At 44.6% G+C, this 60948-nt stretch overlaps 9 protein-coding genes across 16 annotated transcripts; 3 read left to right on the forward strand and 6 right to left on the reverse strand.

The window, feature by feature from the left end:
- The first annotated feature begins 14818 nt into the window (after window positions 1-14818).
- On the forward strand, window positions 14819-20210 carry si:ch211-288g17.3 (ABC transporter F family member 4). 3 transcript variants are annotated; one of them, XM_047018914.1, is made up of 3 exons: window positions 14819-14935; window positions 16220-16298; window positions 16403-20210. In XM_047018914.1, exon 3 carries the CDS (start codon window positions 16428-16430, stop codon window positions 18840-18842), a length of 2415 nt encoding a protein of 804 aa, XP_046874870.1. In that variant the 5' UTR covers window positions 14819-14935; window positions 16220-16298; window positions 16403-16427; the 3' UTR covers window positions 18843-20210. The 3 variants fall into 3 exon arrangements, with proteins under 3 accessions (XP_046874870.1, XP_046874871.1, XP_046874872.1); XM_047018915.1 differs by having other exon boundaries at window positions 14819-14930; XM_047018916.1 differs by lacking the exon at window positions 16220-16298.
- Window positions 20211-20380: 170 nt separating this feature from the next.
- Window positions 20381-26590, forward strand: si:ch73-347e22.4. Of its 2 annotated transcripts, none has more exons than XM_047018913.1 (3): window positions 20381-20555; window positions 20889-21049; window positions 21144-26590. In XM_047018913.1, the coding sequence occupies exon 3, from the start codon at window positions 21211-21213 to the stop codon at window positions 26122-26124; it is 4914 nt and encodes a 1637-aa protein (XP_046874869.1). In that variant the 5' UTR covers window positions 20381-20555; window positions 20889-21049; window positions 21144-21210; the 3' UTR covers window positions 26125-26590. The 2 variants fall into 2 exon arrangements, with proteins under 2 accessions (XP_046874869.1, XP_046874868.1); XM_047018912.1 differs by having other exon boundaries at window positions 20920-21049.
- A 130-nt stretch (window positions 26591-26720) lies between these two features.
- On the reverse strand, window positions 26721-28769 carry LOC124466938 (apolipoprotein Eb-like). The gene is made up of 5 exons (XM_047018917.1): window positions 28693-28769; window positions 28469-28531; window positions 28065-28215; window positions 27526-27813; window positions 26721-27249 (listed from the first exon to the last, which is right to left on the reverse strand). Exons 2-5 carry the CDS (start codon window positions 28509-28511, stop codon window positions 26922-26924), a joined length of 810 nt encoding a protein of 269 aa, XP_046874873.1. The 5' UTR covers window positions 28512-28531; window positions 28693-28769; the 3' UTR covers window positions 26721-26921.
- A 2055-nt stretch (window positions 28770-30824) lies between these two features.
- On the reverse strand, window positions 30825-32093 carry LOC124467262 (apolipoprotein A-IV-like). Its single transcript, XM_047019477.1, has 3 exons — window positions 32042-32093; window positions 31799-31943; window positions 30825-31628 (listed from the first exon to the last, which is right to left on the reverse strand). Exons 1-3 carry the CDS (start codon window positions 32079-32081, stop codon window positions 31052-31054), a joined length of 762 nt encoding a protein of 253 aa, XP_046875433.1. The 5' UTR covers window positions 32082-32093; the 3' UTR covers window positions 30825-31051.
- A 2400-nt stretch (window positions 32094-34493) lies between these two features.
- LOC124467530 (apolipoprotein A-IV-like) lies at window positions 34494-36280 on the forward strand. The gene is made up of 4 exons (XM_047019836.1): window positions 34494-34549; window positions 34650-34701; window positions 34800-34944; window positions 35115-36280. Exons 2-4 carry the CDS (start codon window positions 34662-34664, stop codon window positions 35689-35691), a joined length of 762 nt encoding a protein of 253 aa, XP_046875792.1. The 5' UTR covers window positions 34494-34549; window positions 34650-34661; the 3' UTR covers window positions 35692-36280.
- On the reverse strand, window positions 36044-39604 carry tomm40l (translocase of outer mitochondrial membrane 40 homolog, like). The gene is made up of 10 exons (XM_047019835.1): window positions 39518-39604; window positions 38624-38841; window positions 38382-38449; window positions 38155-38247; window positions 37962-38063; window positions 37691-37796; window positions 37419-37541; window positions 37205-37281; window positions 36987-37089; window positions 36044-36863 (listed from the first exon to the last, which is right to left on the reverse strand). Exons 2-10 carry the CDS (start codon window positions 38838-38840, stop codon window positions 36724-36726), a joined length of 1029 nt encoding a protein of 342 aa, XP_046875791.1. The 5' UTR covers window position 38841; window positions 39518-39604; the 3' UTR covers window positions 36044-36723.
- Window positions 39605-40277: 673 nt separating this feature from the next.
- Window positions 40278-49944, reverse strand: LOC124467000 (probable ATP-dependent RNA helicase ddx6). Of its 3 annotated transcripts, XM_047019044.1 has the most exons (12): window positions 48895-49167; window positions 47682-48765; window positions 47433-47537; window positions 47048-47177; window positions 46638-46784; window positions 46125-46219; window positions 45669-45791; window positions 45421-45549; window positions 44934-45114; window positions 44626-44727; window positions 44131-44357; window positions 40278-43800 (listed from the first exon to the last, which is right to left on the reverse strand). In XM_047019044.1, exons 2-11 carry the CDS (start codon window positions 47922-47924, stop codon window positions 44143-44145), a joined length of 1470 nt encoding a protein of 489 aa, XP_046875000.1. In that variant the 5' UTR covers window positions 47925-48765; window positions 48895-49167; the 3' UTR covers window positions 40278-43800; window positions 44131-44142. The 3 variants fall into 3 exon arrangements, with proteins under 3 accessions (XP_046875000.1, XP_046874999.1, XP_046874998.1); XM_047019043.1 differs by lacking the exon at window positions 48895-49167 and adding an exon at window positions 49780-49944 and having other exon boundaries at window positions 40278-44357; XM_047019042.1 differs by having other exon boundaries at window positions 40278-44357.
- A 392-nt stretch (window positions 49945-50336) lies between these two features.
- On the reverse strand, window positions 50337-56586 carry lipea (lipase, hormone-sensitive a). 3 transcript variants are annotated; one of them, XM_047019367.1, is made up of 11 exons: window positions 56409-56586; window positions 55012-55261; window positions 54550-54834; window positions 54264-54354; window positions 53991-54136; window positions 53698-53883; window positions 53451-53603; window positions 53048-53192; window positions 52305-52532; window positions 51793-52187; window positions 50337-51392 (listed from the first exon to the last, which is right to left on the reverse strand). In XM_047019367.1, exons 2-11 carry the CDS (start codon window positions 55249-55251, stop codon window positions 51078-51080), a joined length of 2184 nt encoding a protein of 727 aa, XP_046875323.1. In that variant the 5' UTR covers window positions 55252-55261; window positions 56409-56586; the 3' UTR covers window positions 50337-51077. The 3 variants fall into 3 exon arrangements, with proteins under 3 accessions (XP_046875323.1, XP_046875324.1, XP_046875322.1); XM_047019368.1 differs by lacking the exon at window positions 56409-56586 and adding an exon at window positions 55837-56401; XM_047019366.1 differs by lacking the exon at window positions 56409-56586 and having other exon boundaries at window positions 55012-56401.
- A 411-nt stretch (window positions 56587-56997) lies between these two features.
- vps72a (vacuolar protein sorting 72 homolog a) lies at window positions 56998-60435 on the reverse strand. The gene is made up of 6 exons (XM_047019369.1): window positions 60213-60435; window positions 59743-59895; window positions 59264-59378; window positions 58663-58839; window positions 58007-58151; window positions 56998-57786 (listed from the first exon to the last, which is right to left on the reverse strand). Exons 1-6 carry the CDS (start codon window positions 60327-60329, stop codon window positions 57387-57389), a joined length of 1107 nt encoding a protein of 368 aa, XP_046875325.1. The 5' UTR covers window positions 60330-60435; the 3' UTR covers window positions 56998-57386.
- Window positions 60436-60948: the final 513 nt, after the last annotated feature.

Below are 60948 nucleotides of genomic sequence, written 5' to 3' on the forward strand. Positions count from 1 at the left end.
ATAAAGGAGAAAGGCTTCGGAGTATGAAAAGGGGCTTGTGGCTTAGCTTGCCGCTAGCTTTAGAGAAGCTTCACATTACATTTCTGTCTTTGTGTCGGTGTCATCCCCCAGCCCCCCAGTTCTACCCAGACAACACAATAAGGCCCTTCATATCCAGATATTGTCACAGTGTGTTTTCGCAGGAGTGTAAGCACGCACACACACACAATAGGCCTGAATAGTTCTGTGATTTGCACATTGCTGAAGTGAATACTTAACCTGTAGGGTCTACCTAGCAGGCAGGTCCTTCTCATTCAGAGTGGGAACGTTGTTTCTTAGCGTACTTGACTGTACTTTACTGTCCAAGTCTGTCTCCCCCTCAGAAGCTCCCTCTGCTGAGGTGGTGTTCTGCAGGTAAAGGTGTTCAGTTGCAGTCGTTCGCAAGGTCCCCGAGGCACGAGTGTGTGTGCGCAGCAGTTATTTAGCATGGTTAGTGCAAGCGTGCTGGCCAGGGCGTGTCCGGCAGGCCCATGTGCTCCACTCCCCCCTCCTCCACCCCCCCCTAAACGTCTGAGGATCGGAGGAATGTGTCCGCGTCGACGGGGGAGAATTCCTCAGTCCTCAGTGAGTAGGTCAGAGCGGGTGACAAGAGCCAGCCTCCTATTGGAGCTCTTTTCTTCTCTCTGTCCCTGCCCCCTATCTTTCTCTCTCTCTCTCTCTCTCTCTCTCTCTCTCTCTCTCTCTCTCTCTCTCTCTCTCTCTCTCCCTGCCCCTATCTTTCTGTCTCTCTCTCTTTCTCTCTCTCTCTCTCTTTCCCCTATCTTTCTCTCTATCTCTCTCTCTTTCACCTCGACCTTCTGTTCTCGGCCCCGCCTCTCTCGCTCATGGCTACTGTAGTATATTCCCCCCAGACATCATTACTTTACAAAGAAATATGACCTCTTGCTTTTTTGTTAAATCAGCATCTTTCCTCATTGATACTCCTGCTCTGTACATTCTCCCCCCCCCCCCCCTCCCTCTCCTCCCCCCTCCCTTATTTTCTAGTCCCTCCCTGCGCCCTTCTCTTTTTTCTCCGGCACGTGGAGTTCATTGCCGGAGGTACGGGGGGGGGGGGGGGGGGGTTGGGGGAATGAAGGAAAGGACACACTGTACTCTGTCTGTGTGTGTAGTACTATGTGAGCATGCTTGTTATTAATGCAGTGCATTAGCTACTGTGTTTCTGCAGCTGCTCATGTCTGATTTATAAGGTGTGTTCCCAAATGGCCTGCGTGCGTCCACGGCTTCGATTGGCTTCTTTTTCTTTACCCCAATTCTGATTGGCCGATACTTTTGAGTGACAGTCCTAAAAGGAATACTGCCGCTGCTGCTTGTGGCAGATGGGAGACACTCTAGAACTTACCTGCTCGCTGATGGAAAGCACATTTCTAGCCCACAGATGTAGGTGGAGCACGGCCACACATCTCACACTTGTGCCCTGTCTCCAGTTGTGCTCCGTGTGTCGGTTGACACTCCCCTCCCCCCATCAGTTTTACCCCGCCGCCGTCGGTAACAAACCGCCATGGCGCATCAGAAACGCGGCTAGAAGGACAGACAGGCAGACATAGAACACCGCTCGGGGTGACAGGGAGGAAGGGGGGGGGAGGGGGAGAAGGGGAGGGAGGAAGGGAGGGAGGGGGGGGAGGGAGGGAGGGGGGGGGGGGAGGGAGGAAAACAGAAAGAGCAGGGGAGAGAGACAGCCTTGACACGTCTTTTGGTTCTTTTTTCGACAGAGCCTGATCAGAGTACATCTGTTACATCTGTTAGTCTGTCGGTCTAATCTGAATCCGAATTTCACATTGAGAGGGAGTCATCTGTAATGGGGGATTGCATGGTGGCGGTCAGCTTCCTCCCCCTGACACCGTGGGGAGAGGTGACACTGAGCGGATCGATCCCGTTCAGATGGCTCTTCAACAGCAGACAGACACCCTGATGAGGAGTCATCAGGAAGCTGAGAAACATGGGGGTCAGAGGTCACCCGGCTCTGCTGCAGTGTGTCTGGTGCAGAAGGGCCAGATATCTTCACTGGGAGAGATGTCGAAGGTCAAGGGTAGGCGACACCCCGACACCTCCACAGTCGTCCTCCGGTGCCTTGCACTCAGTCTAGCACCAACAGGATGGGTTATCATAAAGAGTCCATTTAAGGAAGGAAAGAGCCTATTTTTTCTCACACTCGTGTCTCTCTATCTGGTTCTCTATCTTACTCTCTCACTCTCTTTCTGTCTCTCTCTTTTGCTCTGTGCCTTTTTTTCATTTTCTTTCTTTCTTTCTCTCTCTCTCTCTCTCTCTCTCTCTCTCTCTCTCTCTCTCTCTCTCTCTCTCCCAGTCTGCTTCAGTAGACTGTGTCATCTCAGCGCCTTGCTCTCTCTCCCTTCTTCTCGATCCCGTGTTTTCATCCTCGCTGACCTCTAAGCACTAAGGTTTGCCTGTAGAAATGAGTGGTTTTTCCCCAGCGTACCATTACAGACAGCAGGGCCAGCACTAACCGTCCCCCCTCCCACTCAATCCTCCCTTTCTCTCACTCCCCTCTTCTCCTTCACTCTCCCTCGCTCGGCTTAGTATTGATCAGAATTCATTTGTTGCCTATTGATCTGCCACCCCACCCTCTGCCGCATCGAGCAAACACAAGGACACACACACACACACACACTGATGCAAAGACAACGCAACACGCACAACTGCTAACTGAGACAGACGTGCTGCATGTACACGCACACAAGCACTTGGGTTTTCAGAGGGCAGAAAGACTTTCGAGGTCGAAGACAACAGGGGCCTTCTAGTGGTCTCTCCTCGTCGTGAGACCTGCTAATGACATCGGGTGGAGCCCAGATTCCTTATTGATCTGACACCTCAGAGGAGTGAAATGAAAACAGAGAGACAGGCCCTGCAGGTAACACAATTAGATCTGCAGTTCATTTCTCATGGCTGTCCAAGTGTCTGTGGAAAAGGTTAGAGGGTTTCGTGTTCGACAGTTCCACCCACTGTGCTATGTCCATGCTGTACCAGAAAGATTTGGCAGAGCAGAGGCAGAAGGTAGAGAAAGACACAGGCAGAATCACACCCACTGATGGAGGTGAGAACTCGTTGCATTTTGGGTTCATGCAGAACAAAATAAAATAAACACTCGGAATGAGAAAGACGTTCCGCACGAGAGCAAAGGAGCAGAGAGGAGATATTCTAGTCTATGGCTTTCAGATGGAAGAACGATTTGTTTTTGATGATGACAGTTTACCTAACACACACACACTATCCTCTTTCCCTCATGATCTGTGGTTAATGGCATCATGTTGCCATGACAGCAGATTGTTGATCCTACCCCCTGACCCCCCCCCCACACAACCCCCCCCCCCCCCCCCCCCCCCCCCCAACCTCTCGTGCTCGATCATACATCTTCAGCTGGGGTGGGGGGAAGTGAAGGGAGGGGCGGGGGAAGGGGGTGGCGGGGGGTAAGGGGAAGGTGGGGGGCCGAGGGATGGGGAAGGGTAGGGGGGGGGGGGCAGCACTGATGCTGTCAAACAAGATTCCCCGCAGGCCACCCTCAGCACTCTCTTGTGTCCGTGCACACACAGAGACACATGCTGTCCTGGCATTCCAGCTAACAAACTCACACACACACACAGTCACACAGTCACACACACACACACACACAGTCTCACACACACACACAGTCACACACACACACACACACAAACACACACACACAGACACACACACACACAGTCTCACACACACACACACACACACACAGTCACACACACACACACACACAGTCACACACACACAGTCACACACACACACACAGTCACACACACAGTCACACACACACACTCACACACACACACACAGTCACACACACACACAGTCACACACACACAGTCACACACACACTCATACCCGTGACCACTTCTCTGACTGTCTCTGTGAGCCGAGATGTCCTCATTATTACATTTGTTTTGGCTCGTTGCTGTTTAATTTATGATGGAGGAGTGTATCTTCTACCGTGAATGTATAATTTAGACATTTGCTTTTGTACTAAGCCATCTGCGTGTGGCTTTGTATTTCAAGATCTGTTTGTTCTTTATAGATAACATAATACGAGAAATTTCAATCTAATTGACAGCTTCATCCTATTTTATTTTGTATTTTTTTATATCCCGTTATTTTGTTTGAGACAATGTATTTAATGCTTCTATATTCTCTTGATGGCATTGCAATTGAGCTTGAATCTCGCTATTGTCTCTAATATCTATTCAAATGCAGTGAAAATACGAGGGGAAGTTTGGGGGGCGAACACCAGGGCTGGGAATGGATGTATTGATGTCTAGACAGTGTCCTGAGTAGAAGATTCTGACCTTGCTCTGTTGGTTCCAGGAATGCTGTGACCTATGAGGGGAACTCTCCAAGCAAGGACGCGCCACCAGAGGAATGTCAGAACCCCCGCTGGGTAGGGTAAGGTAACACACACAGTGTTTCCCACAGATTAGAAAACTATATGTGGCGGGGGGGGGGTCGAAATAATTCACTAAATCAACAACAACAAACAAATAATTTCTGCATATGCAGGTAGTGACGCTGCATACAGGGTGCTAAATAACTATTTAACTGGTCGGCTCCATGACGCCGGGTAAGTAGCTAGCTCTTGAAACTTCTCACCAAAAGAACGAAGGGGAACCTTCGATTAAGACGTGTCCGTCGGTACCTAGCGAAAAGTAGCCTCAACTTTCCTAGACCTTTAGCTACGGCACTAATGCTGAAGGCTCTCTGATGTAGCTGTCGGTCTCACTAGAACGGCGTATGCATTGTTGCTAACGTGTGCTGACGTAGTGACTGTGTGTGTATGTGAGAAAGACGCGTGCGTGAAAGAGACGGAGGGAGAGCAGGGAAAGGAAATGCAGCTGAACGAATACGCTGCGTGTTTTTACCTAAATAGCGATAAAAAAAATGTTTTACGAAACGCAATGTGTGGCGGCCGGTGTTGATTCTGTGGCGCACCGCCACAAATTAGTCTATGTGTGGGAAACACTGACACATACACACACACACACAAACACACACACACATGCCCACACACATGCCCACACACACACATGCCCACACACACACACACACACACATGCCCACACACACACATGCCCACACACACACACACATGCCCACACACACACACACACACATGCCCACACACACACACACACACACACACATGCCCACACAGTCAGATACAGACGTTCGCAGGATTGGCACGCTACCCAATTGCCACTGACAACGGTGCCCTAGCAACCATCGGGCATCTCGCCAAGCTATTGAGGTTGCCTGGCAGTGCGTTCCCATGGTAACGTCTTATTTGCTGCCTTTGTAAATAAGGTATGGAGAGAGAGTGAGTGAGTGAGAGAGTGAGAGAGAGAGAGTGAGTGAGTGAGAGAGAGAGAGAGAGAGAGAGAGAGAGAGAGAGAGAGAGAGGGGGTGGGGGAGAGTGTGAGTGAGTGAGTGAGTGAGTGAGTGAGTGAGTGAGTGAGTGAGTGAGTGAGAGAGAGAGAGAGGGGGGGGGGGGGGGTTTGGGCGAGATCGCTCGCGGCGTCTTCCAGCTTGAGAGGGCTAATAATTTATGGTTTGGTAGTCGCAGATACTTATCCTGGCCCTGAATCAAGCTGTCAGCCGGCTAAAGAACGTAGGTCTCTTCGGTGGTCCTCAGTCCCGGCTCTCACACACACACACGCGTGGGGGTCGGGGTGGGACCTGGGAGAGGAGGGGAACACATTCCAGCCTCCTCCTGGACGCCAGGCGAGCACCACACAGCTCACAAGTCACGCCTAGCACTCAGGACAGGCCTAACTCACAGGACAGGCCTAGCACTCAGGACAGGCCTAACTCACAGGACAGGCCTAACTCACAGGACAGGCCTAACTCACAGGACAGGCCTAACTCACAGGACAGGCCTAGCTCACAGGACAGGCCTAGCTCACAGGACAGGCCTAACTCACAGGACAGGCCTAACTCACAGGACAGGCCTAACTCACAGGACAGGCCTAGCACTCAGGACAGGCCTAGCTCACTGGACAGACTGTGAGACAAACGCTGTGAGACAAATGTGAGAGACTTCTACGGTGGTTTTGTGTGTTGTTTCGGGCAGAGACTTCTGCCTGTTCCTCGGCTGGTTGCCGTTGACGCTGCCTGTCACAGGCCTCGCAGGAGACGTCGCTTTCGAAGCGGGTGTCAGATGTAGACCTGTCACCAGAGAATGACGTTTTTTTTTTCTCCAAGCTTTGTATCCAGTGAAAATGCTTGTGAATGATTGACGTATCGTTGCCAGTGGAGAGAGAGATGGGCTCGCTTTTTTCAGTGAACTGTCAAATGGATTTGGCCCTCGTCATCCTCAGTCAGTCAGGTCAGGATGCGTCTCCATGTGTGCTCTTGGTGAAGTTTCCCCTCACAGCTAAGACTCCATTATATCCTTTACACCTTCATATCTGCTTCTGCTCCTTTGAATGGAGACGTCATTGCCACGTTTCTCCACTTTCGTCAGCCGAAAACAACGAGTGTTTCTTTCTGTCGGTGTTATTTAAACGAGGCCTTCCTCTCCTTATTTTCGGCGTGGCTTTCCAGTTAGCTGCCGGCTAGTGGAGGCGTGACCTTTCACCCCTTCTACGCCTGTTCCCAGAGGATCCACGGGGATCCTGTTTGTTTTCGAGTCGCACCCGAGAGCCGCTCTGCTCAATCCCAAACAGCTGTGAAGGAGGGCCGTCCATCAGTCACCCTCCCAACTGCCAAATGTGGATTCTGTCGACGGCTAGGCTTTGCTTTCACCTTCTCCTAATGGCGCAGTGCCTTTGCAGCTTTTCTGACTCAAACCAAAAAAACATGTTTATGGGAAAGTGTGCATGATTGTTCGACTAAATCTGTCGATAACAAGTCTAGGTATTTACAGATGACTTCCCTCACGTTACGACTAGGTTTCGTTTTGTTGTTTGTCGCTATAGCACCGTGATTCATGCAGCCTAATTTGTTTTTTCTTATTCAAGAGTGTGATCATAAATTTTTCAAAGCCTTTTAGCTGACCCTTAGCCAACTGGGACCCAAATTTACCAGCACCCTGGCACCCAGTCAGGGACTTACATCAGATCCATGTTGGCACACAAACACAGAAAAACTGGCAAAGAACTGGCATTGGCACAACCATGCCGCATGCATGCGTGATTCAACTGCGAATGAGAGGGCGAGGTAGACGAAAGGAGAGAGGGGGATAACCAGGGGAGGGATTGTCCAAGGAAGATTAAAACAAATGTACAAAAAAATAACTTTGGGCCTGAATATGAAGGACAAGCAGAGGCGAGAGAGAGAGAGAGAGCGAGAGAGAGAGAGGGAGAGGGAGAAAGAGAGAGAGAGCGAGAGAGAGAGAGAGAGAGAGGGAGAAAGAGAGAGAGAGAGATTTTAGAACGGCGGGGAGAGCCAGGGAGGAGGACAGAGAGCAGGTTAGCATTTGGATGCCGTCCAAAATGAGTAGTGGAAAAGAAGACTAGATACAGATCAGTAGCATCTCCATTGTGCACACTTACTCTAAGCGCTGCCTGATAACATCAATACACAGATCAAAGACATAACCAATTGATCCCTCTCTTAGTTAAGAGGTTTGAAATAATCTCTCACAACAGGTCCGACCTTACTGCCAGGCAAAGAAAAACGTGTGCGCAAATGTGGCAAAAGGGAATTTCTCCAGCCAATAAGAGGCTCACCTCTCTTGTGATGACTCGCGTTTATCGACCACTCGGGCTCGAGGTTTTCATGAAAGGCCACAGCCTTCTCAGAACGAGTTAGAGGCTCCAGACGTCTCACATACAACACAAAGCCTTTCTCTTCTCTTTGGCAGTCCTTTCTTTTACCTTGATCTGAACGTCTAGCAGCTCCAGCTATCCAGTAATAATGAGTCCTTCAAGCACAATTTAGAGGTTTCAAAACACCACCATTGACTACCGACAGCAACATATTTACTGCTTTTATGAGAAGCATGAAAAACATCCATCAAAGATAATGCACCTATTCACTGCATTTTTATGCATTGACATTTTAGTAATCCTAAAGATGAATCATTGAAGGGGGTCTGCTGATAAAACAAATTACAAATATTAATAGGTGGGGGTCAGAGGGCTGAGCGGTTAGGGAATCGGTCTACCAATCAGAAGGTTGCCGGTTCGAGTCCCAGCCGTGCAAATGACTTTGTGTCCATGTGTCACTTCACCCTACTTGCCTCGGGGGGAATGTCCCTGTACTTACTGGAAGTCGCCCTGGATAAGAGCGACTACTAAATGACTAAATGTAAATGTAATGTAATAGTATCCATTAGCCGTGGGTTGTCAATAATAGTTAACAAAGTCACAGTTCCAGACTTTTCTTCCACTGAATAATAACCGTCAGATATGAGCATTTCCCGAGCACTGCAGTGTTGTTGAAGTAGGTCAGACAGCCTTTGCGGCATCTGTTGGTAACGTGCTTGGTTTTGTGCTTGGAGACAGTGTAGGTCTTGCTGTAAAGGGAGGGGGGGACTCCTGCAGTTCAGTGTCCTGCCACTGGAGGGCGACAACTCCCCAGGCGTGCCGGGGTGAGAAGATTCTCGAAAGACTGTCGGCGTGTGTTTCCAGCTGACAGAAATCACACTGAACTAACACTGAAAATGGAAACATCACAAGCACATGGAAATGTCACACACTGGGGGGAAACTAATCAGAGGTTAAATGCCCATCAGAAACGTTTCCATGAGCCTTGAAATAGCTGGAGCAACATGAGAGATCTGGGGAGGGCTGAGGACTGAGGGACGAAAAAAGAGAGAGAGGGAGAGAGAGAGAGAGAGGGGGGGGGGAGAGAGAGGGAGAGAGAGAGAGAGAGAGGAAGGGAGAGAGAGAGAGAGAGAGAGAGAGAGAGAGAGAGAGAGAGAGAGAATGGGGGGGGGGAGAGAGAGAGAGGAAGAGACGGGCAGCAACCAGGAAGACACCCCAGCGATGACCCCTTTCCTGGGAGTGCACCGCGGCGTGAGGTAGTTGGTTGTATGGTTTCGCATAATAAACAGCCTGGAGATAACTGTACAACCTTCTAGCTTTCCCTGCGGTGTCACCTAAACATCCGTCCTGGTGGATCCCAGCTCTGTGGTGAGTATGAAGACCAGGGTCTATATTCTGTCAGCACAGGACACCTGAAGGGATCCAAGGGCTGATACCTTGGGCTACTGTAGGAGCTCTGTGGCCTTTGAAAAGGTTTACCATGTCAAAGTAGACATTGTAGTGGATTGTATTGTGGGAGAAATCATGTTTTGTCCATTCGTTAATAGTAATAATGGCAAAATTGTTATAAATACATTCAGAGGGTGTGGTTGAATAACCGGAATTTGTGATCACTGTAGACAGGAAAAGAAAAGTAATGACCAATCTCAGATTAGAGTCTAATTCTATCCTACAAAACTGAATAAAGAAATGCTGTAATGCACCATTAATGAATTACGTTCATGCAAGTCTTGAAATGACAGTAATCCAATATTGAAATGAGTCTTGGCTTTTACACAGAAGGGGCTTGAATGTGGAACTCAAAAGACTGGCACCAGGACGTTGCTATGTGAGGAAAATGCTGACAGCAGTATTGACTAACTCTAGCACTTCAAGTCCTCAGTTGCCTGCTGCACTTTACCACTGTCAATGCAATGTCTTTAATACGCTGCTTTGGGTGAAAGCATCTCTTCTGTAAATAAGTGGAATGTTAAATGGTTTCTTTCAGTGGCGTATCAGTGATGTTCGGAGATTGATGTTGTACTTGATGTTGATGTGCAGTCTGAGAGGGTTGTAAGTACTTGGTCATACCATCCAAGCCTGCACATACCTGCATTAGATCCCCACCCCCCTTCACACATTAACCAAAGAGACAAATACATACAGTATTAAGCTACACACGATTGTAGGTCCACAGGGATGCCGTATGGATGCTAGATGACCTCCCCCAGGTGAGGCTCCAGGTCCCAGCTCAGGCTCAGACTACCATGGCTGCTGAGGCTGCTGAGGCTGCCATCAACCACGTTCTGAAGCATGGGGCTCACACATCTGCTCCCCCTCCCTCCCACTCCCGCCTCCTCCATTCTCCCTTCGTCTCATCCTCCTCCGCCTCTCCTTACAGCTCCCCCCCCCCCCCCCCCCCCCCCCCCCCCCCCCCCCGCCAGTCCCCCAGTGTGTCTGGCGAGTGGCTCAGACAGTCAGGATCCGCATTGCGTAGCAGCGTGGAGGGGAGAAAAGAGCCTGTATCAGCAGTCTGTGTGCGGCTCTGCTCTTTTCTGTGCGCGACGGCGCACAAAGACTGAGTCTGTCCCTGTCGGAGGTGAGGAACAGAACAACGGGGACAATGGAACTGACGCCTCCTATTTTCTTTTCGTTACTCTTGTGTCTTTCTTGCGTTTTGTCGTCAAATACGAAGGTCCGGCCAACTTTGGTTTGGCATTTCGGCATTTGCATTTCTTTCCAACCTTTTGCAAATGGGTCACACTCACACAATGTGTAATTAACATTTTCTGTGTTTTGTATCTCATATAATATAGGTTTTGGTTGTTTTACCTTTTGCATTCACGGTGCAAAAGGATATAAACATTTGCTGACACATATTGGTCTTACAAAACTTGCATCAAGGGAGAGCCCGTTGATACATTTTACAGTTAGGATTCCAACTGTGATGTTCAAATCTAAAGTTGTGAAAAAGGGGAATTTGCAATCTATCTTCCTGCCGAGGGCAGATTGGTTGATGGTGGAGGTGTTTTGGAGGCAAGCTAGGCTGTACATGTTGGCTTTTGTTCCTGAGACTCCCAGCCTCGGTCTGGCCCCTCCACTGCCTCGCTCTCCCACTCCTCCTATCTCTGCTGTCTCACACATTCACTCTGTCACTCTGTCTCTCACAGATGCATGAGCACAGCGTACGAGCACACACGCACGCGCGGGCGCATACACACACACACGCCGACGCCATACATGCGCGAGAGAGCAGACTGCAAGATGGACCAGACAGAACGTCACGCCCTAGGAAATGATAACACTCAGGTTAGCGTTGGTGGTGTGTGTGTCTGTGTGTGTTTGTGTGGTGTGGGGTGTGGTGTGTGTGTGTGTGGGGGGGGGTGTGGGGGGGGGGGGGTGAAATAGCAGTGGATGCGGAGAAAGAGCAAGGTAGGCAGTTGTGTGTGTGTGCCCGTCCATATTTGCGGTGTACGGTATGTAGGTGACACAGATTTATAAGGGGAGGGAGGGGGTCATGGATGGAGCTGCTGGTGGCTATAGCAGGGGGTGGGGGGGCTGAGCTGTTGGTACAGCTGTAGAAAATCCAACCAATGCGATTGTGTGTGTACCTGTCTTCCCAGGCTGCCTGCTTAGACTTGAACTGCCTGGAGAATTAGTGATGTGACTTGGCAGAGGGAGACAGTCACAGGCAGAGCCAGGGACAGAGCCTGGGAGAGAAAGAGAGGAACAGGGAAGACAAAAAAAGAGAGCGAGAGAGGGGGGGGTGAGAGAGAGAGCGGAATTGAGAAGGGAATACAACGGGAAACCGCTTTTTCATTTATCGTCCAGAGCACTGAGAAAAGGATGGCTGAGAAGATGTGGAAAGCTAGGGTTTATAATGCTTTATTAGCTTTTTCCGGCGGATTCATTGTCCTTTTTCTCAGAGGGGTAAATGGATCAATAGCTCATGGAGGCTGTGTGCTTTAGTGAGTGTTTGTGTGCATACAATGCTCGTGTATGTGTGCACTTGTATGCACTGTGGGTGCGCAAATGTGTGTATGAGTGTGTTTCTGTCAAGAACATATCTTCAGCACCAGCTATAAGCGGAATGGTGAGTTCACAACTATTTAAGCGAACCAGCAAACAAACAGGCTGTAGACGGTAGTCGAATCACCTGTCCCGTCCGCCATTTTTCCCATTCTTCTCCCTCGCGTTCATCCTTACCTTTTTTCTTCTCTGCAAAATGTTATTTTTTTTATATATACAAATTATTTCTAGGGCAATTTCATCTCTCAGATTCTCTATCTGCCCACTGTCCTCTTGTGCACTTTGGCTTTGGAGAGAAAGGAGCCGTTGAAAGTGGGGCAGGGAAAATAGTTCGGACCAGAGGGACAAAGAGAGGCAAGAGAGGGAGTCCAGTTTCACACACCCTGCGTGCTGACTGCGTCTTTTGTTGACTTGTGTTGCCGGTTTTGTACTGTACTGTAAGTAGCCCCGCGTACCTGCGGATGTGGATCCTGTCGGCCCGTTTTCCTGTGTCTCATTAAGGTTTGCTTCGTGTGTAGGCCGTGCGCCATCTTTAACATGCACGCAGCATATAGAGCCCTCCGTTGCTGCTTGTTATATTAGAAGCTTTGCTTGACCTCTGTTTCGATAGGCGTATGAACTCATAAACGACAACGGTAATGTGTCCATAAATCGCTCATCAATGTTTAATCATTTATGACTGCATCGATTACAAGATGAATGTATGTATCACATGAAATGATAGCCGAAGTCTACATATTAACTACATAGTATGTTACAGCTGGCTTCACATGAACCAGGCATGAGCTAAACATACATGTCTACATTGTTGCTGCACTGCTTGGGTTGTTGGAACTCCATACATACAGCCACATCATGTGTTTATCAGCTATGATTACACTGAGGTCTCCTTACATTTTTCATTTGAAGCTCAGTTAACATGTCAATCAGGCATGTCTTTCAATAGACTCTCTGGGTGTATGGCTGTCTGTGGCTGCCATTATGTATGTCTGCCACCAGAGGGCAGCGTGTTAACACAATAGCACAGCACATAGAAGCTGTTTGAGACGGGTGCATTAACTTAAGCAAATCAGTGCTTTCTGATGAATCACCGTAAACCATACGTGTACTTGTGTGTCCTTCTTTTTTTTTTTCTTATGGATTCTCAGTAATCCCTGTCATCCATTTCCTTCCAGAAAGTGGCAGTTTGGACCTCTGGAGATCAGCCATTTTGGGGATGAAGAAACCCTAGCCTGTTCATACTGTCTCGCTCCCCGAACAAAAACACCTTTCACAAGCGGTCTGTGTGCCACATTGTCCCTGAGACCCTTAACCTGTGTTGACATAGAAGGTCACAGGTGAGGTCCTTGGGAACAAGACAGCACTCATGTGCACCCAGGTAGACGGAGGAAACTGGCTTTGTTAAACCAGAGAAGTTACGTTTACTGATGAACCAGACAGATGCCGAGATTGTATAAATACACTGTATTGTAAGCCATGACAGGAAGGTGACCTTTGAATGGAATTAAGTCCCTATTGGCCAACTTTGTTGAGCATTGATACAGCCAATTATATGGTCAAGCATGCAGTGTTTTCCACATGGATAATTTAAGTTCTAAAGACAAAACAATCGAATATGATTAAAATACTTTTTATCACCTAGTGTTGCAAAATGTGTCAACCAGCTGACAAAACATTGTAAGAATGTATTTGCCTCAAATAAAGAAACTTCTGGAAAAGTATTTGTACTTCTTTCTTTTAATTCATATTTATTCAAACCAAAATAACTTATGTACATCAATCCTATATTGTTAATAGAAGCTTTTTTCGTATGACTGCTTCTACTTATTACATACACAAGACACGATAGGTACATAATGTATGACAGCATGTTTCAGCATATGTGAAAACATCCTTAACAAATGGATGAAAAAAATCCAAATATTTTCCCTTTGAATCGCTTAGTTTCAAATGATCTATTAATTGGTTTCTTTGGATCTTTGCCTGTGTTGGTGCATCCTGGGACGGCTGACATCAGTTGTGCTGAAGACAGACGGCGCCATTAGTACCCAACTCAGCCTTGCCGCAGAAAACATTAACTGCCTGCGCTAGGAGCCCAGTAACCATGGCGAAGCATACGGAGGAGGGGGGAGGGGGGGTAGCAAGGGGCAGCAGGTTCATGCACAATGTCTGGGATTGCTTCTTCAGCTTTTATCTGTGTCTCTCTCCCTTTCACTCTCCTTCTGAACCTCTCAAACACATATGCCACATTTGCATATTTCCTTTTTAATACTCTTAAATTGCTTGTGTTCCAACTGTAATATTATTTTCCTTTCTCCGAAACATCCCTGACTTTTACGCTATGATAACTATAAGGTCTAAGCAGTGAGGAAATGAATAATATCTAATAAAGAGTAAATACTGATTTAAAGAGACTTTTAAATATAGATTTTATTTTGACTGAAGATCACAAATGATACATTTTGGTGGAGAAATCCAGAAAAGATGTGCAGTGTAAAATACATGTAAAAAATAAATGTTTCTGATAGTTTAATTGTATAGTAAAATTGTGGGGATCTCGTCTTGAATGACAAATTCGTTTCAAAATAGCCACACTGAACAAAAAATCCTTGCGGTAGCAACCATCGAGTAGCCTAACACCCACCAGGGAGCGCTGTAACCACCCACCAGAGTCCTTCATCGGCGTGTCATATTTAATTTGTCATTTAATTACATTGATATGTGTCAATACGTTTTACAGCTCCAATACTCAAGGTATGTGTGTGTGTGTTGTGCGTCTATTTGTGTATTTGAGTACAGTGTGTTACCATTTTTTTTTTTTTTTACTTTTTTGTATCACCATATGTATGTTTTTCAACAACAAACCGTTGAATAAAGTAAGATGAATAACAGTTACTGAAATAACCGGGTGTTAATTTTAACTGGCATCAAATGATGTACGGAACTGAAAGGATGGGTTGTTTTTCTTCCAGACACAGTGACGGATTTCCGGAAATATTAGCCAATCAAACTACTCCTGTCGCAGAATCCGCTCTCTGCTCTCAGTATGCCGGAAAGCGAAAGACGAACATATCTTGCCGCCAACCTACAAAGACTACACGTTAACATTAGACAAACGTCTTGTTGATAAAAAAAATTGTAAGGTGAGGCAATGTGTTTTTATGCAATAATTTACCTCACAAACTGTGATTCACTTTAAGGATTTGAGAACGCAGGGCTCAGTCTAATAGCTGGAAGTGCGTGTCGCACAACAAGCAAGTAGCCTAGCATTAGTAGCAGGCTACTACAGTAGCCAGACCAACAAGCAACAGCTTACAAGAGTAGCTGCTACTACTTCAAGGCCATAATACTAGGCCGTCTTAATTAATGTTTCACATTAAACATGAACCAGTGTGCGTTTAGTAGAATTGGGTTAGCAGTTTGTGAAATGTATATTTGCACGGGATAGTGGTTCTCAACCCTGGTCCTCAAGGACCCCCCTGCCCTGCATGTTTTAGATGTTTCCCCCCTCCAACACACCGATTTCAAATGAATGGGTCGTTATCTAGCTTTGCAGAAGCCTGGTAACGACCATTTATTTGAATTAACCTAGGTGTGTTGGAACAGGGAAACATCTCAAACATGCAGGATAAGGGGTTTCCCTGAGGACCATGGTTGAAAACCATTGGAACTTTAAACAATTGTCATCGTTAGCGATTCAGCCACTTATCAGGAACGAATTAGCCTAGCTATAGTATCTCAGTTGTAGCCTAGCTACAGTATCTCTGTTCTCTCAGGTAACTTAGCTTGCTACCCCAAGTTGGTAACCCCCTAAATCAGACCCCGTATGTAAATGTTCTTCCTCGAATGGTAATTTTTTTAAACGGAAGAAAAATAACGAATAATTCACACAAAGCACAACGGTATCAAAGATCTGTGTGCACATTTATTTTATGTAACCGATTTAATTGTGCTGTGTTCCACCGGTGTCTTATATTCGATCGGTGAAGTTTTTGGTGAAGCCCACACAATCACCATATTGAACCCTTTCCGTCTGGGACTCGCACAGGATAGCAGTTAGACAACACCAAACAGATTAGCCACGTAATGTAGTTTGACCCTAAGATTAAATTGTTATATTTATGTTATATATATATTATATATATACTCGACAGTTTACAATGATTTATTTTGTTAAATAAATCCTCCATATCCCAGTAAAATAAATAATTGTAAACTGCTGAGTGACCGTCGTTAGGAGTTGTGTTCTTAAAAAGGAAAATTTCTTGTCGGTTTCTATTGTTGCAATTAGCTAGCCAACTAAACACACCATGTAATGGAACGCGTTTCTGCTTATTATAAATGTGTATATGTATGTGTGTATATATATGTATAAACGTTAATCTAATTGCAACAAAGTGTCCGACTTGCTACGTTCTCCATTGCAGATTAGAACTTCACATAAGAATGAGCTCTTACAAATCCTGGAACATTGGTGTAAATTAGCTCATTTTGCTAAACCATAAGGTATTGTAACGTCATCAATGTAATTACCTGACAGTCAATTACTTGCAATTATTGTCATGTTACACTTTTAAACATTAATTTCCTTTGAATTTGTTTCATTTCAGCATCTTGTGAACTGAAAGCAGGGATATGGAGGAGGTTCTTAAATTAGAAGAAGGTCACGGTGATGCCTTCAACAGTGAGAAGGAACTGCTTGCTGAAGAAGTACAGAGTGATGACAAGGACCAACCCAACAAGGAAGAGGGTGAAATCGTTCCAGAGACACAACTAGAAGAAGCTGCGTCAGTACCAGCCAATGAAGTAGACTCTGGAACGGACGTTTCAAACGAAAGCCCCGATCCACCTCTTAAGAGAAGAGGTCGAGGGTCAGGAGCCAAGAAAGCCAGCGCGCCCGCAGAGTCGGATCCAGGCGCGTTGAACGACGGAGACAAGATGCCCAAGCGAGGCAGGGGCCGACCGAAAGGATCGGGCTCCTTGAAGCAACCTGTCCAAGAGGTGCTGGCCGGCACCGAGGAGGAGACGGCCGGCACCGAGGAGGAGACGGCCGGTACCGCGGAGGTGACCCCTGGAACCGAGGATGTGACCCCTGGAACCGAGGATGTGACCCCTGGAACCGAGGATGTGACGGCCGGTACCGAGGATGTGACGGCCGGTACCGAGGATGTGACGGCCAGTACCGAGGATGTGACGGCCGGCACCGAGGATGTGACGGAGGCAGAGGCGCCTGACAACGCCCCCACGCAGTCTAAGAAGCGGAGAGGGAGGCCGAAAGGCTCAACGTCCAAGAAGCAGCAGCAGCAGGCGGAGGAGGAGGCGGAAGAAGCAGCTGTGGCCAGTGAAGAGGAATCGGGAGCGGACAGGTCGAATAAAAGTACTGACACACCCAAAAGGGGGAGGGGAGCCGCTAAAGGCTCCAAGAAATCTCAAGTACAGGAAGAGGCGGCTGGCAGTTGTGAGGAGTCAGGGGGAGACGTGTCGAACGAAACTCTTGGCTTGCCCAAAAGAGGGAGGGGGAGACCCAAAGGGTCAGGTGGCAAGAAATCTCAAGTTAAAGAAGAGGTTGTTGTTAGTGAAGAAGAGTCTGGGACAGACGTGGTAAACAACAAACCCCCAACAAGGGGACGGGGGAGACCCAAGAAGCAAAAGGTTGAACAAGATGTCACCGACAGTAGTGTGGAGGAAATTGGCGCTGGTGAATCTCCACCCCCTAAAAAAGGACGAGGTAGACCCAAGGGGTCTTTTTCCAAGAAGGGAAAGGTAAAACAAGATGTCACCGACAGTAGTAAGGAGGAAATTAGTGCTGATGAATCTCCACCCCCTAAAAAAGGACGAGGTAGACCCAAGGGGTCTTTTTCCAAGAAGGGAAAGGTAAAACAAGATGTCACCGACAGTGAGGAGGAAATGAGCGCCGATGAAACTCCACCCCCTAAAAAAGGAAGAGGTAGACCCAGGGGGTCGTTTTCAAGGAAGCGAAAGGTGAAACAAGATGTCTCTGACAGTGAGGAGGAAATGAGCGCTGATGAATCTCCACCCCTTAAAAAAGGACGAGGTAGACCTAAAGGGTCCTCTTCAAAGAAGCAAAAGGTGGAAGAAGATGTCACTGACGGCAGTGAGGAGGAAACGAGCGCCGATGAAACGCCATCCCTTAAAAAAGGACGAGGTAGACCCAAAGGGTCCGGGTCCAAGAAGCCCCCGGGGCTGAAAGTCCATGGCACGGTGCCAGGCAAACGGGGCAAGCCGCACAAAGTGGTTGACCACCCTCCCAGCAGGCTGCGGACGCTCAAGAGCCGAAGCCAGGCCCAGAAGAAGCGGGGCCAAGCCAAGAAGGATCTCAGTCCACCGAGGAGAGGGAGGCCCAGGAAGAATCCCACGCTGCCCAGGCAGGAGGAGAAAGGGCCCAGGGTGTGGAAGCCCCTCGGACGCCCGCGCAAGTACCCCAGAGTCGATCCCCCTCCCACAGCTCAGCCCAGACCCAGGGGACGCCCCAAAAAGACGGAATCAAAGAAATTTGCTCACTTGCGCAGCTTCCTCGTCGGCTCTGTAGACTCAAGTAACGGGTCTCCGCGGAAACGCGGTCGGCCTTTGGGTTCTTTCAAAGACAAAAAAAAAACTGCAGCCGTTCCCTCAAACGACGCTAGGTCGGAGCCACGCAAGCGAGGCCGCCCGCCAAGTTCTGGCAAGCTTAAGAAAACTGAGACGGGGCAGGCAGACACTGACGTTGCATCTTCAACCAAACACAGTCGCTTCTCCAACGGGAAAACCGACTCTCCAACCAAGGCAGCTCCGCAGACTAAAGGAAGGAGCGGTAGGAAAAAAGCGGAGGCTACGAAAGCTGAAGTTTCGAACGAGGTGGAGGAGGAGGTGAAGGAGGAGGAGGAGGTGAAGGAGGAGGAAGAGCAGGAGGAGGAAGAGGAGCAGCCAGTGGATGCAGAGAAGGAAGGAGAGCTGGAAGATATCGCCCCAGTGGTTGCCAGTACTGAAGAGGCAGTGGTGAAGGATGATGGAAAGGGTTTCCCTCCGATTGAAGAAAGTGAGATTGTATGAGGCCTTGCAGTTGCAGCTATGGATAAAGTTTAGGATATCTGGGGTGTTGGGGAGATGACTTCAGCCAAAAAAGTTTCCTCAAAACAAGAACTTGAAAACATAAACCCTGAAAAAAAAGGATGTTTGTTCACATTTTCTTAATGGGATATCTCTCCTTAACTCCTTATGTTTTGCTGACTGTCTTGTGATGTATTTTCTTTTGATAATTGCCTATAACGACATACCCATAGTAGTCATTACTTTTGAGTCGTCTTTGGTTAACAACATGACATTCTCAAATCCTTGTGTTTTCTTGACTAACTGGTTCATGTTTTTTATTTCTTTTTGTGTTTGTCTATAATATTTTTTTCAAGGTTGTCTTTATTTGTTGTTTTTTTTACTAATATGAAGTTGTGTTCTCACAGACACTTTTTAAACTTGCAAACTGTTCACATTTAACTTTGTTAATAAAATGTAGTCTATGACTGAAACTCATGCTTCTGAATGCCAATACCATTGATCTTCCATTAGCATACTTTTTTTTCTTACCATGTTTGGAAGGTGCCGGAATGTATAAATCATCTATGAAATAAGATGAACAAGTGTCAGACTGTATTGAATCACTTTGAAGTGCTATTTTTGTAAAAACAAATTTTCATAAATGTTTCCCAGAATTTCAGTTATTTCCTTAGTTACAGAGGCTGTATCTTGTTTTGTTTGCCTTAATTTTCAAAGCTTTGAATGTATAGCAAATTAGCGTTTCTCTTCCCTATACGTATAGGCCCAGTTTCCCATACATGGATTATGCCTTTTCCTAGACTCAAAACGTTTTCAATGGAGGTCTTTACAAAAACTACTCTTATTTTAAGACTAGGTTTAATCCATGTCTGGGAAGCAACCAGTGTCTTTTGTGTAGAACTCTCCCTAAGATGTACAATGTATCTTTTGAGTTTTCTTCAGTCAAAAGTCACATTTTTAACATCATGATATCCTTTTATCCCGGTTATTGTTTTGTGTATTTTAAAAAAAAAACCGTTATATTTGTTCCCTAACTTTTCTTCAGTGTACTGTTGTCACATGTCTTTTAGTGTAGTGGGTGGGTTAGTTTCACAGACCTTGGCTGTTTTTTTTGTCGTGTGAAGATGGCTTGTTACATGGGTGGGTACATGGATTGGTACATGTTTCAATGATATAATTAGTCATACTTTTGAACTCGTTAGTATTACTGTATGTGATGTCATACAATGTAATTAATGCTTTGTAGCCCCCTGTGACCTAAACACATACACAGTTTTGACGATAGTAAATACGTTTTTTTCTATGTTTTCTGAGCAAGAGACGATATTGTTGAGATTACGGTGTCAAAATAAAATTCGGCATTTTGATTGATTGTTTTTCTTATATTATACATGATAGTTAATTTAATAGCAGTTAGCTCATCGGAGGGTAGTTAGGTTATTTAGGCTATAATAATTGAGTGCGGGCTTCCCAAAAAACATTACGACATGGAACCCACATGGAAGCATTCGGAAACACTCGGTACTTTGATTTCAAGCGCGCAGTGGTTGCAACACTTTTTTCCGGTTCCTTTACCGTACGAAAACAACACTGAATGGAAGAGAGGACGTTCTGGGCTTTAACATCTCAGAATTCCAACAAATACCAGCGATGTAAATAGATAGTCTGCTTTAGTTTGTCTAAATGTGCGTTTTTTCAAGACGACCGAACCTATACGTAAGTGTTTGGGGAATGGGGAAGGGATTTTGGGATAAAAGTGCACGTGTTTCACATCCTTTATCACCGGCAACATGCAACGATGGTGTTTTTTAAGTTAAGTCAGGCTAGTAAATGATCTTCTATTGGCAATTAATAATAACATCTTATCCCATTGCTGAGCCCGGACAACATTTACACATTTGTGTCTTTGTATTGCTATATTTTTACATTAAGAACATCATGGATGATGCTCCCAAAAGTTTTTTGTTTGTTTAGTTAAGATAGAAAAGTACTGTATTCATTGCAAAATTAATAATAGCACACAACTCTTTATTTCAATTGAATTGTTAGTGACTCTTCCCCCCCCCCCCCCCCCCCTGAGTTCGTGTTGGTTTACGGCAACATGGAGAGTTTGGACAAAAGTTTAATAAGACGGACACTCATTGGACGACATCACCGTTGCAGCTACTAATTATTCAACAAACTCAAGCCAGAAGATCACAGAATTTAAGGTGGGCTGGTGCAACGTTTAATAGAATTATTAATCCACCCCAAAATATTGCTCAAGCTTTACATCTTTTTTTATTTTGTTTTTATTTCCTTCAGAGCTGTGTGAAGTTGGAGACAATGTCCCTCATGTTGACTTGAGCACAGGGCAGAACAAAGTGACACTATGAAGGGAAAGCATAATGATATATCTCCATGCACAGCAGCTGCAAGTATCCCAAGTCAAATGTCTATGAGTGCTCAAGAGCCAGGACTAAGGAGAATTGGAGATATGCTGCAATTAAAGCGTAAACTTGGGCGACCATTTAAGAAAAAAACATTGATTAAAATGGCTAAAATGATGACAATAGTGCAAAAGGAGGATGCTATTTACAACAACAAACAAGATGGTTGGGTGGAAGAAAAAGTGACAACAGTCCAGCAGGAAGTTACCTCCCATAAACACAAGAAAGTAATAATAAAAAAAACAGAAACTGATTTTTCACACCTAAGACGATCTTCCAGAACAACAAAACCTGTTGAAATAACGGACTTTACTCCGGATCCTACTGAACACATTTTACCACCATCAGGACATATTGAGCCTTTCCTGAGGAAAGAAGATTCAACTTGTACCCTTTCGACAACCTCCCCAACAAGGATGTGTAGCGCAGAAGCTGCCCCTCAAATTGACGTCCCAAGTCTTCACAAGGGAAAAATAAAAGGAAGGCAAAGATCTACCAAGAAAGGCAGTCAAATTAAGAAAAAGAAAATCACTTATGAAGGCTCTGATCCTCCCAATATTCCTACACAGACCCTCCCTGAGATTGAGCCTACAGATAACGGGGTAAAGAAGACCACAAATGCGAAAAAAAGAAAGATAGACAGTGAAGCTAATAAGAAAAGCAAACAAGGAATTACTGCTTTAGAACCGATGTTTTCAACAGTTCCTCAGGAGGATATTTATGCTGATAAAGGCATTTCAACACAAACGATAATAACCCCTCTCAATTCATTGCACCAGAAACCACTTAATCGTACTAAATACAAGAAAGGCAAAAAAGCAAGGGATATCCCCTTATTGAATACAACGGAACAATTTGGGGTGTGCTGTTCATTACCTGAGTCTCCTGTGTTGCAACCACCTGTTGAGTGTGACGCAGAAAACCCCAGAAAAGCTAAGAAGCAGTGTAACAACAAGAGTCCACAGAAATCAGAGAAGAAAACTAAAGTGAAATGTGTCACGTCAACAAAGGCAAAGAAATCAAGGAAAAGGAAAGTTCCCTCGAAAACTAACGGAGTTGACTCATCAACTGCTGATATTATTCTTGGAGAAATGCCAGTTTGTTCTTCTCAGTCAGTTCATGGCTCAGAACTCAACAAAAACAGTTGTCATTCAAAAAAACCTCAAACTGAGGCAGTGTCACCACTGACTAGGGATGATCTGCCAATCAAAATTGAACCACAAACACGAAAGGGTTCAAGGAATAAGTTGAATAATGCAGATATAACCTCAAATCCGGAGACTGAAAACCCCCCTGAAAAGAAGAGCCAGCAAAAAAGCAGGGTGAAAAAAAATAGAATTACAAAAACCAACATCTTGAATCTTTCCACTGCTCTCACCCACCCCACTGTAGCAAATGAAAACATACTGTTACCTGTGTTAAATCCAACCATTGCTGAGAAGCCAAAACACGAAATGCCAAGTCTACCTACTTCCACTGTGTCACGGCATGTTCCAGCATCACTAGCCACACCTTCAGAAAAAGGACAGGTAGCAGAACCCGTGAGTGCTCATAGTTTGAAGAGAAAACAACCACAAAAAGTAATGAGATCTAAGAAGACAAAGGTCAGGACTTTTAAACCTAAGTTACATAACGGTTGTAATGTCTCAAACGATGAAGAACTAGTCAAATGTACAGAAATGGACGGCATGCTCAATGAGATGAAAAATGGCCCAAAAAAGAAGAAAAAGGTAATGAAAGCTTCCATGGGGAAAACGGCTGACTTCAATATGCAGAGTACATGCCCCGAATCTGTAGCGCACAGAACCGTGACGGAAGACAAACTAGCTCCTGTTGCTATTAACGTGAAACATAAAAAGTCGAGTCTTACCCCTTCGGATGCAACACCGCCTCTTCCATCTTCAGCGGCTTCGCCAGACAAAGGACAGTTGGCAGAGTCTGTGAGTCCTGCTGGGGGGAGGAGACCACCACAGCAAAGAGGAAAGCTGTCTAAGAGAAAGTCCAGGCCGCCTCGAAAGAAAAGAAAATTAAACTACAGGAACAATCTCTCAAAAGAAATCAAACCACTTGAATCAGTGAAAGGACCAAGTGACAAGGTGCTTACCGCTAAAGTGGTGAAGGATGACCTTGCTGTGGCCTCAACAGCTGAGCAAGAAAACATGTTGGCGGGCTTCAATCACTATACCTCACCTTCAGGAAGAAGTACCAAAGACATTTCAATCTTTTCAGACAGTACCATTGAGAGTGTGGCTGAACTAGACAATACTTTGTGGGAGTCCACAGATGCACCCAATATAAATCAAAGTTCTAGCCAATCTGAAACTTTTACTTCTAATATGGATGTATTATGTGACAGAAAGATTCAAAAACAGACTTGTGGATCCCAGGGCGAGACTGGAGCTTCAGAGACAGTTCACGAAAACAAGGAGGCCGTGAATAGACAGTCAACAGCCGACAAAGCATTGCTGCATTCAAATGTGAAACTAAGAAAACCTATAACATGTCGTTTCTGTGGCTGCACATTTCGACACATCTCGGCATACTCAGTTCACGAGTGCATTCACACAGGCAAGAAGCCTTACAGGTGCTTGAAATGTGGCAAGAGATTCGCTCAGTTTTCCAAACTCCGTTTGCACGCCAACATCCACAGACGGCCAGACCATATCCGGTGTCCATGCTGTTCCCTAGGGTTTCCAAACAAACCTGAGTTGATTGTCCATTTCAAGATTCACATGAAAAGGACCAACAAGGTCGGTTTAATGGGACAAGGAAGAGACATTCAAGCTCAGATGCCTGGTAATGACAGTGTCCCCCCTGTCCCTCTGAAAACCAGCGCCTCCCTCATACGTCCCTCTTCTTTCAATGACACGTTAGAAATGCACACCTTGCCAACAAACGGCCTTGTGAAGCCTTACATCTGCAGCATCTGTGGTATGAAGTTCGACAAGTCCTCAAGTTACTACATTCATGGGAGAACTCACCGGCATGCACAGCCATATGCCTGCTCCGTGTGTGGCGAAGGCTTCAATCAGCTGAGGAAGCTGAAAGTCCACTCCAGAACTCACTCAGGAGAGATGCCGTCCTCTGCTGCCCGCTGTGATGACGCTTCCTGTGGCTTGTCATCCCCGCACTCACATCCAACCTCCAAAGTACGTTCTGAGACGAATGATGAAGCCGATGGGAGTACAGTTGACTTTGACGGTTTTCTGGTTAAGCAAGGGGTAGACGGACAGATCAACACCCCCATGTTCTTTAAATGTCAGATTTGCAAACAGCTGCACCGTCACTGGTGTCAATATGTACTTCATCTGCAAACGCACACCGAAGTCTACTTATACCTATGTGAGGTCTGTCGACAACAGTATAACCAGGTCTCTAAGACGACTAGACATTGTAAGGTTTGTTGTAGAAAGAGTGGGGAGGAAAGAGCATGTAATGCATCCCTGTCCGAAGTCTTGCAGGAGCCTCCATCGTCTCAGAGTCGGACGCTTAGACACCCTCCTGAGTTTTTGCCCGGCGATCATCAGGAACGATGGTCTCAGGCTTCCTCATCTGAGATGAGCTGTGGTTCAGAGCATCAGAAGAAACAGGCAGCCAGAAAGCTCTCTGGTTTGCTGGCGAACGCCTGGCGTAGAAGATACGCATGTGCGCAGTGTGGAAAGTCCTTCAACCAATGGAACAAGCTCTGGCTGCATCATAAGATGCACCGACAGAAAGGCAGGTGCTTCCCATGTACTCAGTGCAAGTTGGAGTTTTATTATTTTGGGTCATACAGGGACCACATGCATGAGCATGCCACCCTCAGCCCCTTTGTCTGCCCTTTGTGTCCCAAAGCCTTCATCGCCAGCGAGGACCTCAGCACCCATCTTTGTGAACATCACAACCCGTGCGAATGCCTTAAATGCGACACGTGCGGAAAATGTTTTACGAGTTTTCAAAGCTTGGAGAGACACGGCCGGCTGCACAAAGGCGCCAACTCGAATCACTGTCTCCTGTGTGACGTGTCGTTTCGCAGCACCTCGGCCTTGCAAGACCACTTGAAGACCCACGAAAGCCTTCTTCGGAACCCCCTCCCTGTAGGGCCGGTAGAACCTTTCCTATATCCATATCACTGTAGAAAATGCAAGGCCAGATTCACAAGCACAGATTTGCTACAAGCTCATCAGGTCTGCCATCTCAATGCAAACGGTAAACCTGTTAGCAGTTCACCTCAGACGTTGGCTAGCTCTCATCAATCTAAAACTCCAAGTAAAGTGATTCCGAAAGCCTTACCTGTGTTCTCCAAACAAAAAAAGACTCGTCCTGTCACCAAGAGGAATAACCTGTTTTGGTATCCTCACCCGGACCAACTGTATATGCTCCCTGTCCTGCCCTCAGAACCACCAGTCGTTATTTCAGACGCTGAAGATCCCCAAGTTATCGTCACTACTCCTTTAACTCTCAGCTCCCCAATCAACTACCCGTCAGACATCGTACACAACGATCATGCAAATGGCATCGCTGAAGTGACGCCCTCACAGTCGCCTCAGCTCACACCAAAATCAACAACCATTCTCCTCAATGACGTCAACGCCAAGCTGTGTCGCCAAGCAACGACACCTTTGAAACACACCTCCTCTGGTCCCTTGGGCAGAGACCTGGCGCAGAATGTCCCACCTCGTGGTCAGGCCGTCTCCAGGGATGAAGATGCGGACGATGAGTACGAAGACGATGATCTCGTCGAAATTTCGGCCGTTGCTGAGACTCCAGGGGAGCCGGAGAGTGATGGGTTCAGCTGCGTGGTTTGCAAGGCTACTTTCACAATCGTTTCAGACCTTCACGATCATTATGTGCACCATGCCAGAGGAGTTATATGAAAAACTATTCTTTGTTTTGTTATTTCATGTGAATAGGTGCCTAGGGTTTTCCCTTCATTTGTGTGATTGTAGCTTTTTAACATTGAGGTTTTATCTTAAACATTCGATCAATGATAGATTCTTATTTCTCATTTAGATTCATATTCTCAGGACCAACACTGTCACTAAAGCTTATGTAACAATGTCAATTTTAATTGTGTAAAAGCTCACTTAATGACACTATTGAAAGTTTTTCTATCTTTGAATACATCTTGTTTATCTTTTTAACACGTTTAGCAATAAATGAGTGTTTGAAAAACTGTGAATGCCAACATTAAGAATATGCTGTATTAGTTATGTTAAACAATTCTTAGTATTAAGATGCATCTGTCTCGGCCATGGAGACGATTTTCTTTCCTTTTTTGTAGGAGGTAATCTAGACTCTAAAAGTTTGTTGTAAATAAAAATGTACTCTTACTCAGTTTCACTTTTGTTGTCTGTCCATTCATCAAGTTTGCCTTCTCATTCATAACTGTGATCAGAACATGCCAGATTATTTATCTTGCCTCTCAAAATTACCATAATTGTAAACAATAACAATCATAGGCTACACATCGTTTGTAAGCATATGTCCTTTAATAGTGTCTCGTGAAGATGACATTCATAGATGGATGCAATATGAATAAAGGTGGATTTGTTTATTGCAGACATTTGATGTAGCCTTACAGCCACATAAACATTACCTTATTCAAGAGTGCAATAACAGCCGAAATGTCAGGTTTTGCTAGGTAAAGCGCCGAGGGAACTTGTCCTTAGTTTTACAAGGCGGTGATGGGATTCTCCAACTTCTCGCGGATCATGGTGGCGTACGGTTGGTACCAGTTGCGGAGTTCCTCCATCTTGCCATCGAAGGTGGTGCGCAGGTTCTCAGCGGTCGTGTCTAACTTCTCGCGGATGTTGTCGGCGCGAGTCTGCAGCTTGTCCTTCACGTCGTCGATGTGGGTTTTCAGCCTCTGGTTGAGAGCGGCGAACTTCTCCTCTGTGCGCTCCCGTGCCTGGTTCATGTAAGGCTCAAAGTGGTCCTGCACTGACTCCATTCTGTGGGCTGCTCGAGAATATACCTCCTCCAAGTAGGTGTTCACTTTCCTGAAGACAAAAATTTGTTGGAGGATTTTGTAATTTTTTTCTAAACTATGCATTTGTATTGCACATTATGTATTGTTGTTAAGCTATATTATTATTATTATCATTATAGCTACATACTGAGCGAAAGTAAGACATGAGCTTTGGCACATTTACACAAACCTTGCAATAAGTGCATTCCACGAAGTCCAATGAATCATTATAACTTTGAAATAGGAACCTTACTGTAAAATCAGTCCAAAATGAAGTCCATTGCTCTCGCAACTATCGGAAACTCACTGTTTCATCTCCTCCGTGTCCTTGGACAGGCGTTTAGTCAGCTTGTGGGTGTAGGCATTGACCCTGCTCATGACATCATTGGCGTTGTGCTCCACAATGGTCTGAAATTCCTCAGTGTACTGGACTGACTTGTCCCTTGCTTCGATCATGTGAGCGTTCAGCTTGTCTCCCAGGAGCTGCAAGTCCCTACCCACACGCTCAGCCGTGTCCTGGGCAAAGGGCCTCAATTTGGTCTCCATGTCAGTCTTGTAGATGTTTAGCTCTGCCACAATGTCTGTGAGTAGAGTACTGGAGAAAGAAATATATGCAGTTGCTTTTTATAATACTTATGTATGTATAATGTGGAACTACATTTATTTACACTTGGGGATAATTGGCATCAGTCATGTGTGTCTGCATAAGAATGGCCCACACAGGCATGTTGCATCAAAGTGTAGAATGTGGACCGCATAGCTTCTTCCATATCTGCCTCCTTATGTAGGTTCTGTTTTTCAGACAGATGATACAGACTGTGTTCTCTCTCCTTATTTAATACTCACTCAAGTTCCCTGTTCAGCTTAGAGCTTCTGATGCGCTTGATTGTGTCATCAACCTTGGAGTTCAGGTCGGTGATGTAATCCTTGACCTGGTCCACGGATGTTTCCCAGGAACTTTTACCCTCATCTTGAGGCAGCACGTGTCCGTGGCAACCTGCAGGGAGCACACGGGAACAAACCGACAAACAGTCAAAATTTATCAATTTTGACTTTTGATTTTATCAAATCAAAAGTCAAAGCTGGTATATGTATAAAAAAATATATATATATTTTTTTTAAATGCATGGTATTTCTGTTGTATCTTAAAATAAATACTAAAGGCTTTTAATACTTGTAAGCAATGGAGAAAAAAAGTTAATTTAATCAGAAAACTTTTGGGGGGGTAAAATTCTCATGAACCAAGTCACCTGACAAGACAGCCAAAACAAAGATGATGGCCACAACCTTCATGGTGAGTTTGGTAAGGGCAGCTGTCGCCACAAACAGATAATTTTGAATTAAACAAGTACACTTGTCTCACATAATATCTAACATGCCATCCAGTATCCACCATCCAAAATGTCTGAATCCAACACTCACAACTGGTGTTTAAAAAAGATGAAATGTACTTAAAAGTGAGGCGTTTACTTACCAGAGATCTTCCTCTGGGGAGTTGAGTAGACAAGGTAAGAGCGATTGACCAGAGTTTTTATACAGCCTTGGTTGTATCAATATTAAGGTGACTTGCTGATCCAAGTCCAAAGTTGCTTAATTTGTGGCATTTTTATTGCTGTATCAACATTTATTCCTCACTGCACTATCAATGTATCAAAGGACACAAAACAACATGTGACTTAATGTGATCAAGTGTATTTTACATTATTGGATTTAATACAAATGTGTACATCATCTTTACTGAGCATGTTTCTCATGCAGAGAAACGAGTGTTACAGTTAGCTACCAGACCAACAACTTACAACTATCTTACATGATTACATGATTCATGATACATGATGATATCATCATACTGAAGGTATGTTCACATGCCTCAAAAATCACACGTAGAACATGTAAGGAATAGACTAATGTTTATAGATTATTATTTGACAATTGTTGTAAATCTTAAAAACCAAAAGGCCAACGGTCGGAGTGTTTTCCTATCAATGTCATCTGCATGGGTTTGTGGCTCACATGCCCTATTATTACCACCCATAAACGTAGATACGTAGACACTAGACAGGACACAGTCCACCTGACCTTCTGCATTTATGGTGTCAATTATTGTGGGCCATTTCTGGTCAAAGTGTGCTGAGGAACAATGTAATTGTTTCTGCTTACTGAGACTAAAAGTGTGTTATAGTATATAACAGTATACATATATGATTCATGGGTATTTCTAAATTATCCTGTCATGGCTGTTTAAATAATGCATCAATTCATCTAATGCTTTCATCCAAAGTGACATACAGCACAGAGGGATTTGAACCTGCCACAATTGAATCAAACGCTCTAACCACTCAGTCATACAGAATCCTCATCCTCAATCCCTCATGTAGAATAGAAAGTCAAATAGAACCCAAAGATAAAAATTGAAATGATCAACAGAATTAGCTGAATGAAAACACCTGGCCCCACCTTGTCTGAATGAGATAAAGAATAATTTGAGAAGGTGGGCGTCTCTCAACAGTATTTCCTGTATGCTATCCGTAGGGAAGATGCAGTCCGGGGGGGCTAAAGTCCAAACAGTGAAGAGATGTAGCGTTACGCAAGATGCCACTGGGGTGTGATGACCATCTCGACTGTTGTGTTGCAGTCATTCATCTTTGGAACAAAGGTCATGTTACTTAGAACAGTCAGCACCAGAGATGGGGAGTCATGGGAACTTATTACACTATAATGGAAGCAAATCAGTGACATCATGTTTTGAATTTTAAAAGGCATTGAATACTTAATATTGACATTTAAACGCCACCGAATTTGTTGGTTTTGAATTCAACTCTTTAAAATAAATACAAAAACAAGCCAAAATATTTTGAACCCAAAATAATTTGAGGCAATAAAATTCTAGGCCAAAAAATCTGACCCTTAAAAATATGCCCATACTTCTTCACATCATCTTGAGTGAAAAAGTGTACTCAGTACTTCAACCTTCACCAGTCTTTTTCCTCTACTTCTAGTAGTATTTGTACTTCTTCTTGAGTGAAGCATGTGTGTACTTTTGCCATCTCTGGTCATCACTGGCTGAATGCAATGCAGAGTAAACGTAACTTGGTTATGAGTCATCAAGGCTGAAAATCATTTTTAGACCTGCAGTCGTGGCACTGGACAGATAAAAGAAAATGACCCAGTGACTGACTGGGGGGGGGGGGGGGGGGGGGGGGGGGGGGGGGGGTGTCTCCATGGCAATGTGTCTCCATGGTAATGTGTCTCCATGGCAATGTGTCTCCATGGCAGTGTGGTTGATAGCTCCTGGAACCACTCAGAAATCTAATCAATAGTCTCCAGTGAGACTGGTTTTCATGATGACTTGTAGAAACGCACTTGATGAAATCAGTCACTAGAGGTACTTTAAACAAGGAAGATTAGAGTTCTATAAGTCAACTGTCAGTTATGCGTGCATCTGTGTATGACATCTATTAAGTTCTGTATAACTTCTGTTGAAACTTCTATGGAATGTATACAAATATTTCAATATAACTTATCTAGTTTATGATAGTTGAATGTTGACAATTAGAAACTCAAATTTGAATTTTATGTAACTTTTTATTCATGCATGAATACGTTGAGACATGAACACAGTCACAAAAAGAATAAATAATACTGTTCAAAACTGTTTTCTTTGTGATTTGTTTGTGTTCTTAACCAGGAACCTTAACAACTTGTCCAGGTACACTTTTTATGTAATATTGCACTTTTCATCCCTAAAATAACACCTTCAGTCCAACAGCAGCATTTTAAAATATGACAGAAAACTTGAAATGAGAACTCGTGTCCAGTTCCAGCAACTGTGTTTACTGGCTGCCCTTGGTGAAGGACTCCCAGAGCGAGGCCAGCTGGACTTTCAGGTCCTGGGCGTTGACCTCCAGCTTCTCCAACTGCACTCCGTAGGGAGCCAGACTTTGCTGGATCTCCTGGGTCTTCTGGGCCAGCTGGGTCTGGAAGCTCTGGGTCAGAGGAGCGATGCTGTGCTGGAAGGCCTCCAGGTTCTGCTCCATCTTCTGCTTCAGCTCGTCTGTCTGGGGAACCAGCAGAGACTGCAGCTCCGTCACGCTCTTCTCCAGGCTCTCCTTCAGCTCGTCGCTCTTCTGCAGCAGGCTGGCCTTCAGTTTCTCAGAGTCCACTCCCTCTGCGTAGGCTGCCACCTCCTTCTTCAGCTCCTCCACCTGCCTCTGGATGTCAGTGCTCAGCTCCACGGCGTAGGGCTGCAGCTGGGCCCTCATGGTGATCATGTCCTGCTCCAGGCGGCCCTTCAGCAGCTCAGCCTCCTGGGTGAGCTTAGCCAGCAGATCCTGAGTCAGGGGGGTCACCTGACCCTGCAGGGCCACACTGTACTGGTTGACAGCAACAGCACTCTCAGAGATCCTGGCACTGTGGAGAGAGATAGAGAGAGAGACAAAGACAGAGAGAGAGATAACGAGGGAGAGAGAGAGAGATACAGAGAGTAGGAAAGAGACATAGAGAGCGTTCAATCCAGTGTTGAGGACATGCCTCTAGCTGTGGTTATGATGCTGTGGAGGTTGGTCTACAGTGAGACTTACTTGAATTCCTGGCCCAGCTCAGACTGCTTGATCTTCTGCAGGGTGTCTTCAGCAGTGAGGGTCGCCTTGGCAACATAGTCCCAGAATGCATCTTTCACCAAGTCCAGCTTGGCTGGGTCCTGCCACAGAACGTTGGCATGGCAGCCTGGAGGAAAGACAGGTAGAGACAGTTAGTGTAAAGTGTGATCAACTTAACATTAACATCATATCAGGAATACATTTCGAAATGATTGAGGAACTCACCTGTGAAAACAGCCAGGGCTAAAACCACGAGAACCTTCATGATGGCAGTTGACTGTTGGGAGGAAAATAAATACACTCAATTCACAACCACTCATCTCTCTTAATATTTAAATATAAACAGTCCATACTTGTTCTATAGAATGTAGCACATCTTTTACCTTGTTGAGGGATCCTGTGTCTTGTCTACGCCAGGTGCTTGGAGTGGTGTGTAAAGGTTGTTGCTGGATATTTATAAGAAGCTGGGAGAAGCAGATGGATACAAAGTCCAGGAGTGAGTGCCTTGCTGTTTGTCCCTCTGTCACCCCTGTCCCCCCTGCCTCCACATCACATCCTATTAGTCAAAGCTCCAGGACTCGGTGACACAAACAATTTGAGTCATTGTCAAAGATCAGGAGGTCTTCGAATAATGCTCAGATTGCATTGCCTGCAGTTGTGCAGATGTGTTTTACCTTGAATAGACAAACAGTTTTTTGTGTATCCTAGTCAAATCGTGTGTATGTCATTCCACCATATCTCAGATCAACAAATCGCAGCAAAGAAAAAGGTAAAAGGGACAAGTATTGTAGACAGGAGGTAAAAGGTCACAGATCAATGCCCTGAAGAGTGATTGCATTACCTCTGATGTGATCTGTTGTGGAATGTATCGTCTCAAGTATTTTATCTTGTTCAAATGTCCCTCCCCGTCACCACCAGCTTGTCTATACTGTCATGTTTTGTTTTTCTTTAAAGTTACTGTTGATTCATTGTCTGCTTGATTTATTTGGATAGTGACAGAGAAAGGAAAGGTTGTAAGAGAGAGAGAGGGACTGACGTGCTGGAAATGACCCGGACTGAAATGGAACCCAAGTTCCTTGCGGCATTGCCTTAGCTTAAATGGTACGCGCTGTACCCTGTAAGCCACCAGGACTCACCCAACACCATCAGCTTTCATCAAGACTGTATCCTATTCAAACCTCATACAACAACAACATCTTACACTCATAAATAATAGCAACCCAATGAGTCAACACATGTTTCATGATTCAGATGTGGTGGTTTTTTGTTTGTTTTTGTGCCACATACACTGAAAGACAGGAAACTGGAAGGTTGTTTTTGTGCCACATACACTGAAAGACAGGAAACTGGAAGGTTGTTTTTGTGCCACATACACTGAAAGACAGGAAACTGGAAGGTTGTTTTTGTGCCACATACACTGAAAGACAGGAAACTGGAAGGTTGTTTTTGTGCCACATACACTGAAAGACAGGAAACTGGAAGGTTGTTTTTGTGCCACATACACTGAAAGACAGGAAACTGGAAGGTTGTTTTTGTGCCACATACACTGAAAGACAGGAAACTGGAAGGTTGTTTTTGTGCCACATACACTGAAAGACAGGAAACTGGAAGGTTGTTTTTGTGCCACATACACTGAAAGACAGGAAACTGGAAGGTTGTTTTTGTGCCACATACACTGAAAGACAGGAAACTGGAAGGTTGTTTTTGTGCCACATACACTGAAAGACAGGAAACTGGAAGGTTGTTTTTGTGCCACATACACTGAAAGACAGGAAACTGGAAGGTTGTTTTTGTGCCACATACACTGAAAGACAGGAAACTGGAAGGTTGTTTTTGTGCCACATACACTGAAAGACAGGAAACTGGAAGGTTGTTTTTGTGCCACATACACTGAAAGACAGGAAACTGGAAGGTTGTTTTTGTGTCACATACACTGAAAGACAGGAAACTGGAAGGTTGCCACGGCATATGGATCTATGAGGTGATCGATGACTTCTCAAGACAGCTGGAGGTCCTATATGGTCACTTGTGTAACTATACAGTATATGTAAAAAAAAAAAAAACTACTCTCCAAGATTCTCTACACTGGGTTGGGTTGGACCGTAGAGTCAAAGTTCAACACATTCAGCACAGTGCTGTACTACAGTGACTTAAAGCCGATGTTACCTTAACTGACTGATACAGCTTGAATGGATAACGTTATCCTCGTATCTGTATGCATGTGAGGGGTGGAAAAGTACCATCCGTGTGTAACAGATGGTATCATTTGTCTGTGTACAGTTAAAGGAAAATGATACAGTTTCGACGTCTCAAACTCTTAACAGCAAGTAAGCTGTAAAGTCACCTAAAGGGAACTTTGTCTTGTCAAGTGGCAATTTAATCCACCAGGAATGTGTCATTTTTTACATGATTGTTTGCCCACTCTCACACGCCCAAAGCTAGATCACTTGCACAGATTAATAACTTTCAAGTACTTTGTGTCGAAGTAAAGTTGTATTTATTACATGAATGTTAAAAATCTGATTCTTTCTGTCTTTCTGCCCCCTAAAGGTTCAGGTCAGGGGTGAGAGAGGTGTCACGGTGAAAGGGACAGCAACATAAACCAGCATGGCACTGGGTGCCGGACTTTGTCCTTCACGGTGGAACTACAGCACTTATAAAAAGCCAGGTTTGATTCCTGGACAGCACACACTCACTGACAGACCAAGAGACAAGACACAATATATCTCAAAGGTAAGACACAAGCTTACATTTTTATAGAATTAGTCCAGAACTCTGTGTCATTGAAATCATATAATAATTCTTAAATTGATCAATTTTTTTTTCTCACCAGTCAAGATCAATCATGAAGGTTCTCGTGGTTTTAGCCCTGGCTGTTTTCACAGGTGAGTTCCTCAATCATTTCGAAATGTATTCCTGATATGATGTTAATGTTAAGTTGATCACACTTTACACTAACTGTCTCTACCTGTCTTTCCTCCAGGCTGCCATGCCAACGTTCTGTGGCAGGACCCAGCCAAGCTGGACTTGGTGAAAGATGCATTCTGGGACTATGTTGCCAAGGCGACCCTCACTGCTGAAGACACCCTGCAGAAGATCAAGCAGTCTGAGCTGGGCCAGGAGTTCAAGTAAGTCTCACTGTAGACCAACCTCCACAGCATCATAACCACAGCTAGAGGCATGTCCTCAACACTGGATTGAACGCTCTCTATGTCTCTTTCCTACTCTCTGTATCTCTCTCCCTCTACCTATATCTCTCTCTCTCTGTCTTTGTCTCTATCTCTCTCTCTCTCCACAGCGCCAGGATCTCTGAGAGTGCTGCTGCTGTCAACCAGTACAGTGTGGCCCTGCAGGGTCAGGTGACCCCCCTGACTCAGGATCTGCTGGCTAAGCTCACCCAGGAGGCTGAGCTGCTGAAGGGCCGCCTGGAGCAGGACATGATCACCATGAGGGCCCAGCTGCAGCCCTACGCCGTGGAGCTGAGCACTGACATCCAGAGGCAGGTGGAGGAGCTGAAGAAGGAGGTGGCAGCCTACGCAGAGGGAGTGGACTCTGAGAAACTGAAGGCCAGCCTGCTGCAGAAGAGCGACGAGCTGAAGGAGAGCCTGGAGAAGAGCGTGACGGAGCTGCAGTCTCTGCTGGTTCCCCAGACAGACGAGCTGAAGCAGAAGATGGAGCAGAACCTGGAGGCCTTCCAGCACAGCATCGCTCCTCTGACCCAGAGCTTCCAGACCCAGCTGGCCCAGAAGACCCAGGAGATCCAGCAAAGTCTGGCTCCCTACGGAGTGCAGTTGGAGAAGCTGGAGGTCAACGCCCAGGACCTGAAAGTCCAGCTGGCCTCGCTCTGGGAGTCCTTCACCAAGGGCAGCCAGTAAACACAGTTGCTGGAACTGGACACGAGTTCTCATTTCAAGTTTTTCATCATACATACAGCCTAAAATGCTGCTGTTGGACTGAGGATGTCATTGTAGAGTTAAAAAGTGCAACATTACACATATGTTTGCATTACATTATCTAGTGTACCTGGACAAGTGGTTAAGAACCAGAACTTCTCCACATCCTCCCATACAAGATAAATCAAATGAAACAGCTGTCAACCCAAACCTCAACTCCTTCAATTTACTCACCTATCCAGTATTTATGTGCATAAATATACATATTTCAACTCTAATGTCAAGTGTTTGTCAATTTCATGTATTCAACCCTGGGCATTAAAGATGACAATGATTTTTATAAGAAATGGCATTTATTATTTTTCCAATAGATATATACAGGTAATATATATCGTTTAATATATATATATTGACCATTAGAAGATGACAAATAAAAGACAAACAGCTTGAAAACCACGACATTCTCCCTGGCTCTCATCACATAACTGAACCAACCGAAGAAACTGCACAAACTTTGTCATTCACTTCATGCCAAGACAAACCATACAGTACAAAACAGTGTGGAATAAAACATAGGCAAAACAAAGACAGATTAAACCGGACAGGCACTGACCAAATTAAACACACACTAACTGTAATTTGACTTTCCAGGAACCACTTGTTTTTACGTCCTCCTGTTCAGCTGTCCGCCAAGTTGGTCGCTGATGTTTGTGGTCACAGTCTCGTCACCTCGTTGTCCTATAACTGGCAGACGGATGAATGCGCCCTCAATTTTATTTAATTTTGTTCCATTGATTATTATAGTCTTGACACATTATTGCAATGTGACCCACCCCCCACCCCCCCAAAAAAACTAATAGCTTGCAAAGTCAGATTTGGGAGACAAGTTGAGGAAACACGAGACTGAGGAGCGAGTCCTGGGCCTTCAACATGCCTGCCGTGGGTACGTTTGTCTGTCTTTTCTGTGAAGTCTCACAGGGGGTGTGACCCCCCCCCCCCCCCGGTGCAGAGCGTCTAGCCAATGGTAACACCGAAACCGCACTGGAACTTGTTCTTGCGATGGTTAAGGAAGGCTCCCAGGACTAAGGAGAGGGGCAGTGGGATCAGCTTCTTCTCTAGCGTCGCCCCAACCACCCAGTTACTATCTACAGAACCTGGAGGGAGAGACCAATCAGCCGTCGTTAACCACACAGCTGTAAACACATACGATGACAGGAAGTGACAGAGAAGCGTCTAATGAGGGGAAAGTGTTTTGAGAACCGTTCATCCAGCCTTACCTTTGAAGAGTAGATTGGCTTTAGGCACGTCGAGCTGGTAACCGAATGAAACGCTGGTTTCCTGCATACGAGTGCTAGCCTCGAACTCCACGCCTACCTGCAACTGTGGGACACGGAACACACAAGCATGAATAGAGTTACACATTTGCAAACTAAGACAAAGCAGTTGCTTCCAGGGCAAACAAGAGGAAGAGAATGAAGAGAATCTCAGGTGATACCTGGTCATTGGCTTTGTGGTAATAAGAGGCATGTGCCCCTGCTCCTCCTAATGTCAGCGTAGCAATGAAGTTACTGCCTAGAGGAAAAAACACAGAATTTACACCATAGACCAGGATCTCAACTGTAGCTTTTGGAGGAGAGAAAAAAAAAAAGAGGACTCATTGTGTTCATGTGATATGAATCTTTCCCGGTACTGTCAGAGGACAGAGCTACCTGTGTATCTGCCAGCAAGAGACATGACAGCACCCTCCTCTCCCGGTCTTCTGTGGTAAACTAGCTCTCCTCCCAGGGCCAGAGACGGGGTTATGGACTGGAGGTAGTGTGATACTATAATACCTATTGGGAAAAAGTGGGAGAGACACAATATTCAATATTGCTTTGAGTTGAGGTAAGATTGCTTTGAATTGAGGTGAAACGACCAAGTTACACAATGGATATAAAAACCAGACAGCCTTGAATAGAGTTATGGGATAGAGATGACCAACCAGAGCCTACAAGGACGTCTGGGTTGCCCATGGTAACGGCAGCAGTGAAATCCTCTCCTCGGAACTCGAAATCCCCCTGCCAGTTCATAAACTTCTGCTGCTGAGTCTGGGAGCAAATACAAAAACGACCAAAGTTCAAGCTGACAGCTAAACAAAATGACTTCACGAATTACCAACTTTTAAGATTTTTTTGTTTTGTTGTTTTAACCATGGAAAGCCTTGGTGTGGTGGCAGACTGAACACAAATAAACCAAAAGATCATAAGCGTTACCTGAAAGGCGAGTTTGGAGCGGAGTTTCTCGGAGACCTGATGAATGACCTGGGCGTTGAGGCTCCCGCTGTTGTCAATGTCTCCTACCATGACCGGGAAAGACTGCAGACAAAATCACACTTTTAGACGACAACAATTCCTGACCAAATGTGTAATATATATATAAATGTGAGGTCAGAGGTCCCCAGAATACCTCAGCGGGGCCCATCTGTTTAGAGCCCACGTATGTGGCCCCGAAGCGATAGCTGGACTCTCCCAGGGTGCTGAGCATTAATGTGTGATTCACCTAATTTTCGAGGAAGATAGCACAAACACACAAATGCATCAGTCAATCATCTCAGCATTGGTTCAATCCACAGCATGAAAACAAGAAAAGATTACATGGATTCCAATGACAGTGAAGTGTTGACCCTTACTGACCTGGAAGTGATTGCTAAGGCCCTTGTTAACAATAAGCCGTACACCCTCCATCTGCATGGGGAAAACCTCTGAAAACCAAAATGGCAGACAACTGAGACACAGCAATACAGTCCAAAATGTTCCCCCCACACACACAGCAACAGTCCTATACCCCCCCCCCCCCCCCCCCCCCCCCTTCCCTCCCACACACAGCAATACCATCCAATATTCCCCGGTGCCATGGCAGAAACATCTTTGGTTACCTTTGCACTTGCGGTGGCACTCCTCAAACGCCCCAGGGTTGGGAAGGGGAGGCTCAGACTCCCCCTGCTGACCGGAGGCTGAGCTGCCAGCAGGCAGGACAGGTGACACTGGGGGCATACTGAACCCAGGAGGCACAGTCAGCCCAGGGCCACCTGGGACCGCCCCAGCCGAAACTGGCGGTGGGTTAGGGGAGCTGGCAGCCAAAACACTGCCCATTCTGAAAAGAGGGATTCACGGGGAAGAGGTGTGGTGATGTTAAGAGTCTGTTAGGTTAGGGACTCAATGTAACACAGGACAGACCAACAAGAGGTAGATTTTGTTGAAGATGCCGGGAGACGGGTTTGGAGAACTGAAGCGGTGCCGCTTCAAAACAGTATGTTAAAGCCAATGCATGTGACCAAAAATGCATTTCCAGACGTCATCGTGGATAATTCGGCAAACGATGTCATTTTCAAATGTTTGTTCTTTAGACACAAGTAACATTGGCATTGATCCTGAACTGCTCTTTCCAAAATCGGACAGCCATCAACTTGCCATCAGTGCTAGGAATCTAGATGTTCGATGGTCGTTATAATGTCCCTAGGTTGAGTACTAGCCAGTCGACTAGTAAGTAGATTAAGCTATTGCATGGCTAAACTGGCTTCGCTGCTCTGCTAACTGTGCAGCAAATAAGATGGCTAGCTAACCAACTAGCTAACTCAGCTAGCTCGCTAGCATGCTAGCTGACATCTTCCAGTGGTCTAATACCCTAACAAGTCAATGTGAATGTTTGTGTTGCACACCGTGTGGTTACAGACCTAAAAGCAAACCAACAAGTACAGTAACAATTTTATATATAAGCGGCATGTTTTCTATTAAACCTCGTGTTATAAAATTGTAGACAGGCTACTCACGTTGTGATTTCCAGAGGACGATTCACCACCCGGCAGTACCAACGAAGAAGAAACTGTCATGAGTCATCAGCAAGTCCTGCCTACTCTTAGAAAATACTGTTATGGATTGGACAAATTATAACATGCCTCAAGAGGGCTGGCAGACTCACCTGTCAATCTTGAACTACGCAACCAGCATGTATTCACTCTATGAAAGGACTTGATTTCCCTGTTTTGACCCCTCCTTTACTTTCAGTATATTGGTTCAGAGAGCCGTCATTTGCAAGCGGAATTAAATAGGATTGGACAATTAGGCACCCGCCTCCAAGAGCAGCTAAACGCGTATTTGCAGCATTTTCAGCAATTGAGTCTGCCTGCATTCCATTGGATAAGGATGATTGTCATGGAATGATTGGTGGGCCTGTGGTTTTCAGAGGTAAAGAGTGGGGGGGGGGGGGGGGGGGGGGGGGGGGGGGGGGGGGGGGAACCACCCATTCTAAGTTTGGTTGCAATTCATGACGGTTCGAATGCAGAAAACGTGCAGCTATGAAGGTCAGTAAGACAGGGTCTGTGCACAGTCAACCAGCCACGGAACAGTTCATTAAGCCATTTCCATTCAATAGCGCGGACCATCCTCCAATCTTTTGTCCTCCCGTATTCGAAGTGAAGTCTTTCCGTAACCACAACTCACCATCAGATTCCCAGTTATGTGTTTATTTTCAGTTGTTAGGTAGTATTGCCCTTTCTGGACCCCTCAAGTGAAAAACGAAGACACCACAGATTTAATTTCAGTTCAATTTATTCAGTCCAATGATCGCCTGCATTTACTTAAAGAACAGAGTGTATTCTTCTGTATCGTTTCAGTTTTTAGTAGATGGGATACAGCCAAACAGAGAAATCACAAGGATTACATAAAACCTGTATTGTAATAGTAGCCAATCAAAACAATACTAGAGTATATGCCAATCAAAACAGCAAATTCAATTCATATATAAACCTCCACATGAAAATGCTTTAATTATAGCTTTATTATACTTATTGACTATTGAACATGGCGCTTACGTCAGTTTAAGGAAAAATTCAGGACTTTCTGGTTACGTTTTTTTGTAAATAAACGCAAGTTCTTGGTTTCTCAATTGTTGTTGGGGTGCGTAACAGGTTTGAAAACAACAAATAAGATAAATTGCCACCAAAGCTGTGTACATGACACCCCTGCCCAAACCCCCACCCCCCAAAAAATCAAAAACTGGATTGAGCTGAAGTCTAGATATTATACTCAACCGCCCTTTTGTGACAACAGAAATGTATGTCAATTGTTACATACAGGGTGCGTATCCCGGGCGAACAGGACTTCAGATTACTTGTACATGTTTTAAAAAGAAATTCGAATTGAGAAAAGACTGCTTCTATTGTCTCAGTGTTACGTCTTTGGACTGTCTTCGGTCCATTATGATACATGAGATCTCATAACGTCCCAGGAATTTAATGTCCTGGAAATATTTGAGACGCTGTTTGTCAATTACTAATTCTCCAATATGAGAATAATAGACCCCTCTGGTTTCAGATTTTCTTGGGAGTCTTCATTTTATTCTGTTCAAACCTTGTGCAGCAATACTATGATTGCTACATTACATTAAACCCCAACCCAGCCTCAATCCCCGCCGTTGAAAGCTTTTCTTACTCATGTTCTAAACAGGTTGCGGTGAACATGGTTACTCTACATACCTGAAGGTTACCAGGAAAGTTACCCCCCACCCCCCCATTCACACATTCATAATCATTCACACAGGTATACCCGACTCAACAGCCAAACATATGCAGTTAGACATGGTATTCGATTGTGACGAGCATCCACACTCCACCAACTGACAAAGAGCTGCATCAACATTTAACACTCCCCTTTAACTGGTCTCCTTGGTAACCCTTGACATGGGAGCCGAGATGTGTATATGCAGCAACCTGCCCTTAACTATTTATGCATTCTGTACTCCACAGTGCTTTGACCTGTTCTGTGTTAGCAAGGTGCGGGTTACAAGAGGAGACTAGTAAATTGGAAGTCATTTGCCAATGCCCAAAAAGAGTATTAAGACATTATATGTCACTCTTACAATCGAAGACATAAAACATTGATGAAACATACAGCATCCTAACTGATTCACACACTCGTTGTCATTCATTCACACACACACAACACTTTTTTGGTTTTGCTTCAATGTAAATCCTGAAAGTCAGTTACCAAAAGGATAAAAAAAAAAAGACTCTTGACCACCATGAAGCAAATATTTTTTGTACTTGTAAACGCCTTGTGTAAACTACGAATAATTTGCACCTCATTTCCTCGAAATGATTCAGAACACCTCGTAAAAAGACTGACCAAGCTAATCTGGGGTGTGTTCCCGAATTTCTTCTATAAATGTGATACTTTTTACTCACAAAGATGGAAGATAATCTCAGGTTACAAGATCAGAAAAAGCACCCCAATATGACTGTGCTAGGTTAGTATTCTCTCAAGCACTTAAAGCAAAACAATGGTAATGGTAATTGTCCAACCTGTACATTGGAACTAAAAGTATGAGGGTTTCAAAACAAAAACTGTTGTTGTGGTAAAGGTTTAAGTACCGGAGAGAGGAAAAAATTCAAGATGCCAAAGCAACATGACATCTTGAAGACTTGGATTTCACAAACCCACCAAAAGTGTTCCCGAAGTCCCAAATACCAGCAATATCCCCTACCTGCTCAGCAAAGCATCATCAATAAAATGATTTGGAAACATCTCCAAATGTATCGATTTGTTTTCTGCTTTCATCTCTAGCAAAGGTTTTTTTTTATTTTTTAAAGGAGGGTAAAAAAAAAAAAAAGGGTTCACAGCTGCCAGTTTGAAGATGCTACAACTTTGCTTTCAAAATAAAACCCGACCCCCAGGCAATGATATTATACTTTCTCAAAATATATATATATATAAAACAAACAAACCGGGGCCTCACATCAAGAAAGTAGAAGTATGATGAAATCACATAAGAGGATTGCCTTGCAATCCTTATCCATTCTATCAAAATGGCTCAATTTTTCTCCTGGAGTTTGGATGAAGAAAATTATCAGAGAGCTTTGAGGGATTGGCATTTACCACCGGGCTGAAAACAATTAATTGGCTTTAAATACATTCAAAGACCTCTAGTTAACATGGGTCTGAAAACATTGAGGAAAAATGTTGGCCTTTAACCTAATGGGCTTACACAAGGTTTGGGGGGGAAGGGGAAAAGAAAGAGTCAACCTTTTTGTTCTGCACCATGTAAACTTCAGAGCACCTATAGTTACCTTAACAAAACCCTGTGCATATTACCAAATTGCAGCCCAGAGAATAGTAATATAAAAAATGTTCACCACTGTGAAATAATAATGGAATTCCAGTTCAGGGTTAAAATCAGGCCCCATGGCTCAAGTTAGCTAGACGATACTTGTGTTGAGTAACTGGTCGTGACCTGGTCATATAATAAATCCTGTGTTGTGTTTCATTTTAGACTAACATCAATAGCTTTATTATGGGCAGTCTGTCTTTTGGTGATTTATACCTATTCGCTCCAACTTTAAGAGTGTTTCCATAGTGACATGAAAACAGTCACGTCAAAATAAAGATGCTTTTTATTGCAAGGTTCACATCTAAAAAGTGATCATCTCGAGCCGGGTCACTGCACGTCTCAAAGAAGGACAGAAGACTGCCCATCGCTGCGCACAACAATTAAATTGCATAACGGATACCAAAGAAAATTCCAGGTTCACTATTTAGCTTAATTGTGCTCATATTATGGTTGTCGTGAGAAACAGACGTATGAATGGATGAGAGTGCATGTGAGAGTAATCAAGGCACTTGAGTGACAACTGGAGAGGGAGGACTGAGAGCATGGAGGATGGCTGGTGGAAGTCACCTCTAATATCCATAGACCTAGTTTATACTTGCTAGCCATAAACTGGGGAGGGCTACATATTCAGAACAGGTTAAAAACAACTTAACAAGCACGTGTACCCCCTGACCATCTGCTGTACAAAAAAAAAGAAACAAAAAAAATGGCTTTAAAGAGACTATAAAGTCTATATATATAAATAGGGTGCATGGGGTGAGTTAGTTCGGTGCAAAACAAAACGGTTGGAACGTTTCAATGAACAATCTGCGGGCAGCTCTCAGTGAAATAAAATAAATTATAAAATTCAAACATAAAATCCTTGACATCCATGAAATTTGAAGAGGTGCCCTAAGCCAGTGTGCAAGAGCAGGATTTCGTACAAAAGCCTGGTTCTGTCTTACTGTCCTAGATGAAAGACAAGATGTCAGGGATTAGAGTGAGATGGGTGACAACACAGGAATCAAGGGGAGGGAAGGAGGGGTTGCTAATTAACCTCTTACTCCCTCCTGCAGTATTTGTGGATCATGAGAAACAGTTTTCAACAGAATAATCAATAGGAGAAGACCTAAACAATCCCCGTGATTTAGCTGGTTGGAACTAACATTGTTTAATTCACACTGATCCTATTCGAATCGCATCTCTGCAAATGCTAAGCAGCTGCTTTGGGACATAGGAAGAGAACTACAACTGCAAATAAATGTGGGAAATGTAGGCTCTTCTCCGGGAGGGACTCACTGGATTAGGGGCTTAGGGTTCCCCTTGCTGCCGACCGGCCTTCTCCTCCACCTCCTCCACCTCACAGTCTGGGTTGGAGGTGTGGAACTCGGCCACGTACAGGCTCTTGTCGATGCTGCCGGGGATGGGCTTGATATCGGTCACCAGCTGGTCCTCGATGGACTTCAGGTTAAAGCGGTCCTCCGAGGTGATCAAGTTAATGGCCAGGCCCAGATGACCAAACCGCCCTGAGATGGAGAGAGTGAGTGAGTGGAAAAGGGGACAAGACAGTCTTCATGAGAAATGGTGTGTGTGCAACCGAACCCAACAACTGTTGGCTATTGGTGTTTGTTTGGGCAGTGTGAACTAGGTTTAGATTGGAGTAAAACAATAGTTTTTTTAACAGTACGAAGGCCATCTTTGAAATGTAGATCTACACTGGGAATGGACTATGATGTCATGCAGTTGTAGCTATAAAGGTCGGCAGCTGAAACAGAGATGCGTCAGTCCACGTACCAGATCTGCCAATGCGATGAAGGTACGTCTCGGCGTTCTTGGGGAAGTCAAAGTTGATGACGACGTTGACCGCCTGAATGTCAATACCTCTGGTGAACAAATCTGTTGGATGAAACCCAGAAAATGTGATGCTACTCAGACAGCAATGTAGAGCTACAATCATATTGCTCTACACTCCGTAAACCACATCATTTTCAAACAAAGACAGGTTCAACATATTACATCCAAGATATACATGTCTACTATATAGTAGCAAGTCTTCTATGCTAAAGCTGATTGGCTACGCCCAAATGCAGTGGCATACACACCTGTGCAGACCAGATTTCTGCAAAGCCCGTTTCTGAAGTCGTGGAAAACACGGTTCCTGTACTCCTGCATCATCTTGGCGTGGATGTAGAAGCAGGAGTAACCTAGCTGGGTGATCTTCTTGGCTAGGAGCTCAACTCGCTGGGTGGAGTTGCAAAAAATGATGGACTGATTGATCTGCAGCTGTAAGACAAAGACCAAACAGGAGAAAATGTGTTACACACCATTCTCAGGGTCTGATTTGGGAGGATCCAACATAAATGGTAAGACATACTTTAAAACATGCACTGTAACAACCGCCAACAGTTGGTTCTGGTGGTTTGGTGTGATATGCTTGTTTGTTGGAGCAGTGTGAAAAAGACACTTATCTTTCCAGACATTCTAAACCCAACAACAGAATATTTAGTGTTTGTTGGACGTTGTTGGGGGCAGTGTGAGCTGGCCTTATCTACCAAGCCGGACACACTGTGGCGGGGTGAATGGCCTTACCCTGGAGAAGAGCGTGTTGAGGCAGTGAACTTTCTGACGCTCTGTGACGTAGGCGTAGTACTGGGTGATACCCTTCAGAGTCAGCTCCTCCATCAGGTTGATCTCATAGGGCTTCTGAAGGTGCTTAGCCTAGTCCGGGAGTAACACGATGATAGGTGGTACAGAACAAGATTTGCGTCATTTACAAACACAAAAGGGTTCCTATTGGTTCGCACACAGATTCTTTGGGACACTTGTCCTGTGCTCACCATGAACTTCTGCACGCTCATGGGGAAGGTGGCAGAGTAGAGCAGAATCTGCCGGTTCTTAGCCAGGAAGCTGATGATATCTTCGATAAGCACCACAAAGTCCTGAGACAGCAGCTTATCTGCCTGAAAGGAAGAGTGGGGGGGAAAATATATTTGATGTAGACATGCTTGGGCCTTGGATAGGGTGCAGCATCTTAATTCAAGGCCCATCATGGTTAAATATGAGGTAGCTGGTGGGTCTAATTCAATGGAAATATTTACATTTAGTCATTTAGCAGACGCTCTTATCCAGAGTGACTTACAGGAAGTACAGGGACATTCCGAATCCCCGAGGCAAGTAAGGTGAAATGCCTTGCCCAAGGACACAACGTCATTTGGCACGGTGGGGAATCAATTCCCTAGATATATACTGTGAATATTGTCTGGTTACTGAATTCCTCCCGTTTCTTCCCTTACCTCATCCATCACCATCATCTGGACTCTGTCCACTTTGGCCACACCCTTCTTTATCAAGTCCAGGATCCTGCCGGGCGTGGCTATGACCACATGCACTGTGAGAGTGGACGAGAGAGCGCAGGCAGAAGGATGACAAACTCGGTGGAAACAAGCTGCTAACTGATCACATCTGCAACAACCCCCTCCGACATCCTCGTAAAGAAATCCGTATTCCGTAACTAAGCCCTGCAATCCTGTAATTCACTTAGACCAGGGGTGGTCAACCCTGGTCCTCGAGAGCCTCAGTCCTGCATGTTTTAGAGGTTTCCCTTCTCCAGCACACCTGATTCAAATGAATGGTTGTTACCCAAGCCTGAGAATGACCCTTCATTTGAATCAGGTGTGCTGGAGCAGGGAAACATCTTAAACATGCAGGACTGAGGCTCTCGAGGACCAGGGTTAGCCACCCCTGACTTAGACTATTCCTCTGATAAGGCTCGTCCAATCAAATCAGTCTCATTTTTTTTTTATTACCGGTCTCATCCAGGCGCATGATGTCATCTCGCAGGTTGGTTCCTCCGGTTGTGGCCATGACCTTGACTCCTCCCAGGTGTTTGCTGATCTGGATGCTGATCTGGCTCACCTGCAGGGCCAACTCGCGGGTAGGGACCATCACCATGGCTACCGACCCGACAGAGAACAAGACTCAGTAAGAAGGAGGAGGGAACATCCATAAAGCATTTGGTGCAACAGACAAGGAAGACTTTCTTCAGAGAAAGTATTGATATTATAAAATACTGATTGTGTTAACTAAATCCAAACTTTTATCTAGTGAAGTATCGGTTGTGAGACATGCTTAGTCACCTGTGCCTTTGTGCTAGTGAAGAAAAAAAAAATGGAAAAAAAAATACAAAAGAACTGATTTGGATTTGACTTAGTTCTACCTTGTATGTGATCCTTCTTCAGGTCTATTCTCTCCAACATGGGGATAAGGTAAGCACCGCTCTTCCCAGTGCCGTTCTTGGCCCTGGCCAGGATGTCACGGCCGGACAGGGCAATGGGGATGCTCTCCTCCTGGGGGGGCCACAAACGCATGGGTTAGCGGTTAGGGAATCGGGATACCAATCCAAAGGTTGCCGGTTCGATTCCCAGACGTGCAAAAATGACGGTGTCCCTGGGCAAGGCACTTCACCCTACTTGCCTCGGGGGGGGGGGGGGGGGTTCTTACTGTAAGTAACTCTGGATAAGAACGTCTGCTAAATGACTAAATGTAAAGAACAATCACACACCTGATCACACTAAAAGGACCCCAAATCCTAACTGCTATACCTGGATAGGGGAAGGCTTCTCCCAACCCATCTCAAAGATGCCCATCAGTAGCTCTCGTTTAAGACAGTAGTCCTCAAACTCATTCCCCTTGGTGGAAGTCACGTCCTGGGAAACAAAACAGTCGATTGGGTGCTTTTAAAACATGCTAGAGGGACTACACAAGGACAATATATGAAACTGATGTGAAAAGGGCAGATTTGGAATTTAGAAGGCAGAAGAAGAAAAAAAAAAGACGGAACTATGACTTACAGAAGTTCGAACCCTGGTGTCTTTGGGAGGAAGCTGCAGGTTCTTTTTCCAGTCATCCCCAAACCTGATGCCAGTTCCCTCCTGGGGCACACCTCCAGCTTTCTGAGCGAGCCCTGTCACCTTTCCCATGGCTAGGGGTCCTGATTGAGGTGAGGCCGGTTTGGGCTGTCCTCTTAGCTGCCCGTTCTGCTTGTTTAGTCCCAAGACAACAGGGCCAAGACTCTCTGTTCTGGCAGTCGCCATTTCTTCCTTTTGTTTATTTTCTTCTTTAATCTTTTTTTTTTTTTTTTTCCTCCACACAAGTTTTCTCCTCAATAAGCTTCTCCAAAAAGTAGAAAAAGTCTATTAAAGCATTAACAAATCATATCTTCTATTCTGTTTTGTTCAAAGCTCTGACAACAGAAGTCAATTTATGGTATTTACATATACACAGATACGTTCAGTTCGGTCCCCTATAACAACAGAGTGACTGACGTATGGAAAAATAAGTCTTTATACAAGAGCTCTTCAAAATGAAGAGAAATTTGCATTCATATGCATAAATACCTGCACACAATATAGAAAATTATATGTGAACAAGTATCAAGGGGTTTAGGTCCTGAAATAGAACAGCTAAGGCAATTTTCACTGAGGGGATAGAATCAGGTTTTATAATCTTAGTTAACTTCAGTTTCTCTTTCTCGATTTCAACAACAGTATTTCCTTATGTTTTTGAGTCCTTTAGAAACGCTCAATATCTTTGTCCTTGAAAATATGTTCTTGAATCTTTATACAAATATTTCCCTCAAAACATACGATCCTTGATCAATATTTGCTTTCCACTGTTTTCATAGATCTCCACTTGAGGGGGAAAAAAAAAATACGTTTCCTGATGTTCAAAATATACAAAGGGTACTACAGTCCAAAAGCATACGCTTTTAAGTTCGCCTTTGGCTCCTCCTGTCCGGTGCTCCGGGTGTCCACTGACTTCTCAGACGCCACAGGCTCTCTCTCGGTGTGTGTGTGTGTGTGTGTTTAAGAGTGTGGTTGAGTGTGAGAGGGCTTGAGCAGGTTGTTTCCTCCGCAGTCAGTCAGCAAACCAAACCTGTGCCAAATGGAAGGAAGACATGGAGAACAAGAGATTAGTACAGTAAACAGAGCGTGAAACACGAGAATACTGTCACATAAACGTTTGCGCTTCAGAATTTTCCGTTTACATGGGCGAAGTATCTACCTTTTTCCATGAATGCAAAAATGATAAAGGTGCCACTAAGACTATAAAAACGTTTATATTACTGCAACGCTATATGAAGATGGCAAAAAGTGTGAGAGTTCAATTTGAAACAGAAGTCGCACCTTCTGCGCTTTCCAAAAACTGTTGTGACAGTTTCAGTTTCATTTAAGCATGGTGAAAACTGTCAAAAGCATGATCATTGCGAGACGCGACCGCGCACTCTAAAAGCGTGCATTCATCATGATCATGTCAATTTTCGCCTAACATGGAAGCTAGCTGCGTGCAAAATGTAAGGCAATTCGATTTAACAACCATGAGCTAATGTTGTAACTGTAGTTGAATAATTCCCTAGGACGCTTGTTTGATAGTGGGCCCAATTTTATACTAGTCGCCTAACTACATCGAGCCCGTCCAGCAAATCTTAAAGAAATCACGTTACAATTCACTACATCACGCGACCCTTTGTGTTCAGATTTGCAACATGAGGAAAACGGAAGGCTCTTTGCAATACACCAACATAATGTAACCGCTAACATTTAGCTATCTTACCAACTTCCTCGAAAGAGAGTGCGCTAATCAAGTGAGCTAACAAAACAAGATTGACGTGTATACACTAATTAAATAATGTAGCGTGTAAACATAAACTTTCAATGTGAGTGACATGCTGTCTGCATTTAAAATATTAAATCTGACAGCAAGCGGAACTACCTGCGTTAAATTTGCTATAAGGTAGCTCCTACTCTCAAACCAGTTTGTTGTCGTTTAGCTAGCTTAGCTAGCGTTAGCTAAGTAAACTAGCCTAGCTATGTAGCTAGCTAGCTAGCAAGCAGGTTTGAGAGCTTATTTTTTCTAATTAAAATGGCTCAAAACACACTGTAAACCCACCTTTCTCCGATGCTGGTGTTACAACTAATCTTCTGTGTGTGGCAGATTAGTTACTCGTTTCGCTATAAGACTTAAATTGTTAAATTCACCCGAATTAATTCGTCTCTATTGTGTTTGTTCTTGCTAATTCAACATGGTCTCCTTCGCTTCATCGTCTTCTTCTTTGTTCTTGCCATTTAAATCCCTCGTGAGGTTCTAAACCAATCCTGCCATCTAGAGGTGAAACTATTACTGGAGGTTGTCACTATATTGTCGCATAAAGCTGAGTTTTTATCTTTCAGATATTGTTTGTACAGATAGTTATTTTAAGATTGCAGAAATAAGGTAAGGAAATATGTGTTAACGGTAACTTTTGATGTGTTGTGTTTGAAGTTACACGCAAACATATCTATTACCCACTCGAAAGTACAGTGCTTGCAGCTTGTCAAAATGAAGAGGCAGATATCACGTTTTGCAACACTGATAGTTGTATTTAAACTACAGTCTTGTATCCTTTAAAATGAGATCAGAACTTCAAGAACTGATCAATATTTAAACAATTCAACACGTAAAATGACACAGATGTGTAACCAATATAATTTTCTTTACATTCAAAAACATATTCAGAACTCACATTTACAGTAGCTGGTGAGCATAACTTTTGTGAACAGTGTTAGGCCATAAACACTTGAAATAACAGCAGCTCATGTCTAACCTAAAGTATGTGTGTGTTGTTAGCTTGATATAAGCTTGATAACTCCTATCTTCGTACAGACAAAATTGTGAGAAGCTTTCTATGCCTCCATATGGAAGGGTTTGTGCAATACGGCTCATCTACTGTAGAAACAAGTTGAAGGCACAACAGCTCACACATTAATACAATGGCTGGACATGGTAATGTATTGCTTTTGTGCTTGTGTCTTTGCACTTATACAAAAGCCTTTGTGGTTAAACTTTGTGAGATGTAGTGGATAGTTAAGTGACCTAAATTATTCCTTTGCATCAAGAGTACAGCCCTGACACAGACACATTTACTTCCAGTCACCTTAAAGTAAACTTTTTCCTCAAGTCTTCTTAATTCTTCTTTTTCTTTCCATGTACTAAATACACCCTGAAAACCCTACTACTTTGACTCTCAAGTTACTTACTCAATAGTTTCACGGAAATGTTGTGTTCAGAGGCTCAAATGTCAATTACATTTCCTGTCGTATCAACGACTGATAAAACAACCTCACTGCTTATAACTCAGAGTAAGTAAACTTAAGTGATGGATTCCACGACAGACTAAATGTGCCAAAAGAGGTTACGTATATAATCGTCTATGTTTTATTAGGGTTCCCGCCGTGACAAAAACCTTCATCCTGATTGGTCCCTCCGTTCGATGATCCGGGCGTGTGATTGGTCCATCCTAAATGAGGTTGTTTGCGAAAAGATGAGAAGTGTGCCTTGAACACCTCTCGGATTTTAGCCACGCAGATGTCAGAGGCTTCCTGTGTCTCCTTGGAGAGCTGTGATAGGCTGAGGAAGCCATGTGGGAGGTCCTCCACCACTGTCAGGCTCACGGGTTGGCCAATGGTCTTCAGCTTCTTGGCAAACATCACCGAGTCATCCAGCAAGGCATCCAGGGCTGACGCCTGTGGGGACAAGTAAAAAATATCTGGGTTAATTACATATATTTACTCAAGTACAATTAGACACTTTTAATCAAGTATGTTTTTGTACATATGCAGCTCTGGAAAAGAATTGAGAGACCACCGCACCTTTTTCTTTCATTGATTTTTTTTTTGAGAAGGACAATTTAGAGTGAGGAACAGAAGGGTAAAATTTGCAGTGGCCTCTTAAATTTGACCCTTCTGTTCCTCACTCAAAACTGTCCTTCGCAACTTTTTTTTTTATGAAAGAAAAAGTGGTCTCCGCACCGCTGCACATGATTTTTTTCAAGAGCTGTATTTATATGCTTTTTTTGGACTACAATTCTCAGGTACTTTCTCTACCATGCCCTTCTAACATTCTAAAAATGTGTCCCTCTCTCACCACGATGTGTACAGGTGGAAGGCCTCTCAATAAGTCGTCAGGGGCCAGCAGCGGCGACACAAACGGATTCTTAACGACGGGGCAGTTGGACGTGCTGATCATTGCAAGCTGTTCGGACCGCAGGGGCTCGAAGCCTTCTGGGTAGTCTCTGGGACCCGCCGGGTAGTGGGCGGGGGAGGAGGAGTTGCAGGGGGAGCGTGGTGAGCTTTGCGGGGTCCTTCTGGGGGAAGACGGCGGGGTCCCTGGGCTGCCCAAGGTCCAGTTGGGGTCCAGGAAAGACTGGAGCCAGCTGGAGGCTCCTTGTTTGAGGTCGTTGAAAAGCAGCGCTGTGTCTCTGCCCAGAGCACTCAGGGAGTTAACCCCTGACGAAGCGCGGATAGTCTGACGTTCATTTCCTGGAGACGGGGGAAGTAAAAAAAAGAGAAGAAAATGGGGGTGAAGAAGATGAAAAAAGGTTCTAATTGTAACAGAGATCTTAGTCTTGATTCAATCCACATTTCCACTTTCTGTACCTGCATAGGCATTGAGGCACTTGGAAAGCACGCCTAAAGGCAGCAGAGGATCGATGAGGGTGAGCAGGCGGGATGGCGAGGCATCGATGGTGAGCAGGGTAGCGGGGTAGGCAGTCATGATGCCATCAGGCACACGCACTCCGCAGGCCAGGGCCCTCATAGACACGGTGATGCAGAGGTTTCCCCCAGCACTGTCCCCAGCCAAACACACTCGCTCCGCTGTGGAGCCTGAGGACACAGACACACTCACTGTTTACACTACAGGAGATTAGTATTCTTTCCGGATACACAGTTCTATCGATTTTTTTATGCAAATGTTTGTTTTATTATGAATTATTTTTCTATTGCTCCAGTGCATACAGGATTTTTGGCTGCCGCATTGGTGGTTATGGAATCCATGAACCAATTAGAGCAGGGGTGTCGAACTCCGGTCCTCGAGGGCCGCTGTCCTGCATGTTTTAGATGTTTCCCTGCTCCAACACACCTGATTCAATTAAAAGGGTTGTTATAACGACCATTCATTCGAATCAGGTGAGCTGGATCAGGGAAACATCTAAAACATGCAGGACAGCGGCCCTCGAGGACCGGAGCTCGACACCCCTGAATTAGAGCTATGTTGCTAACTGCGTGTTTGGTATCTGTAACTGCGTGTTTGGTAGCAGTTACTACCCCCCCCTCCCCCTCCTCCCCCCTCAGCATCTCATCTCTCGTGGTGTTCTTGTGCAGCAAGAAGTGAGACTGACCCAGAAGGTGACAGTTCTTGAGTGCCCAGCAGTAGGCATAGAAGCACTCCTCCAGAGCCCTGGGAAAGGGAGCCTCAGGGGCCAGAGAATAGTCCACTGACAGGATGGGACAGCACAGATCCTTCGACCAGCTTCTCAGATAGTTCTTTGACAGATGGAGATGGATGGAGAGAGAGAGAGAGAGAAAGGGAGAGAAAGAGTAAGGGGTAAAGAGACAGAAAGGGGGACGGGACAGAGGGTGAGAACATTTCAAGATACATTGCTGTACAACTCTGTTCATGCAGACAGGTCAGTGTCTGTGTTGAACGCAAACCCTCAAGCAGCAATTCATGCACCTACATCCCCCATCCAACCGATATTATATTAAGCTTAGTGGTTAACACCACTCCTCCATTCTGGGTACCTCATGGGATCTGGAGGTCTGGGCCACAAAGCCTCCCCCGTGGAAGTGAATGAGTAGCCAGGGTGATCGTGGGCTTTTCTGGGGCCTGTTGATGATGGACAAGGAGAGGGGCGGAGCTTCCGATCGAGAGAAGGCCAGTAGCTCATCACTGTCCTGAGGAACGAAACGCAAAAGTCACAGAGTAAGACGAGTGTCTCGGTTGATCTACGACAGATCTACGAGCGCTGACGTGACGGTGAAGACTGACCTGTCCCTCTCTGAGGTCACAGGAAATGAGGCGCATGTGGACAGGCCCAGGGCCAGTGTGAGCCAGAGGAGGGGATACGGAGGCAGAGAGGCTAGGGTCTGAGGCCAGAGGCAGGCTTAGAGGCAGAGGAGGTATGGTCAGGGTGAGGTTTACTTGCACTTGGTTAGCGCCCATTCTCTGAAAACCCTGTGGGGGAAAACCAGGAATCAATAGAAAGATACGGCGTGAACATTCACAATACAAACAGTGAGTTCTTTATCTTTTGCGTGTGATTGGCATGCTTTTCCTCTCACCGATATCAGCCCAGATTCCGTGAGGTTCCAGAAGGACTTCCAGAACTGCAGATCGAGGTTCTGGGTTATCCGCTCAAACTCCTCCCCCCTCAGCTCTGGATCAATCACATACTTCCCAGATGTGAGGAGAGAGAAAGCTGCCATACCTAAAGCATTAGCGACAAAGTCAAAGGAGTAGAAGTGTAAAATACAACAAAAAAATACAGTGCAAACAAAGACAAAACCTGGGAATATTTTTCCATAATTTAGATTAGCATATTCAGAGACACAGACCTATTCCAGACTGCTGTTTTCCATAACTCTCTCCATATGAGACCATGCTTATAACTACAGTCTGCAGGAATGGACGAAGCGTGGTTGAAAACTGGAAATAAAAAAAAGAGAAGAATCACACCACAACAACAATGTATTTAAAAAATTAAAAAGGTCTCTTCAGCATTCACCTTAACGGTCCGTCTTTGACTGAACCAGATAACCAATCGCTTTCAACCGCAAACGCAACACGACTTCCAAGTCAGACAAGAGATACGAGTGACACCATCCTCTGGTGACGACTGACCTGGAATCCCAGGCAGCGACCGTAGAAGCAGGCCTTGTGCATGGACGTGTACTCCTGCACGAACCTCCTGCTCAGGACGCTGTCCTGCAGGGAGTACAGCTCCCCGTGGCTGTTGTCGTGTAGCAGCCGCTGGGCCAGGTAGAGGAGGGCACGCAGCTGGCACAGGGCGCTGCAGTAGGCCTCCATCTCGGAGGCGTTGTGCTCCGCCCTGAAGAAGGTGCCGCGGCACTTGCTGGAGATGTAGCGTCCTTTGTGGATGATGTGGATGAGGCAGGACCGCAACACCTGAGGGAGACACCGTGGAGCCCTTTGTGAAATTAAATTGTGTGAATGGCGGGTTCATGCAGGTGATGTTTGATTTTAATTTGATGTTTGAGTAGGGGAGTGAGGTTGAGAGAGAGAGATAGAGAGAGAAAGAAATAAAGGTAATGTTCTCTTTGGAACACTTGAGGAGCACTGTACCTTGACCAGTGTGCGGTAACCATTTCCAGGGGTATGTGCATCAAAATCGTAGTGATGGTAGACAGTGGTGAAGCCAAGAACTACAGGTTCCAGGGTGTGACTATGCTCCTGAATCTGTCTAAAAGATGTCACCAAACGCCTAGCAGCGTCACCATAAGGCAGGTCAGGAGGCCCAGACAAAACAGTGATGTTTTCATTGCACACTGCCTCCAAGGCTGTAAACACAACCTGGATGTCCATGATAAGGAGACTAAACAAAGGACAAGAGAACGAGAGAGATAAGGAGAATAGGTGAGTGAGTGCGTGTGCCTGTGAGCGCGTGCGTGCGAGAGTTTGAGGGTCCAGAGTCTTCTGTGTCATTACAACATTATTACTGATTGTGACAGCAGATAACAATCAATAACTTTAAATACTAAGTAGGCTAAAGATCAAGCCGTAAAACTTTGCCTATTGCCAAACATGCATTTGGATCTGCTTGCAATCGTTACATAAGATAACAACAAAAATAATATATATATATTCTAAGAGGGCGGCTGGAATAAAGAAAAAAACAGCAAGATCTCTGAGGAAAAATGTTAAACCGATTTTACACAACACTGAGGGAAAGGTTACTAAGTAGCGAAACAATTCCTATTTTCATAATCTTAATATTGCAAAAGAGTACACTTGACAACGTAATTTCTTGTTTTTGCGAGGAAAAACGACTTCGGTACTTTTAACCAATAGACTTCTTATCCACTGTTTCAACTTTTTAAAAGTATTTGACCCACAATAGCCTACCATGAGCCAAACGACCCGGAAACAGCTATCCTTACCTTACCTTACCTTAGGATGCGTCAACAGTGAGGCATTTTCCAAAATTCAGTTCAACGTCCACGAGGGGCTTTTAAGTCCATTATATTTTGTTTTCGACTACGCACATCCATCGTTAAAAACACAATACTGAAGACGCCACACCCATCCCGCTCCACAAAACAGCCCTTTGAACCTCACTAGTTAGATAACGTGCGCTACATAGAATGGTAAACTAACTATTGTCTGCGCCACAATATCACCTTTCACGAGCTCCCAGCTGCAATATCATCTTTCCAACAACGATGGAAATGCGGTGTCATTTTGAAAACGCTGTTCTATATATAATACTGCTTTATTCGACCAGATACTTGGATTATTTCTCAGAAATATAGTTAACGATATCGCCGAAGTGGCTTCCGCACTAACTACTTGTGTCTGGATGACAAAGTTAGAACACGGCATGGCTGAATTGTGACAACTGTCTAGAACTGACTCTTGTGCTGAATTAAATAACGACTTAAAGTCTATATTCATTATGATTTTGTGCAAATCATTTGTAACTAAATAGATATTGTCATGTATTTCTGTGTAGCTTAACTTACCAACAGGCATTCTCCTGTGATCTTCTATGATGACAGTTTCACCCACAGTGAATCCTGGGTAGTCTACTGGTCATGTGAGCAGGGCACTCGAATTAAAACAACAGCGGGGACATAGTTTACTTGCCGAACCTGAAATAATATTCACAATGATGAAAGGCAGTGCAATGGATTCATGAGGCACACTTTTTAGATTTAATTTTTTCACATCGTCTGGTCTTTTTGGGACACAAGAAATAAAGTGTTTGTCGGATACTGTTTAGCAACACCCTGTGGAGTAAGATATGGGACTTAGTATTGGCACAAGAGGGGTATTGTTTGTAAATAATCTCTTCTATGGTGTTTATCTTGCAGTTAGTGTCCTTCACACTCATCAATAAATGTGCAAGTTTTGTGTCAGTATTGGCACTGTCACATTTAACTTATTTCAAATATTTTTTTTTGAATTGTTATTTTAAATGACGGAAATTATGATTAAAATAATCCATGTCTTTATGGTCTCACTCCTTATCCAGACAGTCAGTCCCTATTTGTTTTATTGTAACTGACCCTTGTAGGTATCATGATCAGCATATTCCTGCCATCTTGGAAATACAGTTAACAGCTGTTTTTATTAAAAAATACCATAATTTTACAAAACATGTACTATTCTGACAAAAGTAATAAAGGCAAATTTATACAAAGACGTGTATCACAAACCCTAATGCAATTGAAACTGCAATACAGAAGATCGATATCTTTCGAAGACGATTGACCATTGAGAATAATTGAGAAACAATTGTAATTTGGAAACCATTAAAAAAAAGGCTTACTAGAACACATTTCCGAGACCTGCACAACTGTCAGTAGAATCTCCAAAATAGATTTAATGGCGCTGGAGTTCATGGCGCTGATGTATTAATTAAGTAGTATTTGAGCATTAATACAAAACAATATATAACCGACAAATGCCTCCCAAGAACCACAGCAGGACAGAAGCCTTCATGTAGATCCAGTGCTCTGCTTGACGACCATTTTCTGGCGTGCCCCCCTTGAACCGGACGCGTCGAGTCCCGAAATCCCCCCGGAGGAGTTGGGGAAGCCGTGTGCGGCCACATACTTACGGTAAGCTTCGCGAATAATGCGAAAAGCTCGCGTGTTTGCGTAGGAGATATCGGTGACGGGGTCTCGATAGAGCGCGGCCTTGTGAGTCACGGGGCAAACTTCCTGGACGGGCGGCTGGACGGCGACGCGAGCGGCCGGGGGGAAGGCCACTTCGAACGCTTCTTCGTCGCTCAGCGTGATGTAGGTGCGGGAACACAGGCCTCCCGTGTGGTGTTGGGAAGCCGTGGTGGGGTTGAGTGGCAAAGGAGTCACTGCTTGTGGGGTGTCCTGGTCCAACCTTTGAAGGGAAATAATGTGAAACAACGAGAGGTAGTAAATAATACCTCACACCACCTTATAGACAGATACAGAAAAAAAACCTGTCATGAAAACCACTACGTTTTTATGGACGATCTTTGTTTACGTTCAAAAGAACAGAGCGCTGTGTCATTATCCAAACGTATGATTGTACGGATGTAAGTTCCGCAGACAGAACAACAGGTCATGGCGTTCCTTACCCTTCTACGTCAACGTTTTCTTCTTTCAACATGGAGTGGGACACCAGAGGCATGAGGACCGAATGGTAGCGGATTGTCGGCCCCTCAAAACGCCTCTTCTTATGGACTTGCTTTTTCTTGTCGGCCTCCAAACGCTCATAGTTCTCTAAAAATCCCCCCAAACATTTAGTTATTTAGCAGATGCTCTTATCCAGAGAGACTTACAGCAAGTACAGGGACATTCTCCCCGAGGCAAGTAGGGTGAAATGCCTTGCCCAGGGACATAGTAACCTTCTGATTAATAGCCCGATTTCCTAACCGCTCAGACATCTGACTCATCAGGGTTGAGAGACTCTTAGGCTAATTACTTCTGTAAGATCGATGATTATCTTGACTGTTCAAGGCAAATGTAGACTTTACAATATAATCAATGAGGACATTAAATGTACACTTAAGGTCAGGTGTTACTTTACTGTGTTTACCCGTGGGTTAATGGGTTAATACTTAAAAGGATATGTGACAACATTTACAACTAATGGGATGGATTTATCTGAACTGAAAATCCTTCTGGCTCTGTACAGCAGGGCTGCCAAACTCTTTAGAGAACTACATTTGATCAGTAACAGGAACCTAACACTTAACCGCTCAGTATGATTAATTAGGTTTGATAGGCTCACCCAGAGATCGGAGGTTGAGTTCGGCAGTTATCTTGGCCTCAGCTAGCAGCTCATCCTGGGTCAGAGGCTGATCGTGGTGGGCCCCCCTCCGTCGTCGAGGGGCATCTTGCCTTTCCTGCAGCCGCAGGTTTGTCTTCCGTGTGTGCTCGCTGGTAGACTGGCGTACAGACTTCCGAGCTGGAAAATATATTTTTGGGGATCAGAAACTAGTAGCAGGTCTAACATAAAACAATCTCCCATATTGTCCAGTTTTTTGTGTCAAATTATACTCCTATAGCCTCAACATAATCCACCATTGTATATACTTTTTTGGGGGGGAACATCTGACAATATTTATCATTGATATTTCGGGATTTTTGTTTCCTCACAATCTCAGTCACCAAATAATGACATGTGATAACAATAACATCACAATGATGATATGCACCAATAATGACTATCAGCTTATAGATTCAACACAGATTCTTCCAACAATAAAATAAACATCTCAATGTGTATTTCACCACAACAACCCAAAAATGTATGCATCCTTATTCTCGAGGATAATTGTGCCTGTTTAAGATTAAAATGTTAACAATTATTCTGAAACAAATTTTCTTACTCTCTCCAAAGTCCTGAAACTCCTGTGGGACTCTTCTCTCTACTTTTGCCCTCTCAGTCTTCTTCACCTCCTCCAAGGGTCTCTTCTGTTTGGGCTTGGACAACTTTAAAGGCTCCTATGAAAACAAACAACCTACATTAACCTCCCGAGTTTCTTGGACAGTGACTTCTCTTTTGTAGTTTTGGTTCAATACTCAATCACTTCATTGTCATTGCATTCCGTCACGAGTGCAGACTATCAGCTTGAGGGTGTTTTCCTTCATACCGAATCATCCACACTCTTCTTCTAACACAGTCAGCCATTGTAGGGCACCAACAGTCCTAGGACAGTTTAAACTGCCAACACTTTAACTTGATAATCATTGGGTCATGGCAATTCCAATATGCTAGAAAAATGTATACCAGTGCCATTTGGAGAATAAATGTAACTTATGAACAATGCATTAGATAAGGAGTAGGTATTGGGTTTGCATCAGTTACCTTATAGGCTTTAGTGACAACTCGACTCTTCCTACGAGGCGCATCATCTTCCTGGTCACTATCAGGCTCATCGCCCTCATCGATGTCAAAGTCGCTATCCACCTCATCTTCTGTGTCTGAATGTTCCCCTCGATATTCGTCGTCTCCCGATTCCTGAGGAAAAATATGATAAAAAAAAATCACGTTCGCATAGAAACCGACAGATGTTGTGAAACAATGTAACTAATTGGCCAAAACGGAAAACGCATCTCTGGCGCTGACAGAGAACAACGATGTCTCCTGCAGAATGTACACACAATCCAAGCTATATGCACACATACTATCTCGAGTAGACAATGAACTTGAGTTGTTTGTGCAAAGGACTCACTCTGCTACTGAATTAAATTAATAGTATAATCTTTAGTGAACCGTGCATACAGCTTTTGTGCAAGCCAGTCCAGGCTAGCTATATTAGCCATCTGGCTACTCACGTCATTGAATCCACCGTATGTTGTCTTGTAGAAGTCATCTTCTTCTTCAGCATCCAGTAACTTTGACATGCGGTTGCCCGCTGTCTTTCGTGGTTCTCTGCTAAATGCTAAAGTCATGACTGCTTTTTAAAATTATTAGTGAAGAAACGTGTTTGTTTGGTATGGCTACTAAAGTTAGCTTGATCCGGGTCTTCTTCTTTTTCGAATTTGACCATGATTGGCGCATCGCAGCCAACTTTAAAAGTGCATACAGCGCCACCTACTGGGAAGGAGTGTGTGGCCAGCCCAGTTTGCTGAATAAATAACAAAAGTGCCAACAACCTGCCGTTTGCATTGTCACAGGGAAAGTTTTCAGAATTACTGTCAGGACTGCTTCTTTAATAGATACACATTTTTTATTATATTGTTCACCAAGTGCAATGATCATTCACAGTTCAATTCACGCTGATATACAATGACAATTATCTGGTGTTTTAAATTCCATACAGAAATTAACCCAAGACAATAATACATCACAAAACCATCACAAAACATAATTATATATATATATATTTATTTACAAAAGTACAGTATATATATATATATTAAAAAGGTTTTCTTTTCAGATTTCTGTTTTCAGATAACTTGCACATTTTCAACCATCTTTAGATTTTGTTTTGTTTAAGTACTCAAAAGACACTTTTTGAGTGACCAATCTTTTAACAAAAAAAGGTGAGTAATTGACTGCTTCAAATGT

Source organism: Hypomesus transpacificus, chromosome 4 (assembly GCF_021917145.1).
Source record: "Hypomesus transpacificus isolate Combined female chromosome 4, fHypTra1, whole genome shotgun sequence".
NCBI lineage: Eukaryota > Metazoa > Chordata > Actinopteri > Osmeriformes > Osmeridae > Hypomesus > Hypomesus transpacificus.

Bases quoted from the DNA above. Each gene is read 5' to 3' on its own strand.
- vps72a (XM_047019369.1), bottom strand. From the start codon at position 60,329: ATGACTTTAGCATTTAGCAGAGAACCACGAAAGACAGCGGGCAACCGC. The intron at 59,896-60,212 runs GTGAGTAGCCAG...ATTTTTCCTCAG, and splicing joins CATACGGTGGATTCAATGAC to GAATCGGGAGACGACGAATA. The intron at 58,152-58,662 runs GTGAGCCTATCA...GGGGATTTTTAG, and splicing joins ACTCAACCTCCGATCTCTGG to AGAACTATGAGCGTTTGGAG.
- LOC124467262 (XM_047019477.1), bottom strand. From the start codon at position 32,081: ATGAAGGTTCTCGTGGTTTTAGCCCTGGCTGTTTTCACAG. The intron at 31,944-32,041 runs GTGAGTTCCTCA...TCTTTCCTCCAG, and splicing joins AGCCCTGGCTGTTTTCACAG to GCTGCCATGCCAACGTTCTG. The intron at 31,629-31,798 runs GTAAGTCTCACT...CTCTCTCCACAG, and splicing joins GAGCTGGGCCAGGAATTCAA to TGCCAGGATCTCTGAGAGTG.
- si:ch211-288g17.3 (XM_047018914.1), top strand. From the start codon at position 16,428: ATGGAGGAGGTTCTTAAATTAGAAGAAGGTCACGGTGATGCCTTCAAC.
- si:ch73-347e22.4 (XM_047018913.1), top strand. From the start codon at position 21,211: ATGAAGGGAAAGCATAATGATATATCTCCATGCACAGCAGCTGCAAGT.
- LOC124467530 (XM_047019836.1), top strand. From the start codon at position 34,662: ATGAAGGTTCTCGTGGTTTTAGCCCTGGCTGTTTTCACAG. The intron at 34,702-34,799 runs GTGAGTTCCTCA...TCTTTCCTCCAG, and splicing joins AGCCCTGGCTGTTTTCACAG to GCTGCCATGCCAACGTTCTG. The intron at 34,945-35,114 runs GTAAGTCTCACT...CTCTCTCCACAG, and splicing joins GAGCTGGGCCAGGAGTTCAA to CGCCAGGATCTCTGAGAGTG.
- LOC124467000 (XM_047019043.1), bottom strand. From the start codon at position 47,924: ATGGCGACTGCCAGAACAGAGAGTCTTGGCCCTGTTGTCTTGGGACTA. The intron at 46,785-47,047 runs GTAGAACTAAGT...TCGGGTCGGTAG, and splicing joins GAAGAAGGATCACATACAAG to CCATGGTGATGGTCCCTACC. The intron at 45,792-46,124 runs GTAAGGGAAGAA...TCTTCCTTTCAG, and splicing joins AGATGATGGTGATGGATGAG to GCAGATAAGCTGCTGTCTCA.
- tomm40l (XM_047019835.1), bottom strand. From the start codon at position 38,840: ATGGGCAGTGTTTTGGCTGCCAGCTCCCCTAACCCACCGCCAGTTTCG. The intron at 37,090-37,204 runs GTATCACCTGAG...CGTGTCCCACAG, and splicing joins ACCACAAAGCCAATGACCAG to TTGCAGGTAGGCGTGGAGTT. The intron at 36,864-36,986 runs GTAAGGCTGGAT...CTCTCCCTCCAG, and splicing joins AGCCAATCTACTCTTCAAAG to GTTCTGTAGATAGTAACTGG.
- lipea (XM_047019366.1), bottom strand. From the start codon at position 55,371: ATGACACAGAAGACTCTGGACCCTCAAACTCTCGCACGCACGCGCTCA. The intron at 54,137-54,263 runs GTCTGTGTCTCT...CTAATGCTTTAG, and splicing joins AAAACAGCAGTCTGGAATAG to GTATGGCAGCTTTCTCTCTC. The intron at 53,884-53,990 runs GTGAGAGGAAAA...TTTCCCCCACAG, and splicing joins CGGAATCTGGGCTGATATCG to GGTTTTCAGAGAATGGGCGC.
- LOC124466938 (XM_047018917.1), bottom strand. From the start codon at position 28,511: ATGAAGGTTGTGGCCATCATCTTTGTTTTGGCTGTCTTGTCAG. The intron at 27,814-28,064 runs GTGAGTATTAAA...TTCTTTCTCCAG, and splicing joins AAGCTGAACAGGGAACTTGA to TACTCTACTCACAGACATTG. The intron at 27,250-27,525 runs GTGAGTTTCCGA...TTTTGTCTTCAG, and splicing joins GACACGGAGGAGATGAAACA to GAAAGTGAACACCTACTTGG.